Raw genomic sequence first — 72,089 nt, forward strand, 5'->3', positions numbered from 1 at the left:
CTTCTTGACTTTTGTGCTTTGCTTTCTCTTCATCCTTTCTCATTATATTCAAATATATACCTTTAAAATATCTCCATTCTCCTTGGTCATATGTACCCATTCTTGTTCACATGTCAATTTCTAGAGGATAGAAAATAATTCAGAAGAAGAGTGGGGAAAATTAAATCTTCTTAGGTTGCTGAGAATGTCTAGGCACCTACACTGATGGACAAAGTCTGAGAATAGTCATGGGGAGGATGATTCCAGCCATAAACCTGGCAAAATATCACTCATTGCCCTCCCGGGTGTGGTGCTTCTCAGTACATAATTTCAAAAAAGTGGGGTTTTTTTAAGTATAGGGTATGTCTTAGTTATTCCTTCTGTTGCAGGTATGAATTTGCTGCAAGAATCAGCTTTTTTTTTTTTTTTTTCTAAATTGAAAAGATTTGGCTAAGCTGCTACCCACTAGAGGTGGTGGAATATTTTCAGTAGTGTCTCTAGGAGTCCCTCCCTGTCTCATGCATCATGTAGAGTCCCACAGGGCTTTAGCTGCCAGAAAAAAAATCAAGGAACAGAGTCTTTAATCTTCAGTTCATTGTGATTGTCAAAGAAATGCTCATTCCCCAAGCCCTTTGGACCCTCAGAGGCATTCCCTTCTGTTCCACCTTGTGTTCCTCTACATTGCGGGAGTCCTGCCTCCCACCCCCCACTTCCACCTCCACTGCAGTCCCATCACCACCTGCAATGCTCCCTGACGCCTGGAATGCTTTCCCTCTTGGATATCTCAGGTCCATTCTTCAAGGAGCCTGGCTTTCCTTTATCTTTCTTTTATATTCTTTTCTTTTAAAGTCTGTTCTGTCTTGCTGATGAGCCAAGGGGTGAAGAAAAGGGAAAATACCTCTCATTCTTTTTGTTACAGCTATGAGAATGAGACTGAATTAATGCCTCAGTATATTATTCGCTCATGCTTCTATTTTTTGATTATCAGACTTGGGGGAGATTTTCTCAAAAGCTCCTGCTGGAAATATTTGAACAAACTGTTAGAATGTACTTTTAATTTTTTTTCATTAATTCCTAGGTAATGTTTCTGGATTTCCATTATTTCTTATTTTTTGTTTCATCTCTATGAAAAGGACAGAATGGCTAAAACGAGCAAGTCTGGAGTTTGAGGTACAGTTGTGTGCCACTTAAAGACAAGGATACATTCTGAGAAATGTGTTGTTAGAAATGTGTTTCGGCCGGCCACAGTGGCTCACGCCTGTGATCCCAGCACTTTGGGAGGCCGAGGCGGGAGGATCATGAGGTCAGGAGATCGAGACCATCCTGGCTAATATGGTGAAACCCCATCTCTACTAAAAATACAAAACATTAGTCAGGCGTGGTGGCGGGCACCTATAGTCCCAGCTACTTGGGAGGCTGAGGCAGGAGAATGGCATGAACCCAGGAGGCGGAGCTTGCAGTGAGCCTAGATTGCGCCACTGCACTCCAGCCTGGGCGACAGAGTGAGACTCCGTCTCAAAAAAAAAAAAAAAAAAGAAGAAGAAATGTGTTTCATCATCGTGTGGACATCACAGTGTGCACTTACACAAACCTACATGGTACAGCCTACTATACACCTAAGCTATATGGTATGGCCTGTTGCTCCTAGGCTACACACCTGTACAGCATGGTATTCTGCTACATAACTGTAGGCAATTGCAACACAATGGTCAGTATATGTGTATTTAAACATATGTAAACAGAAAAGGTACAGTAAAAATATGATACAAAAGATAAGAAATAGTACTCCTGCCTAGGGCACTTACCATGAATTGAGTGCAAGACTGGAAATTGCTGTGGGTGAGTCACTGAGTGAGTGATGAGTGAATGGAAAGGCCTAGGACACTATGGTGTACTGCTGTAGACTTTATAAACACTGTACACTTAGGTTACATTAATTTTTTAAGTAATTGTGCTATTACATTATGGCTGCAATGACATCACTAGGTGATAGGAATTTTTAGCTCCATTATCATGTTGTAGAACCACTGTTGTATATGTGGACAGTTGTTGATTAAAATGGCATTATATGGCCCATGACTGTATGTTACACTACTATTCCATGAGTGTGTTTATTCCACCTTTCCCCAGATCCTTTTTTTAAAAAGATTGATCTTGTGAATACTTATTTTCCCTACTGTATTAAGAATAATGCATGTGGGATAACATTTCTCTTGAGGCTAACTCCGAAGTCATTAAATGGCCAAAATCCCTGGTTGCCTTATAAGACAAGGGTCTTTAAGACCAATCCCTGAAAATATTCCTTTATACAAGCTCATAAAATCTGTTCTATCTTTTCACTCCCTACTATCAGCCCATTGGTCTTCTGGTCTGCTGAGGAAACTGAAATAATCCACTGTTAATAATCCTGTAGTGGATCCTGCCAGTAGACTGTCCGAATCCCCACCCTTGCCTCTTCAGTACACATTGTCTGGCCTTCCATTGCCAGCAGATGGATCTTTTTCTGAAAGTTTCTCTGATGCCACTAGATGCCACGTTGATGCTCATATAGCAGACCAGAAATATTAGGGAAATACTACCCCCACACCCACCCTCAGAAGCAGTCGTCAACCAATGGCTGATGGGAGTTCATCTATGAATGCCCCAGCTTCTGGACCCCTTGGGTGGGTTATCTCTGAGGTATATGTACTACATTGGCTTCCAAAGTTCTCTAACAAGATGGATCTTCAGTTACCCACAATGGTAAATTGTTTGACCATGAACACTTTGTTGGTTATCTTCTGTTCCCTGCCTCACTCCCCATTCCCATACAGACATTCCCAGACTAAGCCATTTGCACTTGAATCTTTGTTTTAGGGCCTTATTAAGACCTAAACTTCCCTCCTGCAGAAAGACAACACAGAGGTCTCTTTCTGAAAGACAACTTCTGCCATCTTCCCCCACCCAGAGCTACCCCAGATGCCTCTCCTGACTGCCAGGCCAATAACTGAGGTCAAATCCCAGAGAAATACCAGGCCTGATGAGGATACAGAGAGATTGTACCCTAAAGGACCTGCAACAATTACCTACAGCATTTACTTTCAAGAGCTGGGGAGTTGTCAGGGGCAGGACTATGAGAGTTCTTGACCAAAGGGCTGGAAGACAAAAGTGAACAAGCAAGAGTGCATTGAGTTGGGGTCACTTTCTTGGGATACGGTTTTTAGCATCCTGGTAAGGCCCTAGGGATGGGACAAACACACTGCTATGTGGCTTTCCAAAGCCTAGTAAAAGCAGTGCCCAGTTGCTGAGCAAAGGTGAAATGCCTGAGTTGCCACAGCAGATGGTAAAAAAGATGGAAAAAAATAGATGGAAAATAAGATCAGAAACAGTTCACATTCCTTGGAATGAACAACGATACTCATTTACAGTTTTGCACCAGGGCTATGTTAGCTCGCCCACCCTCTGTCTTAATATAGTCCGAAGAGATCTGGACCATCTGGACATCCTGTAGAATATCACATTTGATCCATTACATCAATAAAATGAAGACATGGCTGCTATGCTAGGAATCTTGGTAAGAAACATGTGTTCCAGAGGGCGGGAGAGAAATCTTACAAAAATTCAGGCACAGGCCACTTTGGTGAAGCTTCCAGGAGTCAGATGAGAATTTACACAAAGTATAAACATTTTCACGTGCTAATACCCATCAGAAAGCATCCACTAAAGGAGAAACATTGAACAATTAAGTAGACAAAATATCGTGGCCAGTTGACATCCGTCAGTCTTCAGCATTGGGCATGATGGACACATGAATAGAGTGAACACAATGGCAGAGGTGAGGGCTACAAATGTGCCCAACAGCGTGAACTTATACTCACCAAGACCAATCTAACTGCTGCTTCCTCTAAATGTAGAGTCTTCCAGCAAGAAGAACAAATGCTGCACTCCTGATATGGCCCTATTTCCTAAAGAGACCAACAAGCCACTCAGTGGCAACTTGACAATATTTGGGCTCCTTTTATTCTGGAAGGGCCAACAGTTTCCCCTCAGTGGGATAGTCTTATTCCAAATATGAGTTTGCCTTTCCCACCCACAGAGCCTCAGCCAGCATCAATATCCAGACATTTATGCAGTGCATGATCCACAAGCATGTAAACCTATGTAACATAGCATCCAAACAGGGGCCACAACTCACAGCAAAGTGGGCGCAGAAGTGAGCCCATGGTCATGTGATTCCCAGATCACATCACAGATGCTCCATCAAGAGGCAATCAACCCACAATAGAACATTGCAGTGGCCTATCGAAGGCACAGCTGGAGCACCAGTTTACAGGCAATAGTCTACAAAAAGGAGGTGCTATCCTCCAGAATGCAGAATAAATAAATCAGAGATCTCTATAGAGTGCTATGCTCCTAATAAGAATACATGGGTCAAGGAACCAGGGGAAAGAAGCAGGAAGCATCATTCTTACCATTATTCTCAATGGCCCTCTGGGGAAATGCATGTTTCCTGTCGCCTTAACTCTGGGCTCTGCAGGTTTAGAAGTCCTTGTCTTCAAAGGAGACACACTCTTGCCAGGGGACAGAGCAAGAGTTTCATTGAACTACGGATGTCTCCTGGACATTTTGGACTCCTTGTGTACAAGATTAACAGGTAAGAAGGGGCGTCTCCATCTGGGCAAGTGTGATTAACTCCGATAACTAGAGGAGATAGGACTGCTTTTGGTCAACTGAGACATGGAGGAATACATATAGAACCTAGGCGATCGATCCACTTAGGTATTTCTCAGTTCTCCTTAGCCCCCACTGTAATGGTAAATGAACATAGGAAGCAACCCTTGGCTTAGAGGCTATGATTACTAGAGTCTCAGACCCTGTAAAACCAATGGTTTAAGTCACATGACCAGGTTAGTCATCAAGACCTGCCAAGCTAATAGCCAAGGATGAGGTGAATTTAGAATGGATAGTGCTGGAATGAGATGATGAGTACTTGCTGCAGCCCCCAGGAGACTATACTTTGTCCCCCTGGTCTCTCTCTTCTAACATTCCCCTCCTGAGCAGAGGGCCATAGGAACAATGGAGGAGCCGCTCCCCAAACACACATGGAGAAATAGCCCTGTGCTGTGTGAGGGGTAGACCCTGGCAGCCATGGAGTGAACTGCTCCAAGCTCCTTTCAAGAGAGAACCGGCTGCGAGAGGTGTAGTTAGCTTATGCCTCCAGCTGCCACAACTTCAGCATCCACCGCAGCATTCATGCTGAGGCCATGCACTCCCTGGGTTGCTCCCAGCCAATGACTGAGCACAGCAGGGGTACTTGAGCTGGGCCTTTCCTACTCAATTTAGCTTTCCTTTAAGGAGAAATCTGCTCTGCAGTGCCATGCTGGCCTCGCCGAGGCTTTCTCAGAGCTTTACTACAGCCTGAAGGCTTTCTACCGCATCCTCTTTCCGCCTCTCTCTCGACACACGTCAGAGCTGTATCATGGTATCGGGTGCTCCCTATTTACTGCTATTTCCTCTCCCCTCAGCTTATTGTGAAGTTTTTCTCACAACATGTCTCTTGGCCTCATTCTATCTTGACATCTGCTTCCTGGAGAATTTAAATTGACATAATAGGTTTGAGCAAGTGGGTTAATTTATTTCTTCATCTTAAAAGGAAGAGGTAGGCTGGGCACAGCTGCTCATGCCCATTAATCCCAGCACTTTGGAAGACCGAGGTGGGAGGATCGCTTGAGGTCAAGAGTTCAAGACCAGTCTGGGCAACATAGCAAAACCTGTCTCTCCAAAAAAGAAAAAAATAATAAAGGAAGAGAGGAATATTGGGTAGGTAAGTGGAGCTAGATCATTATTCTAAGTACCAACATGAAATTTCTATAGTTTTAAAAAGTGGGAGGAATAATTAGAAAATTCTTTTTTTCTATTTTTAATTTTTTATTATACTTTAAGTTCTAGGGTACATGTGCACAACGTGCAGGTTACATATGCATACATGTGCCACGTTGGTGTGCTGCACCCGTTAACTCGTCATTTACATTAGGTGTATCTCCTAATGATATTCCTCCCCCCTCCCCCCAGCCCATGACAGGCCCCAGTGTGTGATGCTCCCCACCCTGTGTCCAAGTGTTCTCATTGTTCAATTCCCATCTATGAGTGAGAACATGTGGTGTTTGGTTTTTCGTCCTTGAGATAGTTTGCTGAGAATGATGGTTTCCAGCTTCATCCATGTCCCTACCAAGGACATGAACTCATCCTTTTTTACGGCTGCATAGTATTCCATGGTGTATATGTGCCACATTTGCTTAATCCAGTCTATCATTGATGGACATTTGGGTTGGTTCCAAGTCTTTGCTATTGTGAATAGTGCCGCAATAAACATACGTGTGCATGTGTCTTTATAGCAGCATGATTTATAATCCTTTGGGTATATGTCCAGTAATGGGATGGGTGGGTCAAATATTTCTAGTTCTAGGTCCTTGAGGAATTGCCACACTGTCTTCCACAATGGTTGAACTAGTTTACGGTCCCACCAACAGTGTAAAGTGTTCCTGTTTCTCCACATCCTCTCCAGCACCTGTTGTTTCCTGACTTTTTAATGATCGCCATTCTAACTGGTGTGACATGGTATCTCATTGTGGTTTTGATTTGCAAGAAAATTATTCTTTATTCATATTTGAAACAAACAATTTTCTTATTTGTTCACCTAATAAAATATATGCTTGGTTATCTTTATTGCTCACAAATTAGGGAAATCACACGAAAAAACTAATTGATACTTTCCAAAGGAAATAACTTTTATCAAGCCTGGAAGCAGAATTTTAAAAACTTAAAATGCCAACATATTAATTGTTCTTATCCTAGACAAAAAACTGAAGCTAGTATGTGTTGCTTGAGGCGTTTTGTTTGACAAAACCATAGTGCATTATAAATGCACTGTGTGTAAGTGACAATTCTTGGGCTTTAAGTGATATTACCTACTTTTTATTTCATTTCTCCATCATGTGCCGACACAAGCTTTTATTAAGGTGAGACTACTACAATCAGATAAACTTACATCTTAGCCATGTAATTTTCTGCTGCTCCAAAGTTTGTCATCAAAGAAAGCAAAATAGGACAAGGTTAATACTGTGTTTACTAGACAGCAAGTACAGCATTATGAATGCTCAATTAATGTTTAGACTACATTAGTGCACTTTGTAGCAAATGTACGATATTGGAAAACATAATGCACACTATTCAGAAGCAGTTCTTTTTCACTAAAGAAAAATGTGTTGGCAACTGCTCCGTTTCCATGGATTTATGATTCTAATAGGTCCTGAAAATAAAGCCCAATCCTTGCCAAAATATCACTTATGCTTTATATCAGTAACATGCCCTGTATCTCTGCTTATGCATTTGAGAAACAGAAAAACAACACAATTCGTTAAAAATCCACTAATTAGAACTCCAGAGAACTGATTTTGGGAAGAGGAAGATGTATGGGAGCTGACACCTAACCTATTTTATTTTTATGGAAAAAGGAAAATTGCACAAAATTGTGTGAAATTGAAAAAAGAAGCAAACATTTTCCAGAGTATGTTTGAAAGTGTATAGTTCAAATGTAAACCATTTTTTAACATCTAATAGTATTAAATCACTTTAGGAGAACTCAATCAGCAAGAAAGATACAATTCTCTCCAATGTTCTACTTACAGAGAGAAGCATATTGTATATTTAATTCTTAAATTCTGGTGCCTGCAATACAAAGAGGAACCAGGAGATTTAACCCCTAGTTAACTAAAAGATCAAATCAACAGGCCCGGAGCAGTGGCTCACACCTGTAATCCCAGCACTTTGGGAGGCCAAGGCAGGTGGATCACCTGAGGTCAGGAGTCCAAGACCATCCTGGCCAACACTGTCTCTACTAAAAATACAAAAATTAGCCGGGCCTGGTGGCGCATGCCTGTAGTCCCAGCTACTTGGGAGGCTGAGGCAGGAGAACTGCCTGAACCCGGGAGGCGGAGGTTGCAGTGAGCTGAGATCGTACCACTGCACTCCAGCCTGGGTGACAGAGCAAGACTCTGTCTCAAACAGACAAACAAAACTTGAACCCCATTCCTTAAATAACTGGGTCTTAACCTTAGCTGCATGTTAGCATGATCTATGCATCAAATTCTCAATGCTCAGGTCCCATTCCAGACCAATTAAATCAGAATTACTGCTACTTAAAGAAACAAAAACAAAAACTCCACAGGTGATTCGATGCGCTGCCCAGATTGCTATCCACCACCTGGGATACTATAGTTATTTTAAGTTTTAAACCAGATTAGCTTAAGTCACAAATTAAATCTCTACTGCTGGATAAAAGCATATTTGCTAAGTGATCTTTAATTTTACCAGAGTACTAGAAAAAGAATGAAATCCAAATGCCTGGTTAACATTATATCTGATGGTCTTTCAATTCTGGGGTGGCCGTGTATTCCAGTTCTTGGCACTGAAATAGAAGGGAGACTCCTGTTGGGTCTTTTCCTTCTGGGATAAAAGGACAGAGCCCCACTGGGAGGAAAAAGTGCATTTCATTTCTTTCTCCACTTTCACTAGCCCTGAACTCTTAGATAAATATGGAAACTGAGGAGTTCATCTTGCAATCCAAAAGCAGTAAATGGGACAATAAAAAGTCAACGTTGAGGATGGTGGTAGAAGAGAGACTGGAAGAGCGTGGCTCTTTGATGACATTGTGTCATTGAACCACAACAACCAAGTACCTTCCAAATTTTTATGTTAAGAAAATGATTGCTTAAGCCACCATTAGCTGAACTTTCCGTTATGTGAAGTCAAATGTATTTCTTTTTTTCTTTTTTTTTTTTTGAGGCAGAGTCTCACTCTGTCGCCCAGGCTGGAGTACAGTGGCACAATCTCCACTCACTGCACCTCCGCCTCGCCAGTTCAAGCGATTCTCCGTGCTTCATCCTCCGGAGTAGCAGGGAGTACAGGCATGCACCACCACACCTGGCTAATTTTTGTATTTTTGTAGAGATGGGGTTTCGCCATGTTAGCCAGGCTGGCCTCGAATTCCTGGCCTCAGGTGATCCACCTGCCTTGGCCTCCCAAACTGCTGGGATTACAGGTGTGAGCCACAGCGCCCGGCCCCAAAGTATTTCAAATGGGTACTCCTTGGTTCTCTCTTAAGCTACGAATCACTCAACATTTACTATTGGCTAAGAACTTTAAGATATTATCACTTTAAAGCCTCACAGCAACTCCAGAAACAAGTGTTGTTATTCCCATTTTACATATGCAGAAACTGAGGCCCATACAAGTTAACTATCTAGTCCTTGGCCATACAGAATTTAGATTGTAAGCCAGGTTCCTTTGATTCTAATCTCAATGCTCTTCATTGCATTGCTATAGTACTGTTATTAACCTCTTGGATGTGTGCAAGTCTAGTTGCTCTGATTAAATTGTGTATCACGCAAGAAGAGCATCTTAGGCTTGTAGGAGTACACCTAGTGGTCTACATTTAGATCATTAGATATTCGAAGAATTAATGGGTTTGCTTGACAAAAAAAAAATGACAGGATAAACTTTTTTTGTGCTGTTCTGCAAAACCACACGATGCTTTCAATTCACTCCAAAAAAAAAAAAAAATCCAAATCAATCCACTTTCACAGAAGACTTGATAAAAAAGTTTTTAATAATAATCAAGGGCTTTGATATGTGATAACATTTTTTTTTTTTCCTCCCTGGTGAAAAGGCAAATGAATAGCAGGGTTTTGGTGTAGATGCTTAAGGCAACTGCATGGACCTGTCTTCAAGGATATGGGGTGCTGCTGTCTGTCAAGTTGAAAACACAAACGTATCCCTTCCCAGGGTTGTGTGATAGGGTGTATTTTGCGATTTTTCTTTCTTTTTGGCCAGCATTTACTTGTCAGGTGTTTCAAGGTGTCTAATATCCCCACTACTATGCTATTTGCCCAAAAGGCACAGCTGATGGGCCTCCTGCAATTCCTGTTCCATATTCTCTTCTCTTAGCATTTACTGAATTATTGAAAGCAGTACGGAGGCAGCCACGTTGAGTTTAGAGTCAGGCTCACTGGACCAAAGCTACTATGTTTTGCCTTTCTCTGTAAAATGAGAAAAGACCTATTTAAAACGTTCTTATGAGATTTAAATGAGCTGAAATGTAAACTAGTAACAGTTAAGGTAGACAACAAGAACTTACCAAGTATCTATGTGCTGCATAGTGAGATAAGTGCCTGGAAAGTAATGATGGCCCCTGTCATCAAGAAGCATACAGTCTGCTAAATTACCAGTTTCAACTCTAACTCCTTAGTGGCCAGAAAACGGAGTAAGTTGGAAGACAGTAAAATCTGAAGTCTGGCACCAGGGATCAAGTGCCAGTTCCTCAACTTTACAGATGCAGTGGGTTGAATAGTCTCCAAAAGATATGTCTATGTCCTAACTCCCAGGACATGTGAAAGTGACCTTATTTGGGAAAAGGGCCTTTGCAGATGTGATTTAGGACCTCCAGATGAGATGATCTTGGATTATCCCCGTGGACTCTAAATTCAATGTTCAGTGTCCTAAAAACACACAGAGAAGTGGCACAGGCACAGGAGAAGGCCATTAGAAGACAGGCCGAGATTGGAGTCATGCAACAAGAAGCCACGGACCGCCTGGAACCATTAGAAGCTGAAGAAGCAAAGCATTCTCCCCTATAGCCTTCAAAAGGTGCAGGGCTCTGCCAACAGCTTGATTTTGGAATTCTTGCCTCTAGAACAGTTAAAGAATAAAATTCTGTTGCTTGACACGAGCAAGTTTGTGGTGTCAGTTTCTTCATCTGGAAAATGGGGCATATATCCTAACCACAATCTTATTTCCTGAAGTATAAAATGGAATAACAGCAGTTTCCAGGCACGAGCAGACACTAAAAATGGCAAACATTTATTGAGAGCGTTCCATGCTAAGCGCTTTGCACGTATAACTTAATTATTTCTATTTTATTGATCAGGAAGCCAAAGCTCATAAAAACTGTAATTTTCCCAGAGCCACACAGCTAGCAAGGGAAAAAAACGGGATTACAATTCAAATCGACTCACAAGATACCCCTTTTATCCTCCACGCTGGACTGCTGAGGAATATGCAAATTAACACACTTTAGAAACTTTAGCTACTTCAATATTTGTTCAGGCTACGGGATGCAGGCCTCTTATTAACCGCGCCAGCCAAGTCTCTCCCTCAGCAGCCTGTTCTGCCTCGCAGGAGCTCTCCCTCTCTTTCCAGCACGGAAGCCACAGGGTTAATGACGTCATTTCCCGTGGCCGTTGTCGCGTCCTCTGCCCGACGGATTCTTTCAAGGGCCAAAATCTTCGCGCCTCAAGAGGAGGCATAACAGCAGCGGACCAATAGAAATTCCGAATTTTTGTACTGTCTGGTAAGCTCCACCTCTTAGTCCCTGATCCGCCGCGGAAGATGAAAAAAAGCGGCCCGAGGGCGGAGCAAGGCAAGGAAGCGGAAGCGGAAGCGGAGAGGCGGTCGGGATCCGCTGCGCGAGCTGTCTCTGTCCCACGTGTGCGGTGAGTGTGGCAGGCTCAGCGGTCGCTCTTGGGAGGGGTTCGCACCCTGCCGGGCGCTGGAAGTCGGGAAGGTCTCTCGGGGCTGTTGTCCACTGGGCAGTCTCCTCTGGCCTCTTTCTGGGCTAGGAGTTTGGGACTGACTGGAGCCTGGCAAGAAGGGCGGGACTCCGACCTCTCTCCCACCACGTTGCCCCGCGTGCCGGGTTAGATTGGACTAGCTTCACTGTAGAATCCCAGCCCGTGCTCGGCCTGATCAGCCTGTCTGTGCTGCTTCACAAACACCAACTCCAGTGCTAGGTGGTGTGCCTGAATGTACGCAGATTATAAGTGCTGGGAGGAAACGAACTGGATGCTGAGTTGGGAGATAGTGGAGGCTGAAGAAGTGATCTTTAAGCGGAGATCTGGAAGCTCAGGGAGTACTTCAAGCAGAGGCGATAATGGGCTAAGTTCCTGAGATGGGAGCTAGGAAAGAGTATAGTTGGAGTACAAGATAAAGTTAGCCGGATAGAGTGGAACTAGGTTCTGTAAGGCCTTGAAGGTCACGATGGGGAATTTTTTTTTCTGTACAATAGGAAAACATTTCCGTTCCTATTACCATGTGTAGAAAACATTGAAGACTTATAAGCAAGTGAGAATCATGAATAGGCCCTGGTTCTCTTTAGAAAATGTATTACATTTGGAAGCTCAAGACATTGTATTGGTAATAGTTTGCATTAGGGTGGTGACTTAAGGGGCATTTAAGAGAACTAACTTACGGTTCAGCGTGGTAGAGTAGAGAGGAAAATGTCAAGGGTAACTCAGATTTCTTACTTGAGCAGTAAAGTAGATGATGTGCCATTGGCTGAGATGGAGGACGATAGGGCAGGGAAAAATAGTATATTGTTGTTTGTGGGGCAAACAACAATAACATAAAGAACAACATAGAGAATTATGTTTTGGACATATTAAGGGTAAGGTTCCTGGTAGACACATAATTAGAGGTATCAGATAAGCAGTTATACACAAGTTTGGACCCCAAGGAGAAGTTCATAATGGAGACATGATTTGGGAGTACTCAGCATAAAAAGCCAGGAGATTGGATGAGACCACCTAGGGAGAAGTGTGGAGAGAGAAGGGAAGTTCCCTAGGACAAAGATTTGAGGAATGCTAACATGTAGAGGTTGGTCTATAAGAAAATGTCATTTAAACTGAATTTGAAGGATGGGTAGAAATTGTGTTGGTAGAGAGAATGGCTTTAAACTTCACTATTCTGATAAGAATAGTGGCTCCTGTGTGGTGGTGATGAGTGGGGTGAATTAAGACCACATTTTGAATGGCTGTGAATGCCTGAGTTGGAACTTTTTCCTGAAGGCAGTGGGAAAGCTTTGAAGCTATTGGAGCGTGGAAATGACATGAAATAGGTGTGCTACCGGAAGGTTAATCAGGCAGCGGAAAGTGGATCAAAGCAGATAGGATCTAAACAAAACTGAGCAAGAGGTAGCAGGAGCCTGAATGGGGTAATAGAGGGAAAGGAAAAAGGGGGGCGAATTCCAAGAGACACTATTGAATGTGATGATTCATTACGAAGGTACAGGGTTCCCAAGCAAAGCAAACTGCATTTTGCCCAGTGCAAAAAGCAAGACTCAAAAAGTTACATATTGTATGATTCCATGTATAAGAATGCCATTCTGGAAAAGACAAAACAGAAGTGAAAACCTAATCATTGGCAGTCAGGAAAGAGGGAAGGAGTTGAATACAAAGGAGCTGTACCAGGGGACTTTTTAGAGTGACAGGACTTTTCTGTAAGATACTGTGGTAGTGGATGCATGAGTCTTAGCCATTTGTTGAAGCCCGTGGAATTATACACCAGAAAGAGTAAACTTGACTATATGCACATTTAATAAATCTGCCAGCATTTCTGGGGATGGAATGCAGACTGTGACAAATTAGTTAAACTATACTATAAACATGTAACTTCACTAAAGAGGGTGAGGGGCCGAAGGGCTGATCTAAGTAGCTTTTTTTTTTTTTTTTTTGGCCTGCAGCAGTAATTGCTGCAGGCAGAATACACTGACTTCAATGCTAAAGTTAGCAAGTAAAACTTAAGAGGAGGTAGGATGTATACATATTCTCCAAACATCTTGTCTGAAATGTTTATTAATTGCTATGGTAGTTTAACATTTGAAATAGAGTCTCACTCTGTTTCCCAGGCTGGAGTGTAGTGGCACAATCTCAGCTCGCTGCAGCCTCTGCCTCCTGGGTTCAGGTGATTTTCCTGCCTCAGCCCCCTGAGTAGCTGGGATTACATGTGTGCACCACCACCATGCCCAGCTAAATTTTGTATTTTTAGTAGAGATGGGGTTTGGTCTTGAACTGCTGACCTCAGGTAATCCACCTGCCTCAGCCTTCCAAAGTGCTGGGATTACAGGTGTGAGCCACCATGCAAGCCTCTAAGTAACTTTGGAAAAGTATTTTGAATGGATACAAAAAAGAATTGTACATCAACACTGTACTGTCATTGTAAATTTATTTCTCATGGGGTACAGGTTAGCAATTCTGAAACTATGCATGTATAGTAGGGTGGAACATGTGTATAAATAAATTGTAGATGGTGGGAAGCAGGTTGCTCACTGTCAGAGAAAGAAGTTACAAATGAGCAAGAGGAGATGCCTAGAGGAAAATATGCGGTGCTTGATTAGATTTGGAAACATCAGTATGAGCTTCGTGTTATTTTAATAGATATAAAAATAAATATAGGTATGTGCATATGCATAAGTTAATATACATATATGTGTTTCCTGAATCTGTCTGCTGAAAGGACATAGAAACAGGGACACCTCAGTGACAACAAGTGCGCCTAGCACTCAGATCTTGGTTTTTAAATACCATTCTTAATGAAAGGAACCAGGATTCCTTGGAGAAGTGGCTGATTTCAGGGCTAGGTTAAGGAAAATACAGAATGAACCTGGAGCTAGTGCCAGGAAATAAGGGTGTGCTTTAAAAAACAAAACAAAACAGTTGGGCCATGTCAAAAGGACACAGAAGCAACCTGAAAAACTTCCCACTGGCTGGAGCTAGAATTATTTGAGCAACAAAATAACAATGGTATTGGATTATAACCAAGGAATGAAATGAATATCTGAGACTATATGATACAAGTAAATAGATGGAAAAGATGGGACAAGTCTTCCCTGCAGAAAAGTTGAGAATAACAAAGTAATAAGAGAAATAGAAGATCACCATTTAAATGCAGTAATTGCTGCAGGCGAAATCCACCGACAAATGCTAAAGTTAGCAGGTAAAACTTAGGAGGACATAGGATGTCTACATATTCTCCAAACATCTTGTCTAAAATGTTTATTAATTGCTGTGGTAGTTTAACATATGCCTGGATTCTTTAGTACCCCTCCTTCTGGGAAGTGGAGCTTAATTTTCCTCTGACTTTGGGCTGGACTTGGTGGCTTGGATCTAATACAGATGGAAAGGTTAAAGTGGCAACTTTACAGTGGAGAAACCTGGAAAACACTACTTTGACCAAGTGAACACGGTTAACATAAACAGTAATGAGTCATGTTAATGTCATGTACCTCTTGATAGAGTACTACCAGAAGAAAGCTTGACCTCTGGTAGTCTTCCAAAAAATGTGTAGCCTTAGCCTAATCATGAGAAAACATCAGGCAAACCCCAAATGAGGAATATTCTACAAAATACGAAGGAGACTTGATGGCCAGATTCAGTGTATCCTGGTACAGAAAGAGGATGTTAGTGGAAAAACTGGTAAACTCCAACTCAACTCTGTAGCTTAGTTAATTGTATGTTAACATTAGGGGAAGCTGGGGAAAGGGTATATGTGAACTGTGTATCTTTTCAACTCTCTTGTAAAGCTAAAATTATTTCAATATAAAAATTAGAACAAACATACAGAGAAAACATGTAAATGAATGGATTCTTAGAAAACTACAGGTGTAGAAGAGCTGAGAGATGCAGGTATGGTTATGATGGCCATAGCCAAGTAATAATGTGACCCTTCAGTTCTAAATGCCCTGAGGAAGCTGAGTAATTCAGGGGCTGTCCATTTTTCAAAATCATTAGAAAAGTCTAGATGAGGACAGCACTTTCCAGAGTACTCCTTGGAACTCTGCTGTTCCCTTGTGATGTTCCAGGAAAAAGTGGTTCAACTGGAGTTGGAAAATCCTGCATCCTTTAGCCTTTGCTTGACAATTGATTGTATATATTAGCAAATTAAAGAATCTGAAAAGCCTTTTCTTACGGGCTGATTCTTGTCATTTAACTTACTGTTTCCCAAATATGTTTTATCCCAGAACCCTTCTTTTCTCTTATGGTAATATCCTGAGAAATTAGTTCTTGAATGGGCAATTCTAATCTAGAAATATCTGGTGTTGTCTAGGGATCCCTAACATCTGTAGTTTACAGTCAGCTTTCAAATGAGTTGATCGTCCAACTTTGGAAAGTGGAGAAATGAGCCAAATGGCTTTCTCTCTTGATCTGTTCTGCTGCTTTCAGGGACTTTGGGTAGGTGATGGGTTATAACTTGTTTATCCTGTGCACCATGGTGTCTCAGTAGCCTATAAAGCGCCTATTAGACAGATTCCTTTCAATGAAATATTAACCGTTTCAACATCTTATTTTGGAGTTCACTGCCAATTACTTGGCTGCGTCTAAAACAATCACAAATTAAACACTGGATGCTAATCTTTGTTTTAGCTGTGTTGGATTGCATAGGAATCTTTCAGATAATCCTTTATTTTCTTATATTAAATGCATGTAGTGGTACATGCAGCCTATTTATTCCTGGCTTTTTAGGCTCCAAGAAATCAAGCGATAATTTTGTCAGTTATTCATCCCCTAGTCTTCCCAGGTTACAAAATGCAAACTCTGATGCTTATTATACTTAGTGTCAATAGTGGTCTATTTTTAGCCAGTACTATTGTGGAAGTGAAGTGATGCCTCCAGAGATATCAAACACTGGCCAGGGTGTGTGTTGTTCTTAGTTTTTTTATTGATACCTTGTTCATTTTCAGTTTTAAAGTTTGAGTCAGTGATTGCAAAATTGCTGGATTTAAGTAGTTGTCCATTCTATATCTGACTGATTTGTATTGTATTTGTAGACTGAAGGACTAAATGTGGCAATGACTATGAAACAGCTCTTATTTGATGAAGAGAACTGCAGTGATTGTTTTTGGTTTTGGTTTTAGTTTTCCAGAGTTGCTACGATGGAAGTCAAAGGGAAAAAGCAATTCACAGGAAAGAGTACAAAGACAGCACAAGAAAAAAACAGATTTCATAAAAATAGTGGTAAGATATGCTTCCCATGTGGGTGTTTGGCTATTATAATTGGGGGATGGGAGGGCATGTAGTAAATTTCAATCTGTATTCATTAGCTAGGATTAGGATTAAAATAGTAGGAAGAAGTATGTGTTATTGTGTATGAGTTAACATGTTGCTCATGACATTTAGACCCTTAAGAAATTGCAAGAATGATTGAGGAATGCCTTATTCATGAAAGACTCCTTATCTCAGTTGTTGCTGCTGTTGCCTCATTTTATTCACACTAGTTCACCATATATTTTATTTTAACATTTGATAAACTAGGACTATTTAATACATACTGCTCATAAGCCAAATACTTTTAGGTTCAGAATTTATAATGGTGATGTCTTTATTATTCCATCAGGTGTCAGTATTGTAAAACAGAAAAGTCAAGGAACTATACAAATGATTAATGTTTCCTTAATGTTAGCCATTACTGTTTGCATCTCATTTGTTAGGTACTAATTTGTAAGCCTTCTTGATCAAAAGTTTTTGTTAAATAATTTTAATATAGGCTTTAAAATTTTCTTAAAACTAGAAAATTTTAAAATTAACATTTTAGATGTCCTTATGATATACTTTCCAAATTTCAAGAATGTTCAAGAAGTCATTTCTTAAGACTTCTTTTGTTATTGAACTCTTGAAAATTCTGTGTAGACCATCATTAAAGCAGAATACAAAGGTATATAAATAATAGCTCTGCTGTATGCTTAAAACTAGAGAAACATACCAAACTGACATCAGTGTTTATCTTTAGTGGTAGAATCATGGGTAGCTTTTATTTTACATTTCTCTACTCTCTAGGTGGTTTTATAATCAAGGAAAGAATTTTTTATTTTTGTTTTGATTGTTTAAATCCAGTTCTACTCAAAAGGCTCTATGTTGCATATTTGAGAGTAAGACATGGTATTAGGATTAAAAAGTATAATTTTCTGTAATGAATATAATCCAATAGATAAAAGAGATTTGGGCCCAGAATCATTGAACTTATAATTATTATTGTCACTAGATTCTGGTTCTTCAAAGACATTTCCAACAAGGAAAGTTGCTAAAGAAGGTGGACCTAAAGTCACATCTAGGAACTTTGAGAAAAGTATCACAAAACTTGGGAAAAAGGGTGTGAAGCAGTTCAAGAATAAGCAGCAAGGGGACAAATCACCAAAGAACAAATTCCAGCAGGCAAATAAATTCAACAAGAAGAGAAAATTCCAGCCAGATGGTAAAAGCGATGGTAAGTACTGATTCCTTCATGCCTGAACTAGCGCCTGAACGATTGTGCACAGGGACTCTGGAGGTGTGTTAGAAACCTCACATTCTTATTCCTTGGCAGGTAACATTTTGGGACAGGTAGATGGCTTAAATAAACAACAAAGCATCTTTCATGCTCACAATTTTCCTCTGGTGCTTAGAGTTTCTTATTTGTTAGCCCTTTTCTGAATTACCGTAGCCATGGAGTTAAGTTGAATTATAATGGCTTTATACAGTGGAACCTCAATAAAACATTTCTTTTTATAAGCTAAAATTTATTCATTCATCGAACGAGTATTTGAGTTTTCTATGCATTGTACCAGGAGATAGGGCAAAACACACACACACACACGCACACACACAAAAATAATCAGTAAGGATACAGGCCCCAACTAATCATAGAATCTGGCTTTAAAGAATCAGTCTGTCCCCAGTTAAGTGTCAGCCGTGGTTAAGGATGCTTTGGTGAGTAAGAAACATACAGACCCTGCCTTCACAGAGCTTAGGCCAGTCTGATACAATAAACCCATCTGATGGCGCAGATCCATAGTAGTTCCAGAGAAGGTGTTGTGCACACATGACAGATTTGATTTTAATTGGTTCAGGACAAGTTGCTCACTGATTGGAAGTATTGGCAGGTCTCGTGCTTGTCTGTTGAAACAAACTGCCCATCTCTGTCAACGATGTTCAGTGGGTCATTTCTAACCCAGAGCTTTGCTCTCTATTTTATAACATTCCGCTGTCGTGCTTTGTCCTGCATTGATCTCAAACAAGCAGTTTCCAGGTTATGTGGATTGTCATATCATTACTTTCTTTGCAACCTCCTGAGAATTTTTCTAGTGCCTTTTATTCTCTTTTTCTCCAGCACAGCGTGTCTTAACACTGCTCCTTTGTTGCCAGCTGAGACCACTGGGGATGGTTTTCTCAGTGCCATCCCCTCGTCCTGGTGCTTGCTTTTTACCCTGCCCAAGGGCTGCTTACCAGAGGGACCGCAGCCTTAAGACAAGGAGGTAGGGAGAGAGGAAGGAGGGGAAATGCCGTCGTTTCCCACTAGGGCTGCAGGGCCTCTTCATGCTCCAGTCTTGATCTTCGCTTGTCATTTTTTCTTCCTCCTTCATCTTCCTCCTCCCCAGTTGCCAGCAGTTTCTCTTCCAGCTCTCTTTTCTACTTTCTCTTTCCTAGCCTCTCCACTAGATCCCAAATCTTTCTTTCTCTACTGGAGTTTTGATGCCTGCATTTTAAACACGTATACATTAATTTCTCACATTGATATGAGGAAAGTTATGATTTCTTTGGCTATGGGAGATATGTTCCTGATATCTCAAAATGGGACTCTTGATTTCATTTTCTCATATTTTTGTATCAGTAACTAGACTGATAAAATAACATGAGAGATTGGTTACTAGAGAACCCCCACATTGATAAATGTACTGCAGCCTAGCATGACATATGTCAAGGGTACCCAAATCTTTATGGAATTAAATTAGCCCTGGATCAGTTCCTATCCGCTATTGTATAGTAGAGGATACCATATTAATATAATGGTAAATATGCCCTCTGTTGCCTATAATCTTTTGTATTACCAGACAGGGAATATATAAGTAAACAATAAAGGAATAATAAATACATTGTAGTATATTGGATAGCCATTAAAAATTATGTTCTTGAGGAATGTTAATTTCATGAGCAAACATAATCTAATCATATTGAGTGAAGGCAGATTCTGAATTTTTTTCTTTTTTGAGGGTCTCACTTTGTTGCCCAGACTGTGAAGTGCAATGGCGTGATGATGGCTCGCTGCATCCTCAACCTCCTGGACTCAAGTGATCCTCCTGCCTCAGCCTCCCAAGTAGCTGGGACTGCAGGCATGTACCACCACACCCGGCTAATTTTTTAATTTAATTTTTTGTGGAGACGGGGTCTCACTATTTCGCCCAGGCTGATCTCAATCTCCTGGCCTCAAATGATTCTTCTTCCTCAGCCTTCCAAAGTGCTAGGATTATAGGCGTGAGCCACTGCACCTGGCCACTTTTTGAGTTTTTAAAGATTAAAACATGTATGGAGAAAAAGCAAGAGGAAAATTATCAGTGGCTATAGCTAGGTTTTGGTTTTACAGGGTTTTTCTTTTCTTTTTTTTTTTTTTTTTTGCATTTTTCCCAGTTTTTTATAGAGACAGGGAGATAGTTAGAAGTGACTAATTCCCCCAAAAGATTCTGTGCCAGATACTCATGTAAATAATACCCATTTTAGTAAGTTGTTCTTTGTTTGGCATCATTAGTTCAATTGGTAAGTTACTTGGATTTTGAAGACAAAAAAGTGGTAATAGAAAGATATTCGACTTTTATAGTATCACTCTGTTTGTGGCGAACTTGGAAATTTTGGTTGTTCATTGTCATGACTAAGACAGCAGAGGGTTGTTTCTAGGTTTGAGTCCTAATTCTACCATTGCAGGTTGTGTGGCCTCAGATAGAGAGCTCAACTGCTTTGTTCTTTTTCCCCACCATGGAAGAGAGGGTAATATTAATACCTACCTCTTGGAGTTGTTGTAAGAAATAAGTGACTTAATATACAGCAGCACTCAGAACAGTGAATTTTCGAAGTTGTTTTTCTTGTTTTCATTTGGGCTAATTTTTGTTTTCATTGGAAGTTAATTATACCTAAAGTCCAATGATCTTAATCTTAAAAAGTAGAATTTTATTTCACAATTGAAAAAGATATTTAAAATATTTTAGTTACTTTTGTAATTCTTTTAGTGTCCTTTTCTCTTAATAGGTATCCTGTTAGAAGAATTAATGAAGATTTAAATTTAACCAAATGTAAAAAGTACAAACTGCTCAGAAAGCAAAGTAAAGTATATATGGGGGATGGTATGTTCCCCTTTTTAGCTTCCAGAATGAGCATTGATCCTGATTAGTGATTGCCCTTTTTACCTAATTTGTATTGGTTTATGACACTTAGAATGTTAAATGTAATTGAAAATAATTTCTATAATAACTAGAATCAGCAGCCAAGAAGCCCAAATGGGATGACTTCAAAAAGAAGAAGAAAGAACTGAAGCAAAGCAGACAACTCAGTGATAAAACCAACTATGACATTGTTGTTCGGGCAAAGCAGATTTGGGAGATTTTAAGAAGGTAATTCTACCTAAAGATGCCTTTGTTAGTCCCTTTGCAACAGTAGAGAAGTCAGTGTACCTTGTAAATAGTGAGATGTCCTAAAATAAATGACATAGCACTTGGGTTATTGAGGGGGTCCTCATGACACCCCATTAGAGACATCAGTACTTGGAAGTCTGCCCGTCACAGAAGTGTGTAGAATCATTATGATGGCATCGGATATGCTTATGAAAATGTATGAGGTTGAAATAAATTTGACATTCTTCCTGAGAGATTTCTGAGAAAATGAAGGACAATTTCTTATCAGCTAGATTTTGAGATACTTCAGTATTTGTTATCTTAGATTTGTTTTATTATTTTTTTTACTTCTGAAGTTCTGGCTGTTAAGATTTGGATTGATACCTAAAATTATACCTTTTGAAATGAGTTTCTGCCTTTGAGAAAATTACTTTTGTCTGGCTGCTCTGGAATAGTAGTTTTAATGGCAGAGGTTTGCTGCCTTAGAAAAGAAAATCATGCTGAACTTGGAGAACATATACTGGTACAGTTTTTAATTTTGTGTGTTTAAAATAACTTCTTTATTTCAACTGTGTTTCCTTCCTCTCCTCATTTGTAGAAAAGACTGTGACAAAGAAAAAAGAGTAAAGTTAATGAGTGATTTGCAGAAGTTGATTCAAGGGAAAATTAAAACTGTAAGTAGCATATACTCATTGTTGCAATTTTAAACAGTTGAAGTTGCCTCACTCTCAGGAGTAGCTGACCATTCATGACAGATGATCTTGTCATTGTTTCCAGTGTATTTGGCCAAAAGTTTTAAATATCTTCCATAACACTAAACTACATAAAAATTTAAAAGTGAGGGACCTTACTGCTAGGGAGTTTTGAAAAGATTATCAGTCTTTTCAGTCATTTTAAAATAATTCTTAAAATAAGCCAGTGTTCCCTTAAAGTTATCTTGAGAAGTTTATTAGTTCAGTAGTATTTTATAAATGTGTTGTTCTAAACTCCATATAATTTAGTATGTTCTCAATTGCCAACTTTTTTATATTTGTGATGTGAACATATTACTTCATTCTTTTCCTCCATGCTTTTGTAAACATCATGCGAAGATCTTTAACTAAAATATAATCATTTGAGAATTCTAAAGTAGTTTTCATTGTTGCTGCTTAATCCTGTTTTGTAATAAATTTCCTGTGACTCTTGTGTATTTGGATTAATACATAATGGCTTGGAAGACAACAGATTCTCATAGTTTTACGGCACCTGGAGGGGCAGCCTTTGTCAAGTCAGATGCATAGGTCTAACCAGATGCTATATTACAGTTTGAAGGAAAGTAGCAAGTCATCAGCTGCTGCTTTCTTATAAATTCAGCAGGATCTTTTTACGATAGGACTGCCCCCTCAGCTCCGACAATTTATAAATATTTCACTCAGGATTCTTTCTCAACTACCCTGAGGTCACAGCTGTATGACCATGGTCTTAGAAGTGAGTTTGGTATTCAAATCCTGGCTGGGCTGCTTAAAATATGTGTGCCTTTAAACAATAACAATAACTTATTTATTGATTATTTACTATAGGCTAGGAATTGTGTTAACCAGCACATGCATTGTGTCGTTTACTGTATGTCATCATCCGTGTTGTATATTTGATGTATCTGGGACTCAGAGAAGTAAGATTCTTCCTCGGGGTAATAGAGATAGCGAGTTCCTTCTCATAACCTTACTTCCCTCATCTGTAAAGTGGGAATAGTAACAGCTCATTCTTATTGTTGCTTTGAGTTATAAATAAGAACACTATGTTTAAGGCATTTATGTTGATTATATAATAGGTGCTCAATATATGCACAAAAACAGCCTTATTTTTTTAAGAGATCCTTCAGAGATGTCTTACAAATCTTGAAATTTATGACTTTGATGGAAGTATACACTCACCTGATTTGTTGGAATTCAAAAACTTTAGAGTGAGCAACAAATAAGCACTTTTGAAGTAGACTGGTACTGTAGCGTAGTACAAATAATTGTGCATGATGGGTGATTAGTGGAGGGCGCTCTGGAAAATTGATCAGTGGGTCCTTCCAACAGTCATGAGGAGGAATGGGTTAGAGAATCAGATTCAAAACACAACAACTCTTCTAGAGATATAACTGGATATATGTGCAGGAATTATAATGAAATGTGACAAATGGATGATTAACTTATTATATAATTGCCAGTGTTTATGGATATAGTTGTATTTATTTCTTTAGGAAGGCTTTTAGATTGATCTTACAGGTATACTTCTGGTTGCCAAAGCCAAACATTCTTAGATCACTTATATAAAAATCATACAGTAATAGACCTTTTAAACAGAAATATTTCCCTTTTGGGGACGGTAACTTATCAAAGAAATGAGAAGTATAGTCTGTATAATCATCAGATGGTTTGGTTTGCTTTGGTTTTAATTACAATGAGAGGAGTCTTGCAAAATGGTTAAATTTATCCTTGCCTCAATGTCATTATTGTACCTATCAAATATGGTAGGCCTCAAAACAAAAGAATGATGTTTTGTATAATTAAAACAAGTAGTTCTCAGTAATCTAGGTTTGATTTTATTCATGAAGACTACCTTTTTTCTAACAAGAAATTCCAGAAGAGGTCACAATAAATGAATGAGAAACATAAGTCTCAAAAGAGAATTAGTCTAACTCAAACTTTTTCCTGCAGATTGCATTTGCACATGATTCAACTCGTGTGATCCAGTGTTACATTCAGTATGGTAATGAAGAACAGAGAAAACAGGCCTTTGAAGAATTGCGAGGTATTTATTACATACTAAAGATTATGTTATCATTTGCAATAAGTCACTTGTTTTCTCTTAAAATACCCAAGAGTGTCCTAGAAAACAATTTTTGTTTAGATGTGTCTTCTCCAGATCCTTTTTTGTTTTTATTTTTTTCTTGCCTGGGACAAATTTCCTCCCTTTGTTTCCAGAGAACTGAAATGAGATCTGAAGTCATTGTAATGTATTTTTGTTTTTCAGATGATTTGGTTGAGTTAAGTAAAGCCAAATATTCGAGAAATATTGTTAAGAAATTTCTCATGTATGGGTAAGTTGTTTTATGTATAAAATACATTTTTTCTTTGTCTTTTGAAGACATGGTTTCCAACTGTGCTCAGATGCGAGATGGGAAGTCTGTGGTCTTTATAAGTAATAGTAATGGCTCTCAGCAGATGCTTGTGTTGTTTTTAGAGAGTATCATCTTAAATACAATTATCGAAATTAATGTAAAATTATGGTACTGCCTTCATTCCTAAAAAGACACATGAGAGATGTCCTGCAAATCTGCTTGAAATTTATGACTTTGATGGAGGTATACCCTCACCTTCTGATTTGTTGGCATTCAAAAGTTTTAAAGACAGAGTGAGCAACAGATAAGCACTTTTGAAGTAGACTGGTATTGTAGCATAGTAAAAATAATTTTACATGATGGATGATTTGTGAATGTTTATCTTGAACCTCTGGAAGAAGAGAAATAGAATAATTAACTTATAATTAGCCACCAGTATTAAGAGGGTAGAGACTGGGGAGGGACAGGTGAGTAAACTGATAGAGGGTCAGTGGGTTAGAAAATGTCAACATGGGAGAATTCCCTAAATTAAGTGGAATTAGTACTTGTCTTGACCAATCTTTTTGAGTGTATTAATGTGCTAGAATATGATAATCAACAACAAAAAGTGTAATATATGCAGTTGACAAAATTTTCAAAAATGTATTCCTAGCTGTAGTTTCCAGCTGTTTGATTCTTTTAGGATATAGTTAAAATACTTGTGATTAAGTCCATCTTCAAAAAGAATCTTAGAATATGATTTTCTATTTCCTTGAATCTTTTACTTTTATCTTTTTTCCTGCCCTACTGTTTTTTTCGAGCAGAACAGTTTAATAGGAAATGACACTTATTGAGCATTTACTATGTGCTGGCCACAGCTTCTCAATGCATGCTAGCTCATTTACTCCTCAGAGTGACACAGATTGATGAGTTGGTCTTGGGAGAAGTAAGTTGTGTTTTATTGTCACCCAGCTTTCTCCTTCTATCATTTATTTTTCCATGATTGTGTTGCGTTTAGAAGTAAACCACAGATTGCAGAGATAATCAGAAGTTTTAAAGGCCACGTGAGGAAGATGCTGCGGCATGCGGAAGCATCAGCCATCGTGGAGTATGCATACAATGACAAAGCCATTTTGGAGCAGAGGAACATGCTGACGGAAGAGCTCTATGGGAACACGTTTCAGCTTTACAAGGTGACGTCTCCAGAAGTCTTTTTCTAGTACTTTTACTTTTTCGATATGCTCTTCCTTAACTTCCGGTGCCCTATATATCTTTTGAATGTATTTTTACTGTGGCTGGTTCTTTAAGAGACCATCTTATGCCCTTGATTTTCCCTCATGCTTTATTTTGTTTCTGGTATAGTGAGCAAGTTTCTCTTTCTCCAGAGCATTGGCTTTAAATCCCCTTCAATTCAAACTTTGTTCCTCTCCTGAGTGCTCTGTGTGTAGCACTTCAATACTTCTATTTTTACAGTCAGACTGAAGGAGAAGACTCCCAATAGTTACCAAAGTTGTGTGACCACCCCCAACCAGCTCTGGCTGAAGTGTATTGGGCTCTCTGTTGCTAGCTTCTCCTGTGTTTTTTCATGTGCATGCATTGCCCTTCTTCAGATTGTATCTGGAGATGAAGGGGAACAGAGAGACCTAACCCTGGATAGAGTACAGGGATTGAATCTGAGAATAGTTAGCAGTGGGACTAGCTAGTTAAAGAATCTATTTCAAACCTTGGAACATAAATGCACACATTTGTCTGAAGGGATATGGATTGATTCCCGGGTTGCCTCCATTAGCCAGGTTCGATTCTTGGGTTGAATTTGTTGCTGTACTAATTTTGTTAACAGTTCGTTATATTTAATAGGAATAGCCAACTAATTATAAAACATATGGTGGCAAGAATTTGTGAAGTGACTACTTGATCTCATAATTGGGCAAGAGCTAGGTGCTTGGCAAGTAACTGTTAGCTGGTTAACTTGGTTGGCCTGGCTCTTTAAATGCACTGATAGATACACAGACTGAGAATCAGCTAATCAGGTTACTCCACAAGGATATACAGCAGAGCTTTCATTATGTAAATATGGGAAATCTTAAATTTGTTAAAACTTACTTTAAAATGACTAATTACTTTTCTTTTTCCTGAAGTGAAAAAGTTGATTAAATTTAGAGGGGTTTGATTGTTTTGTTTTGTTGCAGTCAGCAGATCACCCAACTCTGGACAAAGTGTTAGAGGTACAGCCAGAAAAATTAGAGCTTATTATGGATGAAATGAAACAGATTCTAACTCCAATGGCCCAAAAGTAAGAAAGTTGTTTTTGTTTTGTTCTTAAGAAATGACATTCAAAGGAGGAAGGTTTTCCATAACTGTTGCCCAGAAGAGGTAGCTATTTCCTGCTTACAAGTATTAATCTGTCCTAAATAAGAGTGCAAAAGTGTTGGTTTGAAACCATTCTTGGTGCAAAAGGAGATTTCTTTTTCTGATATTGTACCCTATAAAATGATAACTAACATGCATTCGTGATTTATGAGCTTTTTTAAGCAATGAAACATTCTTTCCCCAAATAAAATGTTACATGGAAGCCATGTATACTAAACAGTTTCACAAATATAATCTGTTACTCAAATTTGGTTGTAGGCAAGGTACAGTGGCTCACGCCTATAATTCTAGCACTTTGGGGAACCAAGCTGGGAGAATCACTTGAGGCCAAGAGTTCAAGACCATCTGGGGCAATAGCAAGACCCCATCTCTACGAAAAAATAAGAAAATTAGCCAGGCTTTATGGCATGTGTGTATAGTCTTGGCTACTTGGGAGGCTGAGAGGCAGGAGGCTCACTGGAGCCCAGGAGGTCATGGCTGCAGTGAGCCATGGTTGTGCCACTGCATTCCAGCCTAGGCAACAGAGTGAGACCTTGCCTTAAAAAAATAAAAAAAAATTAAAAAATGGATTGTAAGACTTGGAAGCCTGTGTCTGTGCCCTTCATGGCATCTGTCCAGTAGTGGAGTGGCTGAGCATAGCCTTTGGGACCCGACTGCCTGGGTACGACTCCTGGTTCCCCACTCCCCCCACTATTACTAACTGCAATCTTTGGCACCTTAACCTCCCTGTGCCTCAATTACCATATTTGTAAAATTGGGATGATAATAATAGTACAGACTTCATAGGAATTTTATGAAGATTAAATGGGTTGGTTGTTCCAAAACACTCAGAACAGTGCTTTGCCCATAAAGGCAGTGTTAGTTTTTGCTGTCTACTTGGGTATCACCTGTGAACTTTGTAGGTCTTTTATGCCTGACCATCGGCCTCCACTGTACACCTGGATCCACCAAGTGTCACACTAGGGGGTTTGGATTAAGTAGGTGTTGTTGCAATTGCTGACAATGTTTGGTTCATTCAGGTTTTAATTCTGCTAAAATTATTTTGTGAAACAGACGGATTGTGAAGGGTGTTAACAGAAATAAAACAACTATTAAAAAAATACGTCCACATGTGGATTTCTAATCATTATGTCCAGTGCTGGGGGAAAAAATGTAGGTGTCCTTATTTAATAGAGCAGAGCATATTTCAAATGTTGATTTTATGTTTGCCGATTAAATACTAGAAATTTATACTCTGGTCTTGGTTGTAGATGGCACTAAATCAATTTTACCATCTAAATTTTTGTTTAAGTTTTAGTATTTCTGAAAAATACAGTCTATTTTATGACAAATTGTATTCAGTAAAACCATTTCACTTGTTTAGGTTACTTTAGGACTTCTGAGATTACCTGTCTTTGTATGACTGCAGTGCCAGATCTGTTGTGTCTTTTTGCTTTTTTTTCTGTTTTCAGGGAAGCTGTGATTAAGCACTCATTGGTGCATAAAGTATTCTTGGACTTTTTTACCTATGCACCCCCCAAACTCAGATCAGTAAGTTCTTGGTTTTTGTTTTTAAACTAAAACATGGAGGAGGGGCGGTGTAGAAATTTGAAAAACTGCTTTGATGTACGTTGTCTTTTGGAAATTTTAGAGTTGCTTCCTTATTTAGGGAAGATAATTTACTCAACTCCCTTTGAACACGTTTGCTAATTCCATTTAGGTTTTATTCCAGTAAACAATAGAATTGACCCTAGTTTTACTAATCATATTAAATTTTTATATCTTAATTATAATCCAGAGAGTATCCGCTGGCTAACCTAATCTGAAAATTAACTAACTCGTGGAGGAATATTCAGGCATTCGGATAGTTTTAAATTCAACTGTGCTAATACAAAAAAAAAATTAGCTGGCATTAAAAGGTTAGAGGAGGATACGTTTGTAAAACTAAATGGACCATGAAAACCTGGACTTTATATCATAGAAGAACAGAGTGAAGGTAAATTGCACTGCCCTTCAAGTCAGTCATGGGAATACAAATGAGAATTCATCATTTCGTTCCCTGAACTTTGCTCGCCTCATCATACAGTGAGCTCATTGTCCATTTGTCCTCATTTTCCAATCACAAGGGATAATGAAAATAATGAGACTGACTTAACAAATACGCCAGACTATACATTCATTGGAGTTTTGACCCTCTTAAAATTGGCATGCAAAATAATTTCCTGATGGTAGCCACCCACGTAAGCTTATGGTTTGATGACCATAGCAGCACCTTCTCTTTTGGAGATTTTTCTTATTTCCTGAAAAATACAGTATCCCACGGTTCTGAGGCAGGACTATATGCTCAGAAATGACACAATGATTCTTTGAATATATTCAGTGGTAGAAAGTATCTTTTTAGTGTTGAATGTTTCAGTAACAGCAAAAAATCATTTGGAACTTAGCATGCGTGTAAAGTAATGAGACAAATTGTCTTTTCTGGTATTGGGGGCATTTTCAAAAGAGACTTAAAAAAAAAAACCTTCGGGGAAAATGGAAGCATAATTGGAATATATGCATGGCTTTCCATCTGGGTAGCTCTGAAGAGATTCCTAAGTTCAGATATGTTAGTTGAAACTGCTCTTGAGAGTCATCTTGGGAAGGGATTGTTAGATACTTGAGGCTGAAATTGTTTGTTCCTTATTGATGAAATTAGGCACCTACCCTCTCTTTCGTGGCATGAGGCTTTGTATTTATTTAATGTACATTTTTAAATTGGGAGTAGACTAAAATGGAGCTCTGCACTTGTTAGTTGCCAGAACTCGTTTACATCCTACATGCTTAGACTTTGAAAATATAGGGCCAGGCACGGTGGCTCACGCCTGTAATCCCAGCACTTTGGGAACCCGAGGCGGGCAGATCACAAGATCAGTAGTTTGAGACCAGCCTGGCCAATATGGTGAAACCCCGTCTCTACTAAAATACAAAAATTAGCCGGGGGTGGTGGCAGGCACCTGTAGCCCCAGCTACTCCGGAGGCTGAGGCAGGAGAATTGCTTGAACCTGGGAGGCGGAGGTTGCAGTGAGCCAAGATGGCACCACTGCACTCCAGCCTGGGCAGCAGAGCGAGACTCCGTCTCCAAAAAAAAAAAAAAAAAAAAAAGAAAATGTAAATAAGAAATTATATACATGGAAAATGAAGGCTAAAGTTTAAATTAAGCTAAGCTACCTAGTGAGAAATTAAATGTTTTTTACTAAAGGGTCATTTTATCAGTGAGGTCTTAGTCTAAATATTAGTATAGACATTTTTCATGAGGAAATGTTATGTAAGCGTGTTTATGGTAAAGAATGTGATTTTTGGAGATAATCCAGTTATGAACTAAAAAGGGAAGCTTTTCAGTCAAAATGAGTGTTTTGATTCTGTTTATGGCGTACAGGTCTCTTTTGGGGAAGAGCATTTTCTTTATCTCGCTATTCTGTTAAAAGCTCCCTTCTTATCACCACCACCTCCTAGGCTTCTTTTTCTTGGAAAATTATTTAGAATATATTATACTACACATATAGCTTGACCTTTTTTTTAACAGACATTGGTAAAAGTCGGGTATTGTTTTTAATAGAAATTGTCTGCCAGCAGTATTTACTGCTCTTGATGGAAAAGAACACTTCTAGAAAGAGCTCGTGTTTCTGTTTGATTGTCTACAAAATGAAATTGTTTGCTACCTGGCACTCTCTTCCTTTCCTTCTCTCTGCATAACTGCCCCCTGTAGACAGACAGATAAAACAGCAGAAAGAAGAAAATAAAGCAAAGCCCTGTTCCTGACAGCATTTGTTCCCTAGGAAATGATTGAAGCCATCCGCGAAGCGGTGGTCTACCTGGCACACACACACGATGGCGCCAGAGTGGCCATGCACTGCCTGTGGCATGGCACGCCCAAGGTAAGTGTGACAGCACTTGCGCATTTAAACTGTACAAGTCAGGGCCGTGCTTTATCTGCAGGCTTGACTTAGCTGTCCTTAGACTTTTAACCCCCTTTGGTCTTTGCCCTGTTGTGCATAGCAGCATTATCTTCCAAAGGTTGTGCCTTAGAGCCTGATGGGAATGAGCCATCTTCTTTAGGCGTAGTGTTTCTTCTTTTCTCTGCTTTAATAGAAACCTTGAAGTTTCATTAAAGGATGGGAAGAGGTCTATCAAGCAAGTAAACATCATATGTATTTAAGCTTTAGTTTATAGAGGTTTTGGTACCTCCTCTTTTAATGATCATACTGTGGCAGGGGAAAATGGGAAGGGATAACAAACAGCTGGCCACACACATTTGCTCCCATAGGTGTTAAGTACTTGAGGGAAAAGGTAAAGATCCTTATTAATCACAGAAGTTTAACAGAAATTATCATTATTTCCTTGGTCAGCATAATTCTGCCTTTAAAAGATAGTTGTACTATATCTACTTTTTTAATGCAAATTTAATTTTGTTCAACAAATGCAGATGAGTACTAACTGTTTGCTAGACTCTGCATTTGAGGACAGTTTAGAGCTTGGAAGAAGGATCTGTCTGGTCTCACTGTGAAAGGTGGCTTGCAAACCCTAACCCTAACCCTAACCCTATCACATACACATCTAAGCTTGTAATAGCTCTAAGCCAACTTCTTTGGTATATTACAGTTTTTTCGTTCTGGCTGCATAACTATTATTTTTACTGATTAAAACATATGCCACTCAAATGAAAACTTAATAAATATTATATTAAAATGTTTAACTACAAAATACCCTTAATACATAACTGAAAGTTCAGTGAGACAATCTTTCCTTTTTAAGGACAGGAAAGTGATTGTGAAAACAATGAAGACTTATGTTGAAAAGGTGGCTAATGTAAGTATAATAAAACTACATATTCTAATTATTTTTGATAGTAAGATGAATTCATGTCTATTATAGAAAATTTGGAAAAATTCAGAAAATTACCAAGCAGAAAATTATTGTTTTATTATATTTTTCTTTGCGTCTACATGTATTTTCATATTTTATCTACACAAAATGGAAATCGTGTCACATGCATTCTTTTCTCCTTTTTTAATTTAACATTGTATTGTGATAGTTCTCTACTTTTATTAGATATTCTTTGAAAACCTGATATTTACTAGCTTTTTTGGTGAATTTGTCCAGTCATGTTAATTAAATATGGGAATTACTGCCTGGATACAGTATGTACATATTTTAGTCTCTGGGTAAATGATGCCAGATTGCACTTCAGAAACTTGATACTAGTTTTCCTTATGACCAAAACCATAAAAGAAATTAAAATGTATCTTTTTTTTTAGAATAAATTTGCAGTGTGGTTATGGAAATTTTTAGTTGTTAAATTTTATAGCTCTTTAGAAATGCAGTAACAATTTTCCTAATGAAATTCATAGGTACAAAAGTTTTTTCTGGGGGATTTGTTGCTTCAAAAATAGTGTTTATATGTTTTTAGATATTAAATAATTTTTCATGCTGTTACTATGGTGTACTGTAACTAGAATATATGTAGTGAATACAATTTTAATTTTTGAGTTATACTTTATATATTTGATGGATAACAAATTTCTAATTTATTGATGAACTAAAATTATGTAGTAATCAACTACTTTATCCTTTGAAAAAATCCAGTGAGAACTACTAGCATCTGGTGAATACTTCAGCTTGCTTGAAATACTAAATCAAACAAGTTAAAATTAATGCTGTGTGATTGTGTACTTGACTATTGTCTTCTGTTGGGCTAGAAATTAGAAGAATTCAGAAGGCAGCTAACGTTCCTATAATAAAGTGAAATATGGAATTCTCATATTTTTTATAATTCATAATTCAATATTCATATATATTTCATAATTCATTATTATAATATGAATTATAATTATAATGTTATATATTATATAACATATTATTATATTAGAAATATAAATATAATTCATAATTATAATTCATAATTCAATATTAAGTAAATTTTTTTGCGTGACATTCTAATTTGAATACCTTACATTAAAATGAGTAAAAACTAGAATGTTAATAGAAAATTCACAAAGGTATTAAGAGTATAACATTTTAAAATAATAAAATTATATTGTTTTAGTTCTACAGTTTGTTTATGTCAGGTAATTTAACACTAAGTACATATCTTTTTAAATCTCGAAGAGTTACTTCTAAAGGGGTGATAAGCTAACGTTACCCATGGATTTGATCCATGGATTATTTGGAATTATTAATTTCCAAATATTGGGGGTTTCTGGATATATTCTATATTCTTTTGTTCCTTTTAAATTTACTGAGACCTGTTTTATGGCCTAACATATGGGCTAAGTATTTTGAAAATAATATATTGTAGAGTTGTTTGGTGGGGTATTCTATATTTGTCAATTAGATCAAAGTAGTTGACAGTGTTCATACCATCAGTGTTTTTACTGACTTATTATTTTCTAGTTCTATCAGTTGCTGAGAGAAACATGTTAAAATTTCCAACTATACTTGTGGATTTGTCTGTTTCTCACTTACATTCAATTCTGTACCACCTTCTGTCGTATTCACCTAGAAATATTTTATGCTTGGTTATGCTTATGTGTGTCCGAGTTAAGAGAACTGAAACCAGTGATTTTGTACTAGGCACATTGTTCTATATTTTGTTTCCTTCACTTAATTCATATTATGGGTCATTTTATTTCAATATACATACATCTGTCTACCTCACTTTTCTTAGTGACTATAATATTTCATCGTATGCCTATACCATAATTTATTTAACCAGTCCCCACTGTTGGGCATTTTGGTAGTTTCTAGAATTTTTAAAATTACAATTAGTACTCCAGTGAATATATTCATATGTAAGTCTTTGTACTTACATGGAAACACGTCTGCAAGATAAATCCCTAGAACTAGAATTACTGGATCAGCTCATACCTGCATTTTAAATTTGTATAGGTGTTGTCAATTGCTCTTCAAAGAAGTTGAACCACTTTACATTCTCATCAACATAAAAGTGTGCCTGCTTTTCCCTAAACCTTTGATAAATTAGTCTATTGTCAGAGGTTTTCACCATCGCCTATAGGAAAAATGGCATTTCATTGTTTTAATTATTGTCCTTAATTAGTTCATAAAGCATTATTTCATACATTTAAAGACATTTGTACTTCTGTTTTTGTGATCTGACTCTTCACGTTCTTTTTTTTTTTTTTTTTTTTTTTTTTGAGACAGAGTCTTGCTCTGTCACCCAGGGTGGAGTGCCATGGCGCGATCTGGGCTCACTGCAAGCTCCGCCTCCCAGGTTCACGCCATTCTCCTGCCTCAGCCTCCTGAGTAGCTGGGACTACAGGCGCCCGCCACCATGCCCAGCTAATGTTTTGTATTAGTAGTAGAGACGGGGTTTCACCCTGTTAGCCAGGATGGTCTCGATCTCCTGACCTCGTGATCCACCAGCCTCAGCTTTCCAAAGTGCTGGGATTACAGGCGTGAGCCACCGCACCTGGCTTCGCCCATTTTTAGTTGGTTGTTGGTCTTTGTATAGTAAGACCTTTGTTGTTTATCTTCAGTTTGTCTTTTTGACTTTACAGTTAGCAACTTCGTTATTGTTTCTAATTGAAATTGTATTACCTGTGATATTCATCAGATCTGGCTCTGAATGATTGTGGGCTATTATCAAAAATCAAATTCCTATCAGAGTTTGAAACAATTATATCAACATCCAGGATACTCATGCCACAAGCTCTGGAAACAGGTTTCTGTTTTCTTTTGTTTTTGTTCTTAACATAAAGTAGGTGTTCTTTAAATGTTTGGAACAGTATTAGCATCATGGAAATAATTTTATTTCAAAAGATGAGTGTTGTGAAAGCCACATGTGTATTTCTGTGATCTCATGCAGCTATACTTTTTTAAAGTAATGATTTTTATATCATTCAGTGTATAATTATACTCTTCTAGTTTATTTTTTCATATTTATATTCTAATTTTGTGAGATCACTTTAAAGAAATTGAGCAATATAGAAAAGAAAATTAAAAATCATTTGTATAACCCAGAGATGACTATTACAATGCCTTGCCTTCCAGGATTTTCTGTGTACATGTATTATGTATATCGTGTGTGTGTGTGTATGTGTGTAAAATTGTGTGAGTTTATATTTTCTTTTTCATGATTGGAGTATCATATATGTGTTTATATATGTAGGTTTTTTTGAAGTTAATCTTACAACTTGAACTTTTAAGTATAATTTTCAAGTAGCTATTCATTAACAGTAACCTATGTAAATAGGTATTAGTATTAGACTATTTGGTAATGAATAATGTGCTTTAAAAAAAAAATCAACCTTACGTCTAGAATATAATTAATGAGGTCATGATAAGAGAGGAAGTTCATTAAAATGGCTTTTATTCATCTTGTTATGTTAGACAAGTTGTCAATGTAGGTAACTTTTTTTTTTTTTTTTTTGAGCAGAGTCTCGCTCTACCTTTATGAAGATATTCCATGTGTGAAATAAGAGGGAAGATCTATGCACTTGTTTTTAACCTTTGCTGGCTTCCAATTCTTGCAGGGCCAATACTCCCATTTGGTTTTACTGGCGGCATTTGATTGTATTGATGATACTAAGCTTGTGAAGCAGATAATCATATCAGTAAGTAATCCTGATGGTCTTGAATTTAAGTTACATCGATAAACCAGTTGTGGATGTGTAAGCTTGATTTCACCATGCATGTGTAAAGATAGAAGGCAGCTGTGCCTTCTATCAGTATTTTTGCTTACTTTTAAGTTAATTATGTTTTATTTTGGAGGTTTGTTTTATTCCTGTATAAATCTTAACCTTGTAACTTGATATTAATACTGTTTTAAATATTTAAGACTGGTCAAATTAAGATTTAACACTTTTATTTTGGATTAGGATAACATGGTACTTTAGAACATATGTGATTCTAAACTATGGAAAATTAGCAAAGTGATATTTAGATATGATCAGAAACTAGCATAGTAATTCCTTAGTTATTCCAGAACTCAAATACAAGCAGAGAGTATCTGTGACCTATTAAATTATCTCTCTCCCTGTGGAGAAATAATTACCTCTGCACAGTTACCCGGTTAATCAATGCATCTGTGCTGGATTGAGCTGATGGAGAAGAAAAATGTACAAAACTCACTCAGTTGTGATGCTTCTTAGAGCTTTTGTAGGGTCAGATTAAAAGTTATTACTAAAATTAAAACTCTAGCTTCCTTTTTACATTTCAGAAATTCCTTCTAGTCCAGTGTAATGACCATAAAGTGGTAATACTTGAATGTAGTGTATTTATCGCTAACCTTGCCTTCAGAAAAACCAATTGTCCTCTTAGGGGAAGTGCTCCAAAGTAAAAATTGCATTCTAAACTATTTGTTTTCTTCATTCTGCATCAATAGTCTCTTTTTCTGATTCTACGATTGTCTTTTCTTTTGTTTTTAGTGTATGAGTGGTGTTGAGTATATGGTAGAGGTTGCAGCAGGGTGGGGATAAGAAAATACTAGTTTGATAGTAGTGACCAAACTTGGAAACGTCTGGAAAACCACATAATCTGTATAGACATAGGTTATTCATCTGAAAATTACACAAGCCTTTCTGTTTGATATACATAAATGGGACCCTTGGAGAAATCTTAGTGATGACATGTGGTACTTTCACATCTGCAAGAAAGAAGAATATGATGATTCAAAAAGAGAATTTACCTGTTGTCAGGTGGTGGTGCTGTGGTCTCTCTTTGTAGCCTCCTGGGATCAGTAGAGCTGAGTGTAGTAGAAAAAGTATACCAGCTAGTGGAGGGGAAGATTGTTTTCTTAGATGCCAGCTGTAGGTCCCAGTGTGTGTGAATTTCTCATGCCCTTGCTGTCATTTTCCAACTTTACCCTTGACTGTTTTAAGATTGTGATGACTTTCTTTGGGATAGGATTGTGGGAAGAAACAAGTTGGCAAGACTTTCATGTTACAAACTGAGTATTTTGACATGTTCCTTGTGACTTTATTACCCTTTTGACTCCAATCAATAATGATTGTTTTTCATTCTTGTGACAGAGATGTGAGGCCATAGAATTGGCTGATGAATAAAGTTGTTTCACAGGAATGGAAACAGGCTGGGATATTGAAAGTTTGCTTTTGTTTAATATTTTCACGACAACTAAAATGTGCATAGCTGTTCCAAATGGATTTCAAGAGAAACCAAATTTCCTTCATGATTTGCCAGAATTGTCTGTTAATTGTTTTCCAAAGATGTATGCCACTTAAAGTTGCTGTTGAAAAAGTCTTAATTCCTTCTGCTTATCACTTTGATTCCCACAGCTGCTTAACCCACATTCTTAATGACTTTCTCATACTTAGGGCAGCTTTCCCTGAATGGCCTGATTTGCTGATCTCTTGCCTGTAACTGACAAACGTTCAACAGGTTCTGTGTATTATTAAACTGTGTAGCTCGTGATAAAATTCTGGAATGCTAATTGCCCTTGGATTTTTCCCATCACTCATCTACCACAAAAACAGTTGAAGTATGCAGTGCTTTTTAAAAATAACCAGGAAAGCTTAGTGTTGCTAAGCACTCTGTTCAGGGCACCAGACTTCCCAAAATGTCAGGTTGAAATCACAGCCTGGTCAGCTGAGCTCTTCGCCTTTCAAAATGGATACGAGCTCTTTCTTACTACTTTCCTAAATAAACATAAAGTTTCATCCAGTTTACCTTTGCAGTCAATTGATATGCAGGCGGTTTGACAGCAGTGGTCGCTGGAAAGTAAATAAGTACACTAGCCAATTGCTGTTTGAGGGTGAATAAATATTGATGCATATTTTTAAAGCCATTGTCTTTAAAATATACAGAAAGGTATGAATAATACAGTGAACATCCAGCCTCCCACCACCTGACATGAAATAAAACTTGACAAATACAGTTCAAGTTCAAGCCCTTTGTGTACCCATCCCTGATATCGTATCATCGCCCCATATCTACTATGATAAATTTGGTATTTATTATTCATATGCATTTCCTTATCCTTTCACTATATGTGGACATTTTTTATTTTGTAAAACATGTATCTAATTTTATTTTACATGTTTACAAGTTCTGTATAAATGATGTCTTACATGTATTTTTCTGCATCTTGCTTTTTTTCTTTTCTCATGTTTGTGAGATTTATTGTCAGGGGTCAGCAAGCCTTTTTATAAAGGGCCATTTAATAATTATTTTAGCCTTTGTGGGGTATATATGGTCCTATAATGTATTCTTGTGCATTTTGTTTTTGTTTTTTAAAACCCTTTTGAAATGTGAAAACCATTATTAGCTTGCAAGATGGACAAAAACAGACTATAGGCTGAATTTGACCAATGGGCCATAGTTTACCCATCCCTATTCTAAATCATTTATTTTTCACTGCCAAATAGTATTCTATTACATGTGACTATACTGCGATTTATTTTCTGTTTTCCTGGTGATGGATGTTTAGGTTGTTTACAATTTTAAAAACTAACTTTAATTCTTAATTTTTGCTAATCCAAATCCACGAACATTCTTGTGTATGTTTCCTTGGGTACATGTTAAGTTTCTCTAAGGCACTTAGCAGAATTGCTGGGCTGCCAAATTTGCTGCATGTGTGTTTATATAGAGAGTCACGTGTTCCTGTTTCCCACTCAGCCACTACGAAACCATTGCATTACGCAGTGCTTTTAAAAATAGCCAAGAAAGCTTAGTGTGTTGCTAAGCATTCCATTTAGAGTAACTAGATTTCCCAAAATGTCAAGTTGAAATCATAGCCCGATAATCACTGCTTGTTTTCTGTTAAGACTAAGCTCTAGTGTAATCAGCAGATAGTGATCTTCTAGTCAGATGTGGTCTCCCCACCCACTCAACTACTATAGTCTTTTTCTTTGCCATCCTTTCCTTGAGCAGTTAATCATGATCTCACCCAGGGCTCACAAACCTGCAAACCTTCATTGACCAGATAGGTAAATGAGTGGCCAGGCCAGGTGTGAGACAAGGAGATGTGGGAGGGACTGTAGGAAATGGCGAGAGCACACGCCCTCTGCAAGGTGGTGGGCACCATTCAGCTCCAGTCCCTGGCAGTGTGAGCTCCATGGCGATAGATCTTCACATTTGTTTTCTTTTTAATTGAGGTAAACTACATATAACAAAATTTACCATGTTAACCATTTTGAAGGATACAGTTAAGTAGTATTAAATATGCTCATTGTTGGGCAATCTCCAGGACGTTTTTTATTTTGCAAAACTGAATGAAGCAGTGTACCCACTAAACTAGACCTTCCAGTTTTTTTAGTGCAGCTGAAAAGGTAGACTTTTGGAAACAGTCACCCTGTTTTCAGAACAAAATACTTGGGAAGCTGCCTGATGATCTAACCTGCCCTCTATATTTCTGTTATCCATTAGTTAAATCTCTTAGTTTTAACTTTTTATTAACTCTCTTCCCTCTTCACTAGATTTTAGGTTCTATACAGTAGTCTGCATTTCTTTTTGTCCTCATAGCAAACTACCGTAAGAGTGGACACCACAGGCTCAGTCTTCAGCACCATGGATGGGTTGATTTTTACATTTCTACCCTCAACCAAAAATGCACACGCTTTAACCCTACTTCATTGTGCATCTTTATTTTGACCTTTACCCTTCCTCTTTAAAAGCGCTTTGGCAAAACAGGAGTGCCAAGGTATCTAGCTAGAGTTCAGCACAAGGCAGTCAGAACTGGCCAAAGATGTCTTCAGAAGGGAAGTCTTTTGTAATTCCCATGCTTTCTTTGTTTACATGCCTACTTTAGAGCTTAAGAAGAAATTACAGTAAATGGGCCTTTGTGAATTTTCTGTAAGTTAACTCTTGTTAGGAGTAAGCTAAGCCAAAACCTTTTGAATTAAACAATTTTTGGTATTCTTTCTCTTGAGGGTAAAAACTCATGACTCAGCTAGCTTTATTTAATCTCCATAGTTAAGGAGGCTATACATATTGAAAGGTATGTTTTTAATATCAAATAATTATTTTATGGCAGCTTTCACTTTGCAGTGTGACTTTTTCTGATTTGCTCCTGGTAATAGCCCATGAGTTAGGCAGGTGTATCATTTCCTTTTAAATGTAAGGGAATTAATATGCAAAGAGTTTAATGGATTTGCCAAAGGCTACACAGCTTGAACTTAAGACCCCAGAGATTAAATTCTGCACAAAATCAACTATGCCTTAGCTGTCTCTTACCTATTTATGCATGTTACTGGAATTGTTAGTACACACCATGTGATAATCTAGAACTTCCTCCCCATTTTCTCTGTAACCCAAGTTAAAGAGAAATGGAGTAGTACTCTTTCAAAGATGTATGTTTTTGATGGTAGGGGAAAGCTGTAACGAGGGGGAGCTGGGGAAGGATTAAATGATACTACATTTTTTTTGCTGATCAATAAGGTGGGTTGAAAAAATGATACTACATTTTGAAGAAATGTTTTTTAGTTTTTTGTAAAATTGTTATTTATAAACATGCATTCTTTTAAAAGCCTTAATTAAATATGAATTTAGATTCTAAATTCCTTAATTACAAACCAAAAGGGAGTAAAGTTCAATGAATTTGGGGACTGGTCTGAGTAGTATTTAAGCACAGGTTTTATGCATATCATGAAGTCCCAGTTTCTCATTTTATAAAACCATTTCTGCCCAAGCCATATGTGTTGGATTAGTCCCTAAGCATGGAAGCTGTGGAGAAAGCTCAGTGTATTGAGGAATACATTGCCGGCTTCATGCCTCCTCCCTATACCAAGGAAAAAAATGTTAACTAAAAGTGTAGAGTAGCCATTATAGTTGTTCACTACATACTGCCCAGTTTTTTTGTTTTGTTTTGTTTTTGTTCTCAAAAAAACAAATTTTTAAAGGTGTTATATTTCAGAGTCATTTTGTTAAGGGCAGCGAAATTTTGTTTTTGTTTTTGTTTTTTTTTTTAAACTGTAGAAATTGGCCCAGGCTATGTATTATTCTCACCTCTTTCTTTCAACAAATTAACAAAATATATAACAAAGCATTTGTCCTCTCTCATGAGTTGGTTAAAGCTTAATATAGGTACCTAAAGGTACACTAAAGGCACACTCAGGGTATGCCATATTTGGGGGCACTAAACACTTCATTATCTGCAACACATAGATTGGCCTGGTGTGGTGGCTCATGCCTATAATCCCAGCAGTTTGGGAGGCTGAGGTGGGTGGATCACCTAAGGTTAGGAGTTCGAGACCAGCCTGGCCAACATGGCGAAACCCCATCTCTACTAAAAATACAAAAATAAGCTGGGTGTCATAGTGCAGCCTATAGTCCCAGCTACTCCGGAGGCTGAGGCAGGAGAATTGCTTGAACCCAGGAGGCAGAGATGGCAGCGAGCCAAGATAACGCCACTGCACTCCAGCCTGGGCAACAGAGTGAGATTCCGTCTCAAAAAAAAAAAAAAAAAATAGTTTGAGTTCACTTTGGAGCTTGTTTTCCTTGAGAGAGTTCCCTACCTTGTAACAAGTTCTGTATGTTTTTTGTGTGTTTTCCCGTTTGTTACTGAGATTTTAAGTTCGTTTTCCCTGAGTGGTTGTAATTAGTTATTCATTTTGAGGTGGTTAGACCTATTGAATTTTTCAGCTCTCTGAAAACTGTTATGTGTTACACGGGAATCTTTATACTGTGATCTTAAACTTCAGAAGTAGTTAGGAGAGCATAATGGGGATTGGACTGGTAGAAACAGGACATAGTGGTCAGAAGATTACGTTAGATGATCAGTGTGCAGCTCTCAGTAGTGCTTGACTCCTAGTAAGCACTTAACGAGTGTTAGCTACTGTTATCAGAAGCATGCTATACTTTTGTGCAAAAAATGAGGGAAGGTTGAGATTTTAAAAAGAGAAACATGGTATTTGGAACCTGGAGCAGCATCATCAGCCATAGGATCATGATGCAGTGAGATTCATGGTCCCATCGTTGATGGCTGACTTGATTTTGAGCTTGGTTCCTCACACTAAAATTACTAATCTCATCATAATAAATAGGCCCTTTTAAGAAGAGCAGATCTGAATATATCATCTCAGAGAGAATTCCCTTCCTTAAGAGGAGGTTTTATGTTTTCTTTGAAAGAGACTAGATTTGGAGTTGGAGGACCAGGACACTGCCACTGTGAGTCCCCTGGCAGATCCTTTCCTCTTTCTGGATGCCTCATCTGTAAACCTGGCCAGTTGGACAGAACTCTTTCCGAGGCCCAGCCAGTTCTGAAGAATATGGGGTGCTCAAACATGCATTGAATATTATAAAGTTTGTTACAAGAAATAGGAGTGTTAGAGGTGGGGAAACAAATTGATGACTCTTCTGTTGCATCTTCTCTATTAAGAATAAAGGAATTTTAAAAATTTTCAAGTGACTTTTCTATCTTTGAAAACATCAGATTTACACAGGAGTTTAGTTAGGGTGGGGATGACATTGCTTTTGTCCCTTAAATTCGAACAGCTAGAAAAGGAGGTTACTGTTCTTGGGTATGTTGATTGGAAATGTCATATAGTGTAATTTGTAACTGCCTAGTCGAGGCTTTCTGGATTTGGTTTCCCCTCCTCCTCTGTTTTTGTTTTTCATTGCGGTAGCTAAACAGCCTTCATTTGCCATGAATAAGCAAGCTAACTTTAAAAGCCTTTATCCACTTGTTCGATTTAACAGAGTTTCTTTATCCCCTTTCACATACATCTCAGCAGGGAAATTCTAATAGAAATGTTCTTCATTCATGCCGATGCTACATTTAAATGCAGCTGCAAGTTAACTGCCTCTACTCAGTGACCTCAGCAAGTGATGTCCCTAGTAATAGTGGCCCAAGAAATACTGGCCATAATGAATGAAGATAACACCTTTAAATATTTTTTAAGTCCTTGAGCTTGGTCAGTTAATGCAAATATGAGTTGTTCAGTAATGCTAGTCACAAAAGAGAATTGATTCTGTGTTCTAAATGTAAATCTCTGTGTGCTTTAATGACACAATTTCAGAACTAGCTCCACATTTTCCATGAAGTACGCTGGGAAAAATAGTAGTTAAGTATGTATTCTTCACCATTGAAATTCTAGGCATACTTTATTTTAAGAATGTAGATATCAATTCTTTTTTTGTTGTTGTTTATAATTTTATAGGACATTGTGCTCACTTTGGCAGCACATGTACTATAATTTTATGGGAAATTATCAGTTCCTTGCTTAGCATAGTAAATGGCAAATATGGAAGAAAGGTCCTGTGGTACTTTGTTTTGAGAATGCAGATATTGATTCTTTTTTTTTGTTTATAATTTTATAGGAAATTATCAGTTCATTGCCTAGCATAGTAAATGACAAATATGGAAGGAAGGTCCTATTGTACTTACTAAGCCCCAGAGATCCTGCACATACAGTACGAGAAATCATTGAAGTTCTGCAAAAAGGAGATGGAAATGCACACAGGTAAAACCAAGTAAATGGCTTGACTTCTTTATTCCTCTGTTAATGTTGAGTAGTGCATGCTTCCAGAAATCCACTTACCAATCCATACCCTCTCTAAAACTGCTGAAAAGGTGAATTCCATTTTCAAGCCTATATTTTTGACAGATTCTAAAGTTTTTATCTTGAAAAGGAAATAAAAGTGTCGTGCCAAAAGAACACCTGAGCACCTGGCACATAGTAGGCATTCAAGTGCGTGGTTTGGCTTTTATTTTGCTTTATTTTCAAAGCTACTGATACCACATATTTGAGCACCCTAGAGTATGGTGTCCATACAGCAGTGTAAATGTGTTGTTTTCTGGGTATGTTATTTGGTTTTTGGATTTTTTTTTTTTTTTGGTATTACACAAGCCAGACTCCCTTTATTGAGCCCTTGTTCTGTGCCAGGCACTATTCAGATCGTGGGACACAAACATTTTTAAAAACAGAACACATACTCATATCACTCATTGTCTACATGCTTAACAGAAAGACAATAATAATAGAGTGCGATACAGTCTGTGATAAGCTCTTAGAGGTTTTTGTGATAATATCACACATTTCCTTTGCGATTTATCTTACCTTAACACCCCATTCAACATATTCAACAGTAAGAAAGATACAGAGGTCCGCAGACGGGAGCTCCTAGAATCCATTTCTCCAGCTTTGTTAAGCTACCTGCAAGAACACGCCCAAGAAGTGGTGCTAGATAAGTCTGCGTGTGTGTTGGTGTCTGACATTCTGGGATCTGCCACTGGAGACGTTCAGCCTACCATGAATGCCATCGCCAGCTTGGCAGCAACAGGACTGCATCCTGGTGGCAAGGACGGAGAGGTAATGTGCCACTAAAGCACAGGCAGGAAAGCTGCAAAGGCCACAAAAACTTCGTTTTTGGAGGATGTGGGGTATCAGTAAGAAAGCTGGGGAGGGAGATACCTTTTGAATAAACAACCAAGAACCTCTCACAGCAGCAATTACATTCATCTTTAATTTTCTCTAACCATCTGGGTCAGAGCCTGGCACTTGGGAATGTTTTACAGATGTGAATTTGCTTATGAATGAAATCATTGCCAAGTATTGAGTGCCCAAGGTGCTTCTGACACCTGAGACTGGGGAAGAGAAGTGGGCCATGGATCTTAGAGAAGCCCTGGCTCCTGACCATAATAACAAATGGGAAAGATGAATGTACCTTGAAAGTTTCTCTATAAGGAGACTGAGCCGGTTGCCTCCCATACTTGCTAAGGAGTAGCCCAAATAACTGGGAACGCTTGGTATTGCTCTTGAAGAGGAGTAAGGTTGAGCTGAAAAGATGCTTTCTTGATTCGCTCATCAGGTAATCCCCTTAGGTGGTCATGTGTACTTAAACAGCATGCAGCATTGGGTTTTGATGTTTGTGCTATAGTGTTCTGTCCTGTAGGTTTATTTGTGTCTGAGAATGACATATTTCAATCCAAGACGTGATTAGCATTAAGATGAGCCTTGTGCTGCTACTGTTCAGAGCAGATTTCATGAAGCTGAGACTGAAGCACTGTGCAGTGGCTGTGTTATCTGGCATAACTGTCTTTCAGTCTGGGGATTAGAATAGATCTGTGGTCCCCCCAGGTATGATGGTTGTCCTAGATAAAGACCTCTTAAGCCTGTGGAACTTTAAAAGTGGCTGAGTCCTTATCTGTATGTGGTGGCATAAATTGTATGTATTCGTTCAAATGTATTTGCATGAATGAAAACAACTTTTAAAATGAACTGTTCTTGACCCTTCATAGCTTCACATTGCAGAACATCCTGCAGGACATCTAGTTCTGAAGTGGTTAATAGAGCAAGATAAAAAGATGAAAGAAAATGGGAGAGAAGGTAGGCTATGAAATTTGACCTTTTCTTGTATCTCATGTGGAATTCCAGTAACTCCTGGCATCCCTGAACTTTATACCAGCCATTTAAGCTCAAATGAAGTTTGTCAAGTGTCTAGAAATGGTGTCTGTGAATAAGAAATGATTCAGTGGTTGCTGGTAATGCTTTTTCCCCTAGAAATATTTGTGCCTGAGAACTCTTTTAATTTTCTTTTTTCCACCGACCCCTCACTCTCTCTGTTTTCCTTCCTGTGCTGCTGCAGGCTTCTAACCTGGCTTGGTCAATGCCTTAAAATGCCATTCTAATGAGGATGGTGAGAGGGGTAGGGGGCCCCAATTGTTGAGTATCATTACCTCAGTAGAAAGGCATGACATTTATCTCTATGTTTGAAGAAAGAATAAGCAGAAGAAGATTATCCTCGTAAGAGAGTTTTGGACTAGTGCCTGTTTATTTGGCATTGAAATACATGTGACCAAAGAGTAAGCCAGTCTTTGGCGCTTTCTGGTTTTTTGTAAGCCTTACAGCTGCTCTGTAGAAACTCAGCTCTCTAGAGAAGGACAGCATTAGCATTTGCATGCCATTCCCCTCTCAGTCCTATCTCCAACCAGACCTTCACTTACAAAATCCAAATTCCATCTGGTATTTAAACCACTGGAGAGATTTTTTTCCCCTACTGAGTTAAAACAGTTTGGGCTTTTCATTACAATGTCTGGAAAAAAGTGACAGATCATGAATTCATGTCTTGCGGCAAGTGGCAGCTCTAATGGCTAGTGAGGCAATCAGTATAGCAGTAGAGCTGTCACTTCTCACTTTACCTTTAAGAATGGGGACCTGGGGCTATTTTTCACTAAATTTTTTTGTAAAAGAGAAGCCTTGTGATAAATATTAAAGAAAAAAATAACATATGGAATAAACTTTTTCATTATTAAAAAGTTGATGTATAGTTGAGTTTATGCCAGAAAAGTAGTCTGGCTTAATGTCCAGTGGTTTTTCTCCCTCTTAATTAAAATGTGCTGACACCCCTAAAATCTGCCTGTTTGGGTCTGATGTGTTTGTCTTGTCGTATTCAGCACCAAATGAGTTTGTCCTCCTGCACGTCTAGCTGTTTTGATTCTCTTTTACTGGATAGTAGCCACCTTAAAACTTAGTAGTTTTCAAAACAATGACTTGATCAGGGTCTGGTGGAGCTTGCCACTCTATGCTCAGAGTCAGAGTCATCTAGGGCTGCTCAGTTTGTGGTTGGAGTGTCCACTTTTCGCTTAACTCACTCACATGGCTGGCAAGTGAGTACTGACTGTTGGCTGGGGACCAACAGCCTCAGTTTCCCTTTCTAGGCTGCTTGGGCTCCTTCACGAGATGGTGATTGCTTTTTTAAGAGTGAGCATCCCAAGAGAACAAAGTAAATGTGTGGCACTTCCATGATTTATCCTTAGCAGTCATTTAATGCCACTTTCATCATACTGTCTTGGTCAAGTCAATCACAGAGGCCCACTGTGATTCAAAAGAAGACATGGATTCCCCCTATAGATGGGGGAGTGGCTGCATTCTAGAAGAGCACACAGGACAGGAGATATTATTGTGGTCCGCTTTGGAAAACAATTTGCCTCACTAGCTGAACTCTGTCCCTCTTTAGCAGGTACCATGAAAGGCTGAATAGCCATAGGCCTCTTGGCTTTTAAAGAGTCCTTACATTCAGGTATCTTTGAATGAATTATATAGTACATACTACCTGACTATGATGTTTGCCTTCAAGATAGGTTGTCCCTACCTCCATCTGCACTAAATCTTAGCTATCGGAATTTCTCCTTTGTCCAAGCATTAATTGCAAAGTGAAAAAGATAATACCAAGACCTTGGGAATCAAATACTAGACTAACGGGAGACAAATGATATTTTTGATTTGTGAGTATGTAAGCGTTGTAAAGAGAAATGCCAAGTTTAAGCTAGAACAGTCATTTATCAACCACTGTTGAACACGTGAACACTGTGTTATGTTCATGGCACCTTCTGAGTGAGCATTTCTCCATGAGGAAGAACTTGATTTCAACCAAGCATGAGGTGCTACTGTGAAACATTTATTTCCTGAATAGCTTTCAGGTCAAAGTTAAATCATTAAATAATACAAAGAAATGCAGACATAACCAAGTGAGTGTTTTATTAGAATTCATAGTTTATCTTGAGTAATTACTGCTAAACATAGCTTAGGTTTTGAATCAGAGTTAAAAGAAATGGCTCTTTTAGAAATGCATTAGATAAACCTGCACTGGAATTTTTTGTGTTAAAAGGGAGATTGGGTGAAAGCTACTTTTGTTAGCTTTTTTATTTAAAAATATTTGCAGATTTAAGGGCAGTAGAGAAGGGGGTAGGGAGTATATATCTTATTATGTGATGTTCACTAAGCTTCAGTATATTTTACAGGTTGTTTTGCAAAAACACTTGTAGAGCATGTTGGTATGAAGAACCTGAAGTCCTGGGCTAGTGTAAATCGAGGTGCCATTATTCTTTCTAGGTATGTATAACATGTGCCCTTCTCTGAGCAGGGCCTGGTCATGCAAAAGACACACTTCCTTCACATTGATTTCTCAGTTCTAATATTTGTTCTCAGTAGTCTAATATTACTCCCAGTCACTCATGGTCTAGACAAGCATACCAAATATTAGAAAGCAAATGTAACTCTTTCAGTCAGTCCTTAGGAATTTTTTTTTTTTTTTTTTTTTTTTTTTTGAGACGGAGTCTCACTCTGTCACCCAGGCTGGAGTGCAGTGTCACGATCTCAGCTCACTGCAGCCTCAACCTCCTGGGCTCAAGTTTTCCTCCCATCTCAGCCTCCTGTGTAGCTGAGACTACAGACGCATGCCACCACACCCAACTAATTTTTATTTTTTTATTTTTTGTAGAGATGGGGGTCTCCCTGTGTTGGCCAGGCTGATCTCAGACTCTTAGGCTCAAGTAGTCCTCCCATCTTGACCTCCCAAAGTGCTGGGATTACAGGCATAGCCATTGTGCTTGGCCCTTAGGATTTTTAAACTACCATCTTTTTGACAAATTATAACATTCACAAGGTATCAGGTGGCTTCACCACATTTATGGTTTTGACCAAAACACAATTGTTTTTTTTTTTTTTTTGAGATGGAGTCTCACACTGTCGCCCAGGCTGGAGTGCAGTGGTGCGATCTCAGCTCACTGCAAGCTCTGCCTCCTGGGTTCATGCCATTCTCCTGCCTCAGCCTCCTGAGTAGCTGGAATGGCAGGTGCCCGCCACCACGCCCAGCTAATTTTTTTTATTTTTAGTAGAGACCTGGTTTCACCGTGTTAGCCAGGATGGTCTTGATCTCCTGACCTCGTGATCTGCCCACCTCGGGCTCCCAAAGTGCTGGGATTACAGGCATGAGCCACTGTGCCCAGCCTGTATTTTTTTTAATGAATAACTTACATCCCTGTGAAAACTGTGACAATGTTGACTTTTAAATCATGCCTAATTCTACATGTAATTTCCTTCATTGTTTTAAAAGATTGTAAAAGGATTGGAAGAGCATTTGCTACTGAAGTGTGTGTGCTATTTGTTGATATCTGACTTAAAATGAGAAAAAAACAGTGATGAGCTATGGCCTCTTTTGTATTATTCTCTGAACTTAGTTGAGTTTATAATCAATCCACAAATCATTGAAATTTTCCATACATTCTGTGTGCAGATGAAAACCTTCTGTTAAGAGCATTCATTTAAAAAAAGATTTGTATGTTGCTTTGAAGCAATTGCTGTTGATTTTTCCCCTGCTGTGTTATTAAGGTTTGGGAAAACAGATACCAACCCTAGTTTGAATTTCTCGAGATACTTTACTTGCAACATGCTATGCAACTTAATCTATGTTGTTTGTAAATGTTATTTTAAGTGTTTCTTCAACATATACGTGATCTGGTACACATAATACTCACACAGGAGCATTCATAGCTTCAGGTATGTCAGTGTCTCCAAATATATAAGTGTTACAGATCATTTTGTTCATTTCTGCTTAAAATTAGTTAATTTTCCAGTTGGTGTTAAACAGTCAGAATTCGTTAGCTGATACATGAACTTTTTCATTACAAATTTTTTTACCAGGCATTTGGAGTGTTAACACCTACTGACACATTCTTTCATTACACTCAATTAACTGGAAATTTCAGCAATGCCATGAAATTAATTTATAAAGGTTGTTCATCAATCAGAACTCCCATTAGGTGGATTTCAAACATAGGAAGGATACTATAGGTTTATTATGGAGCACTACTCAGAATTGGAACAGGAGCAGAGGAAATATTTGAAGTTCTAAATGGAAGTTGAGCTATATATAACAATAATACAAAAAAATTGTTTTTGTAAATTTTGGGTGAAAAGAAAATCAGCCTTGTATGTTGGCTGAAAAGTAACTCAGAGAAGCAGAATTCTCTAACATTTGGGAGCATTGGCACTTGACAGACTGCCTGGGTTCTAGCTTAGTGCATAGCCTTGGGAAAATTATTCAGCTTTTCTGGGCCTTAATTTTCTTGGTGGTAAAAAAAATGAGATTAATGATAACCCTATGGTCGTTATGAAAACTAGATTGGATGATGCATATAAAATGCCTAGCATTATGTCTAATATGTGGCATATGCTCAGTGAGCAATAACTTATTAATATGTGTTGTATAACTGTGTGTTTAGCCAAGATGTATGAAATAAAAACACCTAGTGAGTCACAAATTCATTACGAGGGAACTTTACTTTTTAGCATCGTAGGTGGCAAGCTGAATTGTTTCTTATCTCCCATAAGCGGTAGAATATTGCTTGGTGCTGATAATTTATCCTCCTCTTTATTGACATATTGGAAGTTACTGGGACCAGGGACTTTGGAAAATACCAAGTACCTCATTTCTAGAATGTGTTTCAGAGGTCCGTATTTACAAAGGGTCCCGAAAAAGAAGAGAACAGGAAATTCAGGACTGGTACTCTGCGGTCAGAGCTGTAGGTCCTATTCACAGAGAAATGGGCCTGCTGTTACCAGCCTCTATGGCTCCTTTCACTTCTGATAGAGTACTCGGGCAGGGTTTCAGAAAGCAGAGGTCGGGCTTATTTTGTTGAATGGCTAACATTTATTAAGTGCTTACTAAGTGTCAGGCTCTGGCTGGGTGCTTTAGATACAAGGCCATTTGAGCCTCAGAAAACAACTCTGTGAGGTGGAAGGTGGACTCTGTTGTGAATCCCATTCTACAATTCGGGAAACTGAGTCTTAAGAGAGTTTAAATAGCATGCTCTTGGTTGTACAGTTACTGAGTGGTAGAGGCAGGTTTCCCACCCAAGCAGTGAAGCTCCACAGTGAAGCTCTTCGCCCTTTCACTCAAAGTTAGTGCTGTGGAGTTCAGTGAGAAGGCCTGCTAACTCTGACCTCTCTGTGCCTCTGTTCACACATTTTCATTCAGCCACGTGGTGGGCATATTTTGGCTGTCTGCTCTGTAAATGTAGCATCATGAAATAAATAAAATACGGTCCCTGCTCTTGAGCTTATAGTCCTGAGATGGGGAAGGGAAGATAGAATACATGTATTTTAAGACAGGATGTAAGTAAGTCCTAAGATAATGTGAAGGTAGAACCAACTCTGTATGGAATGGTGTTGGTCCTACAAATGTCTTTGCTTGGGTGACTCCACCAGCAAGATTCTAAAACGTTTTTTTCCGTGGTGTTATAATATAGGCTACTGGTCTCATCATTCATCCTTTGAATGAAAAATAATGTGTATATAGTTACAAGGCTTGTGTCACAGTTAACAAAGTCTTTTACGCTGTTGGTACAGGTAGTGTTGGAGATGATCTAGGAATGCTTATGAAATTTAATTTTTTTCCTCTCTTCAGCCTCCTCCAGAGTTGTGACCTGGAAGTTGCAAACAAAGTCAAAGCTGCACTGAAAAGCTTGATTCCTACATTGGAAAAAACCAAAAGCACCAGCAAAGGAATAGAAATTCTACTTGAAAAACTGAGCACATAGGTGGAAAGAGTTAAGAGCAAGATGGAATGATTTTTTCTGTTCTCTGTTCTGTTTCCCAATGCAGAAAAGAAGGGGTAGGGTCCACCATAGTGGTAATTGGGGTACTCTGTATATGTGTTTCTTCTTTGTATACGAATCTATTTATATAAATTGTTTCTTTAAATGGTCTTTTTTAAAAATCTCAGCTGTCTCCTCTGTTACACTGAGTAGTAAGCATATCAGTGTGAGGCAATTAATGTGGAAGGTTTACCAATCATATGTGGTGGGACCAACCAGATATATAAAGTGTAGTTGAAAGAGTTGATTCAGGGGAGAAGACATCTTCAGTGAGCATAGTCTGAGAAGGCTTCCTGGAGAAGGTGGGACTTGAGAGGGCTTTCATCCTGTCAAAGGAAGGCAGGATGTGGAAAAGAAGAGCCAGGGGGAGTCCTGGGCACAGTAAAGTGGAATTTAATGAGTACCGGGGCAGTGGGAGGTTCACAGCTGCCTACCTAGCTGTTTTATGGATTAGGTTCCATGCTAGATTTTGTTTGAAAGCCACTCAGGTAAGTTAAGCTCATAGGAGGAAAGGTGCTAAATGAATTAGGGGATCACTGTGGACTGCAGTGTTAAAGTCAGGGTCACTGGGAAGTTCTCCTTGTCTCTGATTTTGGGCCTTCCAAGTAAATAGCTCCTTGTGATTAGACTTTCTCCCTTGAGACTGGCCCTAAAATGTCAAAGCCTATGGAGTTTGAATAAGAAGGAAGAAGGTGGAAATTTGTTACAGTGCAGAAGTTTAACTACAGCTAGGATGTTTGAATTTTAAAACTGCAGTTGTTTGAGCAAACAAAGCTTAGAAGGATTGGTAGCTCAGTCAGGCTCATGTAGTCATGCCTATGAGTATCTGGCTGCTTTGTCAAAGTAGTCTAATGGGGTACTCACTCAGGTCTGTCACTGCAGTTACACCTGCTGAGGAATTGGCTGTGCCTTTCCTGTCCAGACCATGGGGTCCCAGGACTACTCCAGCCTACCGACTACCAGGACCCCTCCTGCCACGGTGTATTGAATCTTTCCCACACTGCAAAAGCGCTGATGGCTGTAACTTTTGACATGGATTCTCCCATCACCCAATATAAGGGTGTGGGTGGAGAGCTGGAGGAACTGCGATGGGATAAGGAGGTGAATGGGGAAAAGGCAACAGTAGAGCTTGCATTTGTTTGGCTAATACATTGTGATCTGTGTTCTCTGTATAAAGAAGCCATTCAGAGAAAGGGGGAAAGAACCCCTGCTCTTTGTTTCATCTTTGAAACTAAGATAATGTGTACATAATTTGAGGAGTACTTTTATAAAGCTTATAGCAGAAGCAGCAATCTACCCCATTCCTCTGCACCCCTGCCTCACCCTCTCCAGAACTACTGATTATTCTTCGCTCTGCTAAATGTCTAAATGCAGTGTGTATAATTTTTTTAATCTGTCAGTTGCAGGTGTTTTCTTTTGATTTCCTATTACAGGAAATGCAGATTAAGAACTTTTACCATCACTGTTCCCCACTCCTCTTCCCTCCCTTCCCAGTAGAATTGCATCATGTATGATGAAATCAGTGTTCAGGGTTTACCTTATTATACCTACATAAATGTTGTTAAATATTGATTCAAGCAGTGAGCAGCCATTACATTTCCTCTACTATTTTAATTTTTCTGGAATTAGTCATTTATTTTCATTTGCTTAGTTTCTACATCTCTGTTGATTTTTCGTAAACTTTACGTCAGAATTGCTTAAATTCTTCTCTTGAAGGCACCCTTAGCAATTACTCAACAGCCATTTTCCTCTTTTTTTTTTTTAGCCCACCAAGGCTTCTGTGTTATTCTGGTGTCTGCTCCTTTCCACGTGGCTTAAATATCCTAACTGATATAATTCAGTGTTTCTCTAGTTGGTTGTGAATGTGTTGGGATTTTGACAACCTCATCCATTACCCCACCCAGCTGTACACCTGATTCGCTTGTGTGTCCTATGCAGAAGAGCACTGGTATGACCGAGTCCTGAGGGCCCATTTCTTAAATCAGTGATGGATTTAGGAAGGAGCCTGACCAGTGAAAGCTGGAAGAGAGATGGTATTCCTGGGAGGGTTTCTTAGGTCTCTTGGGTTGTAGAGAGTTCCCTTCCTGCCCGTCAGCTTTGGTATGTGCAGGACTAGGCCCAGCCTGCAAGCTAGAAGCCTGACAGGAAATAGCAAATATGCCGAGGATGGCTGAGCAAAGGTTTGTGAAAAGAGTCTGGAACTTTGATGATGTTGAGCTGTTGAATAAGTTAACTCCTGGAGCTGCGCTAGCCGTGGACTTCTGGTTATGTGAGAGAATAAACCCCAATTTTTCATTTTAGGTCAGTTTTGAGTTGGATCTTTTGCAACTTGCAGCCAAAAGTATGCTAACCTGGCTGTCTCTAAATACCAATTTCCACAGTATCCAACATGTCAAGTCGGCAAGCATTTCCACCTTCTCCTGGAGACACCCCTCCTGGCTTTCGGGATGTCCTGAAGAACTGCTGCTCCTTCACCATCATCATCGTCTGCCTTCCCTTAGTTTCTCTCCTATGAAAAGTCCATTTCTCAGATCCCATGCATCTCTCTTGCTTAACACCCTTTTCTCAACACGGCACATCCTCTAGTAGCTTCCTGAGAAAGAATACATTCTAAAGACCTTGCAAGTCCGAATGTCTTTATTCTACTCTCAAACCCAGATGTCTAGTTTAGCTGGACATAGAATTCTAGTTTAAAATTAATTTTGCCTCAGAATTTGAAGATGCTCATCAATATTGTCTTTAGATTGCAAAGTTGTAGAAGTTTAATGTCCAGTGCCATCCTTATTCTCCATCTTTATATGCGGCCTTTAAGTCTCCAGCTTTCTCGTGTTTCAGGATCGTGTGCATTGGAATGTGTGATGTATATTTTCTTTTCATTCTTTATGCTAGGCACTTGGTGAACCATTTTAGTCAGAAGAGCCAAATCCTTTCATCCTGCGAGATGTTTTTCCATGTTTTTTTTTCCGATTTTTTAAATGTACCCCCTGCCCCCTGTTTTCTCTATTCTTTCTCTTTGGAGCTATTACTGAGAGTTGAAATGATTTGAGCCTCTAATCTTCTTTCTTTTCCCTATTTTTATTATTTTTGTTTTTTTGCTTTGCTTTCTGAGTGAGATATTTTCTCTACCTTCTCTGCCAGCCTTTTGTGTTTTGGGTTTTTTGTTTGTTTGTTTTTTGAGACAGGGTCTTGTCACCTAGGCTGGAGTGGCAGCTGTGCAACTTGAGCTCACTGCAACCTCTGCCTCCTTGGCTCAAGTGATCCTCCCACCTCAGCCTGTCAGGCATCAGGAAATACAGGCATGTACCACCATGCCTGGCTAATTTTTGCATTTTTTGTGAGACGGGGTTTTGACATGTTGCCTAGGCTACTCCTGAACGCCTGAGCTACCATGCCTAGCCACTCCCAGCCTTTTCATTAAAGTGTCCTTTTCTTATTTCTTGTATGCATTATCTCATGTTTCCTGGTGTTATTCAATTTTATGGTTGGTTGTTTTGTTTTACTTTCTTTTCTGTCATCTGCTCTTTCTGTTTGGGCTCTGTTTGAGACTTTCTTGGAGAGGTCTTTAGCTCTCATATATTTAAGACATTTAAAATCTTAAAACCGATGAGAAAGAGGGCATTCTTTTCTAATGTTGACTTTACTGTACCAGTGGTTAGTTGTGGATCCTGCTGTTTCACTGGGGTCCTCCAGATGTCAGTATCTGTAGGCCTTTCCTCTGGGCCATTCAGTGCCTCCAGAGAGAAATCCACCTGCAGCCAGCATTCAGTTGCTCAATAGTCAGTGTGCAGATTTTAATTAACCTACCTGCTTTCAGCACAGTGCCTCTCCCTCATGCCCTCTCATATCTGGGGCCCCCTAGTCTTGAGAAAATGAGTCAACATAAGTTCACAAAGCACATCCTCAGCCTGCTGCCAGGGTTGGGAGTGGTAGTCAAGCAGTTTGGGCCAATCCCCCTGTTTTCCATTCCAAGGCTTAGCCCAGCATTCTCCTCTAGCTGCTGGAATTTTCTGGTCCATCATGGTGAGAACTGACTCGCTCCTCTCCATGCACTAGGTATTCCGCTTTCACAGTTCTGTCGCCTTCTCTACTGCTTCCTGTTCCTCCAGATACTTGGTGCTATCTCTCACCCACTGTGGCTTCTCTGTTTACTTTGTTCCTCTGAATTTATACAATTTTATTTTTCTAGTCTTATCTTACTCTTTCTGAAAGGAACAGAGATAAACTCAACAATGCACCATTTTTAAGCAGAAATCCACAAATGGCTTTAAACAAACTGAAAACAACCTACCTGGCTTCATGGTGGTCTTCTTTTCCATGGATGAACTTAGCAGATCTGAGAATGTCTTTTATTTGAAAATTCAGCTTATTGTATTTTCAATTGGCATCAAACCCTGCTTCTCCTAGGAATTAGCTGATGTTAGAAGGAAGGAGAACTCCATTTTCCCTTTATGTCTGGTGTAATAAGCACTTGCATAACAGAATAAAGGCCTCTTAGAGGAAATGGCTTCCTACCTGACCAAACTCAAAAGATTTGCTCTTGAAAACATGAGATGGCACTTCCGTTTCTGTATCAGTGAGAATTTGAAAAAGTTATATCTTAATTTTAGCAGATTAGTCACTTTTAAGTCTGGCAAATTTATGGATATATGTATTTAGAATAATGGTTAAGAGAACACAAGATCACAAAACAGCAGCAGTTAGTAGGGAGCCCATAATCAAACTATTTCTGCCAAAATTAATGACCTAAACAAACATAAAAATTTGAGACTTGAGCTCGTCTTACCTTTTGATAGTGCTTAACGTAAGGAAACTAAGTTTATGATCATCTTCATCTTTTCTGAACCTAAAAACACCACCATCCAAGTGCCCCAAGTCCCCTAACTTCTTCCCCAGATGCATTAGTAAATTTTTTTTTGGAGACGGAGTCTTGCTCTGTCGCCCAGGCTGGAGTGCAGTGGCGCCATCTTGGCTCACTGCAAGCTCCGCCTCCTGGGTTCACGCCATTCTCTTGCCTCCGCCTCCTGAGTAGCTGGGACTATAGGCACCCACCACCACGCCTGGCTAATCTTTTTTTATTTTTGGTAGAGACGGGGTTTCACCGTGTTAGCCAGGATGGTCTTGATCTGACCTCGTGATCCCCCCGCCTCAGCCTCCCAAAGTGCTGGGATTACAGGCGTGAGCCACCGCGCCTGGCCGCATTAGTAAATTTTTTAATGAATGGCCTTAACCAGGAGATACAGTATGCCCTTTGGATTGTGTGTCTTTTATGAATAGTAACTAAATGGCTGCTCTGCATTCCATAGTGTGCAGACAGACACTGATTGCTATGTATGTTTGTACCGATGATGATGCCCTGGATGATACCACAGATAACAGCCTATGAAAGAAGAGTGTTTGGAATGTTTTTCATCAAAATGTTTTATCCAGTTTTTAAACATGGGCTCATGCCCATGGCTGAATGTAAGTGGACAGACAGAGCTGCAAAAATGTGGGAATGAGAAATTTTGGTCTGTGCTCTTTTTCTTAGGGAGTTAATTGTACCTTGGGAGGAAATGATTAGCTCTTAGTTGTGCTTGATATGTGATAACTACTTGAGGGAAAGGTGAGAGGAGTCTGGTAAGGTCATGGGAATCATCTGACTTTGAGCTCTTGATGACTATAATTAAACATAATGACTAATTTAGATATCTTAAAATGACTTCCAGATGCTTGACAACAGACTTTCCTTTTAGATGAAAATCCTCTTGCATTTACAACTTAGGTTCTTATTGATATATCTACCGGTAAGCACATACTGACTTGATGTTATCACATTCAGCAGTAGGCAGTGATAGAGAAACTGTGCATCTTAAAGATCTGTAACAGCAGGAATATCCTTTTGAAGAAACAGACAAGACATGGGTTCAGTTGTTCTTACCAGATCAACTATTTGGCCCCATTGTATAACTCGATATCTAAGTCTAGTTCTAAATATCTGTTGGAATCCGCTCTTTTGGTAATAATACCCTGCCCGGCACCTTTCTGGAGGTTCCCCTCCTCCTACATTTTAGTCGCCTTTTTGGGTGGAGTCGAATTATGATTTGCCTTGACCAGTGGCATGTGACTCTGGCCTCTGAACCACAACACTCCCTTGGCCACCGTGATTAGTTAATGAAGTATACATGTCCCGTGGTAAGTTGAAGAGAATTCTGAGTTCATATCACTTTGCTTCATCATTTTGACTTTTGCACAGTTGAAAAATCGTAAGTAGGCTGGCTCACACCTGTAATCCCAGCACTTTGGGAGGCCGAGGTGGGCGGATCACTTGAGGGCAGGAGTTCAAAACCAATCTGGCCAACACAGTGAAACCTCATCTCTACCAAAAATACAAAAATTAGCTGGGAGTGGTAGCAGGCACCTGTAATCTCAGCTACTTGGGAGGCTGAGGCAGGAAAATTGCTTGAATCTGGAAGGCCGAGGTTGCAGTGAGCTGAGATCGCACCCCTGCACTCCATCCTGGGTGACAGAATAAGACTCTGTCTCAGAAGAAAAAGAAATCCTAAGTTGATCTATTATAAGTCAGGGACAGTCTGTCGCCCAGGCTGGAGTGCAGTGGCGCCATCTCGGCTCACTGCAGGCTCCGCCCCCGGTGTTCACACCATTCTCCTGCCTCAGCCTCCCGAGTAGCTGGGACTACAGGCGCCCGCCACCTTGCCTGGCTAATTTTTTGTATTTTTAGTAGAGATGGGGTTTCACTGTGTTAGCCAGGTTGGTTTCGATCTCCTAACCTCGTGATCCGCCCGCCTCAGCCTTCCAAAGTGCTGGGATTACAGGCGTGAGCCACCACGCCCAGCCTCTGTACTCTTAATACTAAGAGTAGCACCATATCAGGAACTGGCATGAGACTGAAACCAGAGCACTTACAGTTCTCTGGCTAAAACATCTGCTGCCTACTGTTGAATGTAATAACATCAAGTCAGTTTCCGGAAGAAAAATCGTGAAAGATGCTCTCACTTCTTCTGGGATCTCAAACTTAGACCATGGCCTGGGCTGCCTGCCTGCGTGTTACTATATTTCATCAATTCTAAAAATGTACATTTTTATTTTGCATTTAACAAATCTTTCAGGGTGTCACTTACAGTCAGTGGCATATTAGCATGACCGTTGATAGGCAGCTTTTTTTCTGAGTGATAGATAAAATAATGGTACGTCTTAGAGTCAAAGTGTTAACAGTTGGTAAAATACAGTTCATCTTTTCCTCTCTCAAATGTTTCTCAGTCTCCATAAGCCTGGTTTGCTTTTCTATAGTAGCTTTTCAACCCTCAAAAGTTTTCTTTATTGCTGGACCCTCCTACAGATGATCAGGGTTAGGATGGGGTGTTTTCTGCTGCATACTTGTATATAAGTCACACCCTTTTGGAAAATGAAAATCAGGTAAAATTAAAGGCAATATAAAATAGTGGTTGGGAGCACAGGCCTGGAACTGCATTTGAAGCTTGGCTCTGTAGCTGGATGATCTTTGTCAGTTACATATCCTCTCTGTTTCATTGTCATCATTTTTAAAATGAAGATAATCATACTTCACTGTGTCTTTGTGAGCTTCAGGTTCCCCTCCTTGAGATTTTCCCATAAAACATTTCAGCAGCTTCTGCCCCTACACATAGTCACAGTTACACTTTTAAACATATATTGGCTAAGAAGTCACGTAAGAACACCCATAAATTCATTACCACTTTAAAATATATTTACAATTTTAAACATCAGCAATGTACATTTGAAAAATAGTCAAAACATGAGCCTTCATTCCCTTGGCAGCTGGTGCTTCGGCTAAGGTTGGGTTTGCAGGCTCCTTGTAATCATTTCTGCCAACATAGATTAGGAAGCAAAAGGTGAAAGTAATTATACCAAAATGGGCTTCTTTTAAAATACAAATAACCCTGGTGGAATAGCACCACTAGCTGTTGCCTGTCAATAACACCTTCCTGTGAAGTCTATCAACTTGCTGAGGTAGAGGGCAGAGAGCTAGACAGGTTAACAAGGGAGTTTGTTTCTTGGGGCAGGAGAAAGGGGTGAATTGAACTCACATACCTGGCCTGATAAGTGGAGGTCCAGCAGAGAAGTGGGGGATTCAAGTTGTTTGGTGGTCTTGGTGTCCAGAGATGAGATTTGGGTCAGTGCCGAGGGACAAAGTGGATTAACTCCAGGTGATTGTTTTGTGGAGGAACTAGCCTTTGACTTGTTGGGGAACTTGGACATGATTTGGCTTCTGTCACTTGCTAGGCAGGTGATCATGGTCCTCATTTTCCCCGTCTGTAAAACAAAACCACCTGCTTCATGCGTCCTCAATTTGTCAAAGTTTTTTTTTGGTTTGTGTTTTTTTTTTTTTTTTGAGACGGAGTCTTGCTCTGTCACCTAGGCTGGAGTGCAGTGGCCTGATCTCGGCTCATTGCATCCTCCGCCTCCCAGGTTCACACCATTCTCCTGCCTCAGCCTCCGGAGTAGCTGGGACTATAGGCGCCCCCCACCACGCTCGGCTAATTTTTTGTATTTTTAGTAGGGACGGGGTTTCACCGTGTTAGCCAGGATGGTCTTGATCTCCTGACCTTATGATCCACCTGCCTCGGCCTCCCAAAGTTCTGGGATTACGGGCGTGAGCCACTGCACCCAGCCTGCCAAGGGCTTTTTAAACCATAAGCTTCTCTACGATGTGAGGGGTTGTTGAGAGCAGCACCACAGTGAAAGCCCTTGGTGTGTGTTTTCAGAAGATCTGGCTTTGTAGACTGGCCCTGGTTCTGACCAGGAATGTGGGCAAGTCACAATCTTTAGGTACCTCTCTTTTCTTATTTGTGAAAATAGGGATCATACCTGAACATCTCAGGAAGCTGGGGTCAGAATCAAATAAGACCATATGTGAAGATGCCTTGTAAAACTTTGTGTTTATGACTCCCCAGATGGTTGCAAATATTCCTTACCTCGTTTGGTTCCCAACTCACAGGGTTGTAGTTTACAGATTATAAAGGAAAAAAAAAAAAACAGACAAAAACAAAAAAACCTCTACTACCATTAAGTAAAATTATCCAAAGTGTAGAAATAAAGCAAAAAGGTTTGTCCCATTTAAAGACATACTAGGGCATGGTCTGCAAAACCACAAGGTTATTTGACTTTCTAGAGGGGTGTGATTTTGTCTGACATGCTATTATTCTATTAGGGCCCAGACTCTGGGAAGGTGGATAATGCTGAGTAGAATATCAGTAAGTTGCAAATGATTTCTGCCCTATAGTAGAGACAGCTCCAAAAATTACAGTTTTATTGCCCTATTTATTACCAGGTGTTAATCTAACTGCAATCTTATTCCAGTAGACTTCCTTTTCCTGAAATGGACATACAGAAAAATGTACATATAGAACTCAGTCCACTGTATCCTCCTTTGAACTAGTTTTACCTGCTTGTTTTCTCATGAATGAGTTACATAAATCTTTGACATATATTTTTGTGAGAATCGTGTTTTTAATATTCTGACATCACGAAGTAGCCTTTTGTATCTTTATTGCACTTTAGAGGTAATTGTTATTTTGCTGCCTTTTTGTACAACTGATATGGTTTGGCTTTGTGTCCCCACCCAAATCTCAGCTCGAATTGTAATCCTCACGTGTGGAGTGGGGGACCTGTAATCCCCACGTGTTGAAGGAGGGATTGGATCATGGGGGTGGTTTCCCCCATGCTGTTCTTGTGATAGTGAGTGAATTCTCATGAGATCTGATGGTTTTATAAGGGGCTCTTCCCCTTTTGCTTTCTCCTCTCTCTCCTGCTGCCGTGTAAGACATGCCTACTTCCCCTTCTGCCATGATTGTAAGTTTCCTGAGGCCTCCCCAGCCATGCAGAGCTGTGAGTCAATTAAACCTCTTTCCTTTATAATTCACCTAGTCTCAGGTAGTGTCTTTAAAGCAGTGTGAAAACTGACTAATACAAAACAAAACCTAAGAGATCTATTCACTCCTTTTAAAAGTTAGCCAGTTGATGCCCATTTCCCAAGTAGAAGAACAAACTGTTTCCAGTTACCATTTGCTGTCAACTGTGGTCATGATGTGACTATTCCGTGGAAAACGATTCTGTTACATTCAGATTGCATTTTAGGTTTCTTTTGTTTTAAAGAAAGCTTTAGAGATTTATAATTTTAGTTACTGAATAGCATTAAGTCTTCTTACTGGTTTGAGATTTTTAAGTGAAATTTTATAATTGAGGAAGGCATGGGACTGATGGAAGAATTTTTCCTTTCTAATTAGAAGACCCAAATGAAGTAATTTTGCCCACTGACAACTTACTTGAGAATTGTTTGAATCAAGGAAAGCTCTGAAAGAAAAAGCAGACAACCCTGTGAGAAAGTTTATTGTAAGACCTAGGTGGGCAAAAACCAGTGATACTTCCATGAAAATGAGCATCGAGTTAAAATACCTCTGGAGAAATTCCTTAAGGCAAAGTTTTGCCAGGACCAGAAGCATAGTCAGAAAAAAACATGAAATTCCAGCAAGTGAGGAGGATTAAACTTGCAGCCCATATTTAAGTCAGTCAGCAATAAAAATCAAAGATGGAAAAGAAAATAGCCATGCGCCTATGTGTAATATTTCATTGCATGTCTGTTTCCTTTTTTCATACAAGAAAGTAGCTTCTCTCTATACACAGCTTATAAATTTTATGTTCCCATGACCCAAGGGATTTTTGCTTTTTCCCTCTCAGTGGTACAAATGCTACCCACTGGTTCCATTGTCTGCCTCTTGCCTTCCCTGGGGTGTGCCAGGGACTTGGCTAGTGATGCAGGGTGAAACAAGGGGAGAAAGAAGAACAGCAGTTCAGGGGAAAAACCTCTAGTGACTTAAGCTGAGAGAGTACCCACCCCTTCTGTACTAAGGCTGCAGCTGGGGAGACATTTTCTGACTTTTCCCATAGAAATGGGTAATACCTTGTGGTTTGATTCTATCATATACTACAAATGCTATATTTGGGATAGGGCAAGAGATAGCTCAATAAAAGGCTTTTGAAGGCTGGCCTAGAAATCAAAGGATTTTTAAAGTATAGTGAAAAGATCTGTGGATAGATCACAGTTGTAGTCCCCACCCTGCCAGTAACCAGCTGATGACCTAGGCTGAGTTATTTAGTCTTCCTGGGTCTTTGTTCTCTCCCCTATAAGAAGAGGGGCTTAGAATACATCAGGTGATTTTCAGATAGGTTCCTTGAGGCCCCAAGATGCCTCTGGAGCTGCAACTGAAGCCACCTTTGCAAAGATGACAGCGAGAGAAGTCTAGCATGGCTGACTCCATCTTGCTTATAGTCTCACAGGCTGGCTGTCCTCCCTGCTTCCTGAGCGTAGCCCAAGCTAACTGTATTAGGGTTCTCTAGAGGGACAGAACTAATGGTATATGTGTGTGTGTATATATATCCACGTATATATACACACACACATCCATGTATATATACACACACGTATGTGTATATGTACACATACATGTGTACATATATGTGTATATATGTGTGTGTATACACACGTGTGTGTATACACACATATATACATATACACATATATGTGTGTATATATACATGTATGTGGATACATATACACACACATATATGTGTATGTGTATTTGTATATATACGTGGATATATGTATACATACTTTGTATCCTTCAATCCAATCAAGTTGATACTTATTATTAACCTCACAGTAACCATAGGAGGAATTTAGTGTGTGTATATACGTGTATATATATGTAAAATGTTATGAAGGTTATATATATATACACGTGCGTATATACGTGTGTGTGTGTGTGTGTGTGTGTGTGTATATAAAGGGGAGTTTATTAAGTATTAACTTACAAGATCACAAGGTCCCACAATAGGCCATCTGTAAGCTGAGGAGCAAGGAGAGCCAGTCTGAGTCCCAAAACTGAAGAACTTGGAGTCCAATGTTGAAGGGCAGGAAGCATCCAGCACAGGAGAAAGATACAGTCTGGGAGGCTAGGCCAGGGTCTCCTTTAACATTTTTCTGCCTGCTTATATTCTAGCTGTGCTGGCAGCTGATTAGATTGTGCCCACTCAGATTAAGGGTGGGTCTGCCGTTCTCAGCCCACTGACTCAAATGTTAATCTCCTTTGGCAGCACCCTCACAGACACACCCAGGATCAATACTTTGTATCCTTCAATCCAATCAAGTTGATACTCATTATTAACCATCACACTAACCATGGGAGGAATTCAGTTTATAGTTTAGCTTTAAAGCAAGGATGATAATAGTCCCTCCCTAAAGCTGGCCCCCTCCTCCTTATTCAGGGACTGAAGTTGTCCGTGTAAAACTAATGAAAGGCCATAAGATTAGGATTATAGAAGAGGCCTGAATTCTGCTAAAATGTAGGTGTACTTTCTATAACCCCTTACTGCTCAGCAGTTACGTGGCCAGAGGTCACAAGGTTTGTGACTTCCCCGAGTGCTCCAGTAGGTAACATCACTATTGTAGAACTTAAGAGTGGTCATTTGAGATGTTTTTCAGATTTTTGCATCCTGGCAATTAACTGACCCCACCTGGACCCATGACTCATGACTCAAACAGCAGTCCTGTGGCCGCCACCCCGAGATGGACTCAGCACACAAGGACCGTTTCCCACATGATTTCATCCCCCAACCAATCAGCAGCACCCATTCCCTAGCCCCTTGCCCATCAAATTATCTATTAAAACCCTAGCCTCCAAATTCTCAGGGAGACTGATTTGAGTAATAACTCCAGTCCTTCTTCTTGGCCAGCCTTGCATTAATTAAACTACTTCTTTACTGCAATAATGCTGTGTCAGTGAATTGGGTTTATCTGTGCAGCAGGGAAGAATAACTCATTTGGAGATTACATTATGGGCAAGAGCAGATGGGACTTTTGACCTACTACCACCTGGTCTCCAGCCAGAGCAGCCACACTTGTATCTGTTCAATGTGTTCAGATTCAGAGTGAGATTTCTTTTTGTAACAGGATTCTGCCATTAAGAACAAACAAATCAAAGTTAGAAGACCACTGATCAATGTCATCTCCATTATTTCTTCTACAGTTGGTGATTGCTTGATTGCAGTGACCTGCATTGTGTCCTCCATGCTACAGGCAAGCAGTGCTGGGAAAGGAAGCATTAGGCTGGAGGTAGATTTCCCATTAAGCCAATGAGGCTTAAGTATCACTGCCCCTCACTTGCTGGGCATTCCAAAGCCCACTACCTAATCGTGTATTCACAATTTAATGGGTTTTTTTCTTAACAGGGGATCCTGAGTTGTACAAGCCTCAGGTCCCATGAGCCCTGGATTCTCCCTAGTGTTAGTCCCAATGCTTCTTAATGTGCAGACACCGCTGCAGACCTGTCCTAAGTGACCTGAAAACACAGTCTTAGAACATATCAGCCATTTGGAGTGGGGTGGGAGTTGCTTTGCAAGCTCAACCTAATCAAACGATGGCAAAACCAATATTATATTATTCCTGCAAATGAGGAACAGATATAAGGTGTCAGTTATTACTCATTTTTCATCTCCACCAAAACTTTTTATCAGAGTAGCATAGCTTAGAGGCTAAGAATGCATGCTTTGCAGATAAACCACCTGGGTTGAAATTCTGCTTTATCACTTCCTGGTTAGTGACATCAAGCACATTAACCAATCTCTAAAAACCTGTTTTTGTTTGTTTGTTTTCTGTTTGTTTTTTTACTCTACAAGATGAGAAAAACAATTCCCCATAGAGTTATGAAGGTTAAATAAGATACTGTCATAAGGAATGTAACACAATACCTGGACATATTAGCACTAAGTTTTAGTTTTCTTTATTACCACTGTTGAGTAATAATTTAAGGCAGAAACAACTAGATTACTGTCTTAGCACCTCATGAATAGAACCTTAATTTTTAGGGGTGTGGTCATGTGCCCAGCTAAAAGATAACATTTTCTGCTGTTCTTCACAGAAAAGTTTTTGTGCCAATGAGATCTAAGAGGACAAGAAGTCCTTTCAGGAAGTCATGTGAAAGAAGAGTGAGTGCTCTTCTCTAGGTTTTTCTCCATCCTTCTCCTTTGAGCTTGAATGTGATGGCTGGAACTCCAGCAGCCATATCATATGTGGACAAGGTTTGTGCCTTAGGGGTGAAGGAATGGTGAGCAGAGAGTCCAGGTCCCAACTTCATGGAATTGCTATACTAATCTTGCACTACCTCCCTCTCAAATTCTTCTATGGCAGTGGTTCTTAAATCACTTGGAGGGCTTATTAAACAGATTTCTGTGCCACACCCCACAGTTCCTATTTTAGTACGTCTGGTTTGGAGCCCAAGAGTTTACATTTCTAACAATTTCCCAGGTGATATGGATCATCCTGGTTCAAGGACCATATTTTGAAAGCCAACGTTTTATGTGTTAGAGAAATAAACTTCTCTTTTGTTTAAGCTACTGCTATTTTGTACTATTCTGTTATTAAAGATGAATTTAATACATTATTTAAAATTTGTAACTCATATGTTACTCCTTTTGCCACCCAAAATGAAGCAGAAAGGGTGAACTGCAAATTGAATTGTTGCCCTCTGAACCATTCATTTATCAAATGAGTACTGAGCGCCTAGGATGTGCCAGGCATCTACGAAAATAACCAAGACAGGGACCATGGTTTAACAGCAGTTACTGCCTGGCTGATGTCACGTGGAGTACTCAGTTGAGTCAGACTCCTAATAACCAATGTCTGCGAGGGAGTGATGAAGTAAGCCAATAATTTTTCATCTCTCAATTAGTCTGGAAATGGGCATGGTCCTTAGGGACCATCAAATGCAGTAGTAATCAACCCCACCTTCACATTGGAATCACCTGAGGAGCTTTAAAATTCTTATGCCTAGGCCCCACCTCCAGGGACTCATATTTAATTGGTTTAGGTGGGGAATCTGGATTAAAAATTCTCTCGGTGATTCTAATGTGCATCAAGATTTAAAACCACTGATCTAACGCAACCCAAAGAGGTGAGGTGACTGCCCCAAGGTAACTGGCAGAGAGGGTCACAGGCAGGTCTGCTGTGCAGTCGAGTGCTCTTTAGATGCCTAGCTGGCCCCCAAACCTGCCCGAGGCCAGGTGTACTGCCAGGTTAATTCTCTCTCAGTCTTAATTGTCAATGGCACAGGATGTATGATGTTGTAAGCACCCATCTGCTCTCAGCTCAGTACCAGAGAGCTCGCTGTAACTCATCAGTTTCCCTAACAAGATTTTCCTTGGTGACAGCGAAACAGATCATTTTAATTAGCATTAGATAATGAATTTAAACGGCATTGCAGTAATTCTAAAATCTCTCTTAACTGCGCTAAATAACGTCATGCTGCTAGGTATTCTAGTGGGATTTATTGTTGAAGAATATTTGTGGTAAGAACACAGCTGAGAAAGCTCCTAAAGTGAGAATATTTTCCCTGGTTTTTCTTTGAATCTACAGTCAGGTTAGAACTAGACTGTCGGAACTACAGGGATCTAGATATCATCTGGTGTCTTTGCTCCCTCTCTGTGTGCATCCTCATCCACTCGTCCCCAGGATATGGCTGTGGCCCTCAGGTTAGATCCTGCTGGTAACACGGTATTTGTTGTATATCTCCTGAGGATTCCTCTCCACTGGAAAGTTCTTTACAGTCAGCTGCGAAGGCCCCCCGTAACTTCCACCCTTGTTCCCAGTTCTGCTCTCTGGGAATTCATTCTCTGCCCTTCTGTGCCAAGAGAACAGGGCAGCGTCTCTGGGGTCATCGTAAGGGATTTGAATAGATATGTTTGGGATGAATACTGCTGCTGTTAGGCTCTGACTGAAGGGACTGGGAAAATAATGCATTGTCCTTCTGGCCCCAAAAGACCTTGCAAATAGATTTCCCCTCCCTCTACATTAATATTAGCGGCAGGTATTTTTGACTCACATTTCTCTGAAAGAGAAGAAAAGAAATATCTTGGCAACCCTTAAGCCATTAGGCTGTAGGCATGCTTATCTTGTTATTAGAATATTGGTGTCTTCCAGGCCATATTCTGATTTAGAAACAGGGGCTCTGCCTTCTCTTCCTAACTGGCCTAGCCTCACTGTGGACAAGCTGTTGTTCCATCATTAGACCTTAGCTTCTTTAAGCTGAGATTTTATGAGTTAAAAGACTCCTACATTCCATTTTTCTTGCATTTTTTTTGAACTCACATCTCATAAAGCGAGATAGTGAAAGAGACAATTGCTTAATCACTTCTCTATGGGCCAGAATAAAAGTATTAATTTTGTTTGGTTCTTTGCCTTAAAAGAATCTTAGAATCACAAGGCTCTTTGGAGGTACTGTGCAGCCACCTTCTTATTTCTTTAAGACATGCTCTGACACCAACTGATGTACTGCCAAGCAATTTCTATGCTATTCACCCAGAGTTGATGTCAGACTTCACAGGTTTAAGGGCATAGTCACCAACAAGACTGCTTTTATTTCAAGTGCCAGCCATACTTCAGGGGTCCCTAGCCCACCCACGCTTATGACCACTAGCTACAAATTCAGAGATTCCCACAACACCCTTAAGTTTGATAATTCACTAAAACAACTTAGAAAACTCAGGAAAGCACTATATATACAATTACAGTTTTATAAAATATATAAATCAGGACCAGCCAAATAAAGAGATGACAGGGCAAGGTCTGGGAGGGTCCTGAATGCAAAGCTTCCATGTCCTATTCCTGTAGAACCAGCATGCACCACCCTCTGGCACATTGATGGGCTCAAAAACCAGGAAGTTTCCCCACTCAGCTCAATGTCCAGAGTTTTTGTTGGGGTCTCACTCTGTAGACATGATTGATTGAATCCTTGACCATGGATGGACTCAATCTCTAGCCCCTCTACCCTTCCTGGAGGTCAGGCTGGCTCAAAGTCCCAAAGCTCTCCTCATATAGTAGATTTTTCTGGTGACCAACCCCCTTCCTGAGTCATCTCATCTCTTACCATAAACTCAGATGTGATCCAAGAGGTTCATGAATAACAAAGACACTGCTATTAATTGGGAAACTCTAAGGAGATTTAGTCTCCCTCCCAGGAACCAGGGACAAAAGCTAGTCAAATTCTTTATTATACAATAGGATGATTCAACTAAATATGCTTGTTAGTGAGAGCAAAGAGTGAGGTGTTTACAGCAATGCACCTACTATTATACCCCATCAGTGTGTGCCCCAAAGTGAACGTGAAATAGGATACTTGAATCAGTGATTGCAATGGTTGCTTTATTTAGTTCCTACACATCTACAAAAAACCTCTCACAGGTTTTTAAGCACTGTGATGCCAGTGCTTAAAAAATTGCATTCTTTATTATATTGTGCATTATTAAATATATAATACATTTGTACATATATATCACATGTCCTAAAACCGTGATTCATATACCATATTTCACAGGTAATTCTCAAGGCAGTTTTGGCATATGTGATTTTTGCCTTACTGACTTTAGAGCCTAACTTTGAAGTAAAATGCTATTCCACTATGCAATATCCCCAGCAGACTTCAATAGCCTTCCAGAAGTTTGATTAGCCAAACCCTGTTTGAACATTTCTAATGACAAGGAGTCCTCCCAGACTTAAGAGTCAACCCATTATTGTTGGGCAGCCTTCATTGTTAGAGGGTAGTTTCTTATCTGCAACCTAAATCTTCCGCCTGATCCTGTGATTGTACCTTCTAGAGCCACACAGAGGACATTCTCTGTCAGAAGTAAGGGCTTTAAATATTTGGAGACAGGGATCCTGTATCCCCTAAGTCTTCTTTTCTCCAAAACAAACATTTCCTGGTTTCTTCAACTATTTTTTGTAAATCTTTCTACATATGTTTTTAGGACAACCTCATCTGCCTTCTCTTGAGTATTTAATGTCCCCTATAAAGTAAAATGTCAAGTACTGTATACAATACTACAAGAGTAGTTAAGCAGTTATAGCTCTACATTTCATAACTTGATATTCGATTTTCATTAATTCAGTGATCCTAAGATTACACCTTTTTGAGGTGAATTAGAATTTCTTACTCTTTTTCACAGATCAAGTGGTGTGTGTTAGTGGGCATGTGTTGTCTTTGGATGCCCACCATTGATTTCTCTTTCTCCTGGTAACTGCATCATGATTTTTCCTTGGCCAGCGCTTTTCTACCCTCAGTCTCTGTACCCGGAGATAGAAATAATAACCCAGGACTAAACAATCGTGTTCCAATCCCTGTCACCAAAGTGACCGGATCTTTTGCTTAAGCTATTGGGGTTGCAAGTGTTGATATGATAAACGCCTTAAGTTACTACTGAAGGAAGCCAACATGGAGGAAAGCGGAACTGAGCAACACGGGGAGAAAAATGAAGTTTTTGTGACATCATTTGAGTCCAGCTTCCTTGTGCCTAAACCTGGCTTTAACCTGTACTTTTCAGTTTGACAAAAATAAAACCAGATCAAGTTGGAACAATTTAGAAGTTTTTAAAGTACAGGCTATGATCTGGGGAACTTCAAACTGAAAGCATTAAGAAGCTCAGCCCACAGCAGTTACAGCACAGTTTATTAAGTGAGAATGAGAAAGAACATTATTCCCTATCATGATGGGCTACTTGAAACTTATCTTTTCAAGCCGCTGGGCTCTATAAGCTTACCTATTGATAGCTAATTAGCTGGAAATTGTAAGGTCATGCTGACCTGGGAAAGCTTAAATTGTGTTTATGGTTACAGCTAGTATTACAGGGGAATCAGGACAGTTTTAATTTTCACTCGTGGCTATCGATGTCTGTTTTAAGGGGATAATCAAACTGTGGCCTCTAAAAAGTATATCTTTAACATTTTCCCCTCTTTGGTCACACACTCAGTTAACTGGGAGTGTGGCCAACTATTAAGCGTTACTCTCAGTCACCACATACTGTTTTCTTCTCCCACGCTCACCTAAAGTTTGCATACTGAAATTATCATAGGTTATTTTCTTATGATTTGAGTTCATATAGTTTCTGCCCTTCAATTCTCATGGAGATCATCCAATGATTTAGTGGCTGCTGACAAGCATGTAAGCCTCTTGAAAGAATATAATGTACAGGGGATATTGTCAGTATGACTAATAGGAGGGTAATACCAGGAGTTTGAGAAATACCCCAAAGCCAAGGTCCCCCAGAGTCAAGTTTTAACCACTAACGGATAAACTGATTGGGCTTTCCCAATTAGGTGGAATACTTGGATTTTATCTTTTAGGTCTCCAGTTTCTGGGCTTACAATTCCTTGTTTATGGACATAGAAACAGCATCTTTCTCCAATAAGCGCACAAGCTCTTCCTTGTTGAGTAGTTAGGGTATCAAGAACTTTTCTGTTTTGAAGTACAGAAGGTCCTCAACTTATGATGGTTGGACTCATGACTTTTCCACTTAATGATGGTGCAAAAGAGATATGTTTCACTAGGCTCCTTGACTTAAGATAGGATTATGTCCCAGTAAGCCCGTGGTAAATTAAAACTACAAGTCTAGAATGTGCTGTCAACTTAAGATTTTTTTTTTTTACTTATGATGGCCTTATCCAGATGTAGCCGCATTATAGGTTGGGGAGCATCTGCACTACTGAGGCTAAACTGCTCATTTTAGATTTTATCAGTTGAAGAGAATTTAAGGTACCATTAAATTATTTTACAAGAGTTGCAGAAACATTGATAAGTGATTTTTGTAGTTCAAACACTCCCATTTGAGGGCAGAATTCTCTAGTAAGAGAATAAGATCCAGAACTTCTTCATATAATGAGGTTTTGAGACTAATGAGAAACTTATGGGGGCGGGAGGGTTCTGTGTACAAATGATCCTGTTAAGAATTTGACTATCATTTAGAAGTCGTATTTAGTTAATTGGGGTGAGAACCCAAATCACAGTGTCCAGATCATTCGAGTGGAAAACATTTGTAGATCTTATTACCACACAGAATGAAAAAGCCAGTATTACCGAGATAAAGTATTAAGACAGATCCCACTACCCACAAATCAGGAGTGAGATGAATGTCGTGATTATTTTTTGGCATGTTGGCATGTGCACATTGTCAGTTTGAATGATTGTGGTTTAAACCAGGATAGGAGCAAAAAACACTTCTTTGAATTGGATAAATAATCTATGCATTCAGTCATAAATTAAATATGATTAACTCCCTTTCTTGATATGTCCTGTGTATTGATCTATCCAGCATCCAAAACTGTTATCTATCTTACATAGTGGTACATTTGAGGCATTCCATTTACCTACAGTTTCCATTGAGCCAATGTATGGGTTTCAGTAGGTTCCTTAATGATGTAACATTGTCAATTTTTAATGATGTTATGTTATTATGTATAGAAGTCCAGTCTTCATCATCTGAATCAAACCAAAGGATTTAATTACAGAGTGAATCTGGGACCTTACCTGAGTTAGATCTAGTACCATTAAGGCTTTCTGTGCATACAGATAAGTCACCAGTAATAAAACTTACAGTAACTAGAAGCTATCCCGTGGCTTCCAGTGCTTCTTCCCAATGCCAAACCAGCTGGCCATGAGTATTAGTCAGATGACTTATGTTAAACCTTTTTGTAAAGTCATTTTCCTGAATGGGTCAACAAATCATATATAGGAGCTGGTTCTAGTATTAATTGAAATTCTTCCCAAGTTTTTGTTTGTTTGTTTGTTTGTTTGTTTGTTTTAACAGAGACAGGGTCTAGCTCTGTTGCCCAAGCTGGAATGCTGTGGTAGGATCATAGCGCACTACAACCTCCAACTTCTAGGCTCAAGTGATCCTCTTACCTCAGCCTCATGGACTACAGGTGCCTGCAACCATTTCTGGCTATTTAAAAAAAAAAAAAAATTGTGGAGACAGAGTCTTGCTGTATTGTCCAGGCTAGTCCTGAACTCCTGGGCTCAAATGATCCTCCTGCCTTGGCTTCCTAAAGTGTTGGAATTACAGGCATGAACCACTGCATCCAGCCTTCCGAAGCATTTAGATGGCTACAAAACCATCAATTATTTGGGTTAGTGAGGGAGGCTATGTGTTGGAGAGTAGACCTTAGTACATGTTCAGCTTGTGTGGTGTATGTTCGTAACAGAAATAAAAGTGTGAGTTTAAACACTGTGTATTAGTTTGCAAAGTAGTAGGATCACAGTCATCTTACTATGATTATTTTGGAAGTTAAG

General features: G+C 39.2%; 1 protein-coding gene across 1 annotated transcript; it reads left to right on the forward strand.

Annotated features, from left to right (window-relative positions):
• The first annotated feature begins 11,241 nt into the window (after positions 1 to 11,241).
• On the forward strand, positions 11,242 to 51,065 carry PUM3 (pumilio RNA binding family member 3). Its single transcript, XM_009456263.4, has 18 exons — positions 11,242 to 11,507; positions 16,703 to 16,802; positions 17,827 to 18,048; positions 21,064 to 21,199; positions 21,798 to 21,873; positions 23,884 to 23,977; positions 24,200 to 24,266; positions 25,285 to 25,459; positions 26,456 to 26,559; positions 28,088 to 28,166; positions 30,431 to 30,529; positions 31,407 to 31,460; positions 35,144 to 35,224; positions 42,885 to 43,027; positions 43,654 to 43,876; positions 44,806 to 44,893; positions 47,308 to 47,398; positions 50,754 to 51,065. The coding sequence occupies exons 2-18, from the start codon at positions 16,721 to 16,723 to the stop codon at positions 50,884 to 50,886; spliced, it is 1,947 nt and encodes a 648-aa protein (XP_009454538.1). The 5' UTR covers positions 11,242 to 11,507; positions 16,703 to 16,720; the 3' UTR covers positions 50,887 to 51,065.
• Positions 51,066 to 72,089: the final 21,024 nt, after the last annotated feature.

The sequence above is a fragment of the Pan troglodytes genome, chromosome 11 (genome assembly GCF_028858775.2).
Source record: "Pan troglodytes isolate AG18354 chromosome 11, NHGRI_mPanTro3-v2.0_pri, whole genome shotgun sequence".
Lineage (NCBI taxonomy): Eukaryota > Metazoa > Chordata > Mammalia > Primates > Hominidae > Pan > Pan troglodytes.

Excerpts from the sequence above, each read along its gene's own strand:
- PUM3 (XM_009456263.4), top strand. The coding sequence starts at position 16,721 with ATGGAAGTCAAAGGGAAAAAGCAATTCACAGGAAAGAGTACAAAGACA. Across the intron at positions 35,225-42,884 it reads TGAAGCAGATAATCATATCA|GAAATTATCAGTTCATTGCC; the intron begins GTAAGTAATCCT and ends ATAATTTTATAG. Across the intron at positions 47,399-50,753 it reads GGTGCCATTATTCTTTCTAG|CCTCCTCCAGAGTTGTGACC; the intron begins GTATGTATAACA and ends TCCTCTCTTCAG.